Source organism: Gossypium raimondii, chromosome 6 (assembly GCF_025698545.1).
Source record: "Gossypium raimondii isolate GPD5lz chromosome 6, ASM2569854v1, whole genome shotgun sequence".
Taxonomy (NCBI): domain Eukaryota; kingdom Viridiplantae; phylum Streptophyta; class Magnoliopsida; order Malvales; family Malvaceae; genus Gossypium; species Gossypium raimondii.
This window is the reverse complement of record NC_068570.1, coordinates 1,277,464-1,345,461: the sequence shown is the minus strand read 5'-3', so window position 1 is coordinate 1,345,461 and position 67,998 is coordinate 1,277,464. Positions and strand designations below refer to the sequence as shown.

The 67,998-nt window shown below is 31.8% G+C and overlaps 10 protein-coding genes and 2 non-coding genes across 18 annotated transcripts in view; 8 read left to right on the top strand and 4 right to left on the bottom strand.

The window, feature by feature from the left end:
* The first annotated feature begins 7,438 nt into the window (after window positions 1-7,438).
* Window positions 7,439-13,728, top strand: LOC105773565 (polyadenylate-binding protein RBP47B). Of its 3 annotated transcripts, XM_052632675.1 has the most exons (7): window positions 7,441-7,995; window positions 8,837-9,317; window positions 10,603-10,661; window positions 10,745-10,875; window positions 10,964-11,060; window positions 11,500-11,661; window positions 12,614-13,728. In XM_052632675.1, exons 1-7 carry the CDS (start codon window positions 7,639-7,641, stop codon window positions 12,629-12,631), a joined length of 1,305 nt encoding a protein of 434 aa, XP_052488635.1. In that variant the 5' UTR covers window positions 7,441-7,638; the 3' UTR covers window positions 12,632-13,728. The 3 variants fall into 3 exon arrangements, with proteins under 3 accessions (XP_052488636.1, XP_052488635.1, XP_012451023.1); XM_012595569.2 differs by lacking the exon at window positions 12,614-13,728 and having other exon boundaries at window positions 7,442-7,995; window positions 11,500-12,011; XM_052632676.1 differs by lacking the exons at window positions 10,964-11,060; window positions 11,500-11,661; window positions 12,614-13,728 and having other exon boundaries at window positions 7,439-7,995; window positions 10,745-10,879.
* A 1,993-nt stretch (window positions 13,729-15,721) lies between these two features.
* On the top strand, window positions 15,722-15,794 carry TRNAF-GAA (transfer RNA phenylalanine (anticodon GAA)). Its single transcript has one exon. It is a non-coding gene; the product is annotated as a tRNA-Phe (tRNA).
* Window positions 15,795-17,676: 1,882 nt separating this feature from the next.
* Window positions 17,677-19,360, top strand: LOC128041948 (uncharacterized). The gene is made up of 2 exons (XM_052632966.1): window positions 17,677-17,842; window positions 18,881-19,360. Exons 1-2 carry the CDS (start codon window positions 17,694-17,696, stop codon window positions 19,152-19,154), a joined length of 423 nt encoding a protein of 140 aa, XP_052488926.1. The 5' UTR covers window positions 17,677-17,693; the 3' UTR covers window positions 19,155-19,360.
* Window positions 19,361-19,703: 343 nt separating this feature from the next.
* On the top strand, window positions 19,704-19,776 carry TRNAF-GAA (transfer RNA phenylalanine (anticodon GAA)). The gene has a single exon. It is a non-coding gene; the product is annotated as a tRNA-Phe (tRNA).
* Window positions 19,777-29,268: 9,492 nt separating this feature from the next.
* On the top strand, window positions 29,269-33,956 carry LOC105773079 (hypothetical protein). 5 transcript variants are annotated; one of them, XM_052632155.1, is made up of 13 exons: window positions 29,388-29,582; window positions 29,698-29,764; window positions 29,892-29,993; window positions 30,093-30,209; window positions 30,289-30,526; window positions 30,615-30,742; window positions 30,818-31,152; window positions 31,241-31,340; window positions 31,441-31,500; window positions 31,881-31,964; window positions 32,073-32,189; window positions 32,755-32,873; window positions 33,610-33,956. In XM_052632155.1, the coding sequence occupies exons 2-13, from the start codon at window positions 29,723-29,725 to the stop codon at window positions 33,638-33,640; spliced, it is 1,473 nt and encodes a 490-aa protein (XP_052488115.1). In that variant the 5' UTR covers window positions 29,388-29,582; window positions 29,698-29,722; the 3' UTR covers window positions 33,641-33,956. The 5 variants fall into 5 exon arrangements, with proteins under 5 accessions (XP_012450167.1, XP_012450165.1, XP_052488115.1 ...); XM_012594713.2 differs by lacking the exons at window positions 29,388-29,582; window positions 33,610-33,956 and adding an exon at window positions 29,269-29,377 and having other exon boundaries at window positions 32,755-33,226; XM_012594711.2 differs by lacking the exons at window positions 29,388-29,582; window positions 33,610-33,956 and adding an exon at window positions 29,278-29,381 and having other exon boundaries at window positions 32,755-33,226.
* A 673-nt stretch (window positions 33,957-34,629) lies between these two features.
* On the bottom strand, window positions 34,630-40,931 carry LOC105773077 (hypothetical protein). Its single transcript, XM_012594710.2, has 18 exons — window positions 40,593-40,931; window positions 40,326-40,504; window positions 39,954-40,058; window positions 39,794-39,862; window positions 39,511-39,658; window positions 38,961-39,043; window positions 38,594-38,649; window positions 37,696-37,832; window positions 37,483-37,573; window positions 37,338-37,403; window positions 37,047-37,263; window positions 36,427-36,528; window positions 36,244-36,329; window positions 36,027-36,149; window positions 35,810-35,879; window positions 35,632-35,723; window positions 35,033-35,137; window positions 34,630-34,944 (listed from the first exon to the last, which is right to left on the bottom strand). Exons 1-18 carry the CDS (start codon window positions 40,904-40,906, stop codon window positions 34,831-34,833), a joined length of 2,157 nt encoding a protein of 718 aa, XP_012450164.1. The 5' UTR covers window positions 40,907-40,931; the 3' UTR covers window positions 34,630-34,830.
* Window positions 40,932-47,796: 6,865 nt separating this feature from the next.
* Window positions 47,797-48,777, top strand: LOC105773207 (transcription factor MYB44). The gene has a single exon (XM_012594918.2). The coding sequence runs from the start codon at window positions 47,983-47,985 to the stop codon at window positions 48,577-48,579; it is 597 nt and encodes a 198-aa protein (XP_012450372.1). The 5' UTR covers window positions 47,797-47,982; the 3' UTR covers window positions 48,580-48,777.
* Window positions 48,778-54,373: 5,596 nt separating this feature from the next.
* Window positions 54,374-55,285, bottom strand: LOC105773211 (uncharacterized). Its single transcript, XM_012594922.2, has 2 exons — window positions 55,039-55,285; window positions 54,374-54,878 (listed from the first exon to the last, which is right to left on the bottom strand). Exons 1-2 carry the CDS (start codon window positions 55,217-55,219, stop codon window positions 54,640-54,642), a joined length of 420 nt encoding a protein of 139 aa, XP_012450376.1. The 5' UTR covers window positions 55,220-55,285; the 3' UTR covers window positions 54,374-54,639.
* A 1,079-nt stretch (window positions 55,286-56,364) lies between these two features.
* LOC105773208 (uncharacterized) lies at window positions 56,365-60,027 on the top strand. Its single transcript, XM_012594919.2, has 3 exons — window positions 56,365-56,523; window positions 56,664-57,157; window positions 59,498-60,027. Exons 2-3 carry the CDS (start codon window positions 56,723-56,725, stop codon window positions 59,651-59,653), a joined length of 591 nt encoding a protein of 196 aa, XP_012450373.1. The 5' UTR covers window positions 56,365-56,523; window positions 56,664-56,722; the 3' UTR covers window positions 59,654-60,027.
* On the top strand, window positions 58,577-59,750 carry LOC105773210 (uncharacterized protein PAM68-like). Its single transcript, XM_012594921.2, has 2 exons — window positions 58,577-59,273; window positions 59,498-59,750. Exon 1 carries the CDS (start codon window positions 58,668-58,670, stop codon window positions 59,214-59,216), a length of 549 nt encoding a protein of 182 aa, XP_012450375.1. The 5' UTR covers window positions 58,577-58,667; the 3' UTR covers window positions 59,217-59,273; window positions 59,498-59,750.
* A 556-nt stretch (window positions 60,028-60,583) lies between the features above and the next one.
* On the bottom strand, window positions 60,584-60,949 carry LOC105773212 (uncharacterized). The gene has a single exon (XM_012594923.2). It carries the CDS (start codon window positions 60,947-60,949, stop codon window positions 60,584-60,586), a length of 366 nt encoding a protein of 121 aa, XP_012450377.2.
* A 5,303-nt stretch (window positions 60,950-66,252) lies between these two features.
* The window catches only part of LOC105773586 (nucleobase-ascorbate transporter 3), a 4,318-nt gene continuing 2,572 nt past the window's right edge, over window positions 66,253-67,998 (bottom strand). Inside the window, exons 9-15 of the mRNA XM_012595593.2 lie at window positions 67,828-67,924; window positions 67,617-67,703; window positions 67,451-67,509; window positions 67,245-67,336; window positions 67,090-67,167; window positions 66,832-66,992; window positions 66,253-66,757 (exon numbers count right to left, since the gene is read on the bottom strand). Coding sequence (XP_012451047.1) covers window positions 66,542-66,757; window positions 66,832-66,992; window positions 67,090-67,167; window positions 67,245-67,336; window positions 67,451-67,509; window positions 67,617-67,703; window positions 67,828-67,924 — 790 coding nt within the window. The 3' untranslated portion in view covers window positions 66,253-66,541. The remainder of the gene's footprint in view (window positions 66,758-66,831; window positions 66,993-67,089; window positions 67,168-67,244; window positions 67,337-67,450; window positions 67,510-67,616; window positions 67,704-67,827; window positions 67,925-67,998) is intronic.

Sequence of the window (67,998 nt, the reverse complement as noted above, 5' to 3'; positions counted from 1 at the left end):
AACCCCTTTTCCAAGTACACCATATCCATCAACTCCAATTCATAGATTCATAGATTCCTTTGACTTACCAAGATTATGAAAACATGTTCAATGGCTAGGATTTGACGGCTGGTTAAAGAGAAAAAAAGCTCAATTCTCCATCCCATGTTCATCACTAAGTAGTCACAACTAGACCCAATAATTCAGCGAATCTGATTGATTTTGGATTTGGATTAATTTGACTTCGAGTTGAGTTTCAGATTCGAACTGTTTTAATTTAAATTGTTTTGAGTTTGAGTTAGGTTAGAGATGAAAATGAATAATGCAGATTTAAATATTTGTGGATATTTGATTTGTTTTTTGGCAAATTTTAAATATTATAAATTTGAATAATATACAGATTTGAATATTTTAATTTCTATTTGTAATAAATTCAAAGTAGATATGAATATTAACCTTTAGTTATCCATTACCCAAATCTGATTTAATTCTGTGAATTCAAATATTGCGGATAATGAATTTGGATTCAGATATCCATATAAATTATCATATTTACTTTTTAAATGATTGTTTAAAAATATTTTATTAAATGCTGATATTTAGCGAGTTTGAATATTTGATGAAAATTTAATCAATTCTGATTTGGGTAGTGAAGGTTGGATTTAATGCAAATAATAAATGGATTTGGATGTTTAAGCAGATTGTGTATTCGAATTTTACAATAATGACATATATTCGTAGGGTTGTAAATGAATAGAACATTTGATGAACAACTTGATTTTTGTTCGTTTATGTTTATTTTATCAAGCTAAATAAATGAATATGAACAAGTTTTAAAGACTCGTTTATTAAATGAACTGAATGTGAACAAAGTTTATTAAGTTAATTTATGTTCATGAAAAACTCGTTTATTATTTATTTATTATATATTAATACAATTATTATTGTTTATGATATAATTATTAATACTTGTATTTGATTATTTTACATCTAGAAAATAATATATATGCTCATTTACTATAACCATTCATGAATATTGTTTATAAACATGTTTAATTATATGTTTATTATGTACATGTTCATTTAATGTTCACGAACATATTCGTTTAACTTAAATAAACAGACATCAACATACATAATTTGAAACAAGCGAACAAAAACATATATCAAACATACATAATTTGAAATTCTTAACGATCACGAATCAAACATGACAAGCTTAAAAAATAAATGAACGCGCATGAACCAAAGGTTTCGTTAGTTCAAACTGGGTTCATTTACAAGTCCTATATATCAAATTCACTATCATCTCTATTTTGAGTTAAGTCATTCAGCTTTGCTTGTCAAATTTTTTGAGTCAAGTCATCTCGGGTTTAAGTCATTTTAAGGTTACTTATTTGAGTAACTTCAAATTTGAGTTATTAAAGTTTTGAATCAATTTTGAATTTAAAATGAATAGGTTCAAGTTATCAAAATTTTATTATCAATGGGCTCAAGTCAAATTTTGTAAAAGCATCATGAAAGCCTTTATACTAAGAGTCAAATTGCATTTTGTCCCCTCTATTCAAAAAATGAGTAAACTAGTCCCTATACTTTAGATCATATAGCAAACTACTTATTTTTGTTAAAAAAAATTATCCATTTTTATTGTTAAAAAATGGTGCGACTGATAAAACAACCAGATAGTTATTCATGTCACGTATACCTTATACTGGCGTACAGGGGCCAATTTTTAAAAATTGAAATGAAAATTTTTTTTAATAGAATGACCACTTTGCTCTTCAATTTAACGTACATGGACTAATTTATCAATTTTTTAAATAAAAGAGACAAAATACAATCTAACCCCTAATACAAAGACCTCTATGATACTTTTATCGATCAAATTCAAATTAATTGAATCGAATTTTCAAAATGCAATGAACTAATGGGAACCCATTTCTCCATTATCAAAACCTAGCTTATTGGGAAAATAACAACTTCCTCAACTCGAGGAACCAACCATGCTTTAGCCATGCTTTAGACACCGGCCAGTACCTCTCCCCCATTCCCTTATAGTGGAAAGCTCATAGCACACTATACAAACATCATTAGCTTCATTTGACTTCAATATCTTTCATTATGGGTCCATTTGGATTTCTATGGGAGCACAATGGTTCATGCACGTCTTTTACTTTTAATGGTAACAGCTTTGAAATTGCATTGTGGTCTCCTATCGCTACTCGCAAGTGCTTTGTAAAATAATTGCATTTTGGGGCACTTTTATACAATATAGTCGATAAAAGTATCATTGAGGTCCTTATACTAAAAGTTGGATTGTATTTTACTTCTTTAACTTAAAAAATGGACAAACTAATCCTGATATATTCGATCAAATAGTAAATTAGTTATTTTGTTAAAAATTCTATCCAATTCTACTATTAAAAACTGATCTCTATATGTCAAAATGATGCATGTTGCATCTCATGCGTAATTGTTTGGTTATTCTGTTAACCATGCCAATTTTTAACAGAAAGAACTTGTTTGCTCTTTGATTTAACATAAAAAGATTAATTTATCCAATTTTCAAGTAAGACCCCTAATACAAGGGACTTCGAAATGCTTTTACCCACTATAGTCCTTTGAATTTTAGATGTAAATTTGGTTTTTGATGCTCTAGCTTGGCTACATACTTTGCTTCTATACTCTATTGACTACAATGAAAATTCTAGTTTTTTCTTGTTCATTAATTTTACTTATGCTTTTCGTTCCTCTACTTAATTTGATAATTATAATTTTAAAATAAGTATTTTAAGTTTTATTTTATATAGATTTTATTTTATCTGCACTGATGGTATCTTTCCTAAGATAGGCATCAACCTTGTACTTTGATGAGATACTCATAAGAGAATTCCACTCAATCTTTCTCTCTCAAAATCCTCCAATTCATCTTAAATTGATCTGAAAAATTAACTAAAATTCAAAATGATCTAAATTTAAATAACTTTGAATAAATAATTTGAAATGATCTAAACATGAACCGATCATAACTTGAAATATTCAAAATCTTATTGACCTAAATAAAAAAAACTTCAACCCCAAGTCTAAAATTAAATTGAATCAAAATGACAAAAAAAAAAACCCAAATTAGTCTGATTAATCATATTAACTTAACTCAACCCAAAACTAACACAACCCAAATCCAGAATAATCCAAGCTTGAATAACCCAAACAATAACCCGAAATAGTATGAACCTAAGTCGATCAAAACTTGAAATGATCTGAATTCCTATTGACTTGAACCAAAAAAATTCAAACTCAAATCATAATCCAAAATTGACCCGAACTAAAATCACACCAAAAAAGATTCTCCAAGCAGCCGTACCAACCACGCAAAATCCTCCTTAGATTCTTATCATGCCAATTGACACATATTGCACAAATATAGGCTGCACTAGCTTGTCACGCAACTAAGGTTAATAACATTAAAATAGTAACAAACAACAAGGACGAAAATGAAAATTATATAGCAGTAGAAAAAAATTAAAATACCACATGGTATTTCAACCATCAAATGTTGAGCTTGGTATCCTCCCAAGTCAGACAAGGTATGTGATGATTCTTTTTGAAATTTTAAGAATGGCAGAGAATTCATTTTATTCGAGTTTGGAAAGATTTTTGAGGGGCACAAGGAACATTGGAAGACAACTTGGTTTTCCACTTTATGTTCTTTGGGAACAAAAGGCAAACAGGTTGGTGCCATTTTTGATACTTGTTTTTGATATGTTTCCCTTTGCTGTATTTATGCTAGGGAATCTTTTGATGAGCCAAGTTAATGTTCATTTATTCTCTTCTTGATTTGGGTTAATGAATCGAATGCATATGTGTAATTCTTAATAGAAATGAAACAAGAATGGTGAATATGGGATTTTTGGAGGATTGAAATTAAATTATTAAATTTTATGAGAGTTAAAATGTAATTTCTTTTCATTGCAAACTTATAATTTTACAATATTAAGAAAGATTAAATCGTAATTTTATCATTTTAAGTGGGTTAAAATATAATTTTATCATGTATTGACTGATAAATTTCTAAATTTTACAGGGGTTATAGCCTGGGGCAAGCACAAAAGGGGGTAGGGAGTGGCCTTGGTCTTCCCAAAAATAATAGATTTGTCATTTAGTCCCTTAAAATTTATGAAATTATATTTTAATATAATGATAAAATTACACTCTGACCCTTAAAAATAATTTTTTGGCTTTACCCCTAGTAATAGCATAATTTGGAGGCCTTAACCCTCAAATACAGGTGGTTCATAATTTGAGTTTTACCAACAATCTCATTTGATGGGTAATTAATATGTATCGCTTTTAGCTCTTTATGAGATCGATGTCATGCTCCAACCCTAGATTAGGGTAGCCTTTTCTTCCCTAAATTTTTATTGACGGAAAAAGAAAAGATAACCATGGCTTGGATTATTTTATTTCGGGCCCATGTCAGTTTAGTTAAGGCAAGTCAAGCTTGCTAGTCGGGTTTTTTATTGTGTTCATGTCGTTTAGATCAATTTCGAGTCAAGTCATATCCAAAAAGGGAAAAACCCTGGATAAAGTGGCTTTATTGCAATTTCACCCCCTAATATTGTTTTGTAATCCAATTTAATCTTTTTAGTATGAAATTTATAAATTTACCTCAACAATTTATATTCTTATCTTACTCCCCTAAAATCAAAATTTCCTTTGTATTATAAAATCAAGTTGGATTGAGCTCGGATTCGGAATAATCAAAGTCTATATCTAGCTACCACGTGATATATAATGCATGAACGGTGTACATTCCAAGAACTTTTGAAGGTAGATATTCAATGAAGCAAAATTGAACCCAACAAAAAGTCTACATGTTGCTTTTATACCAAAAAAAAAAAAAAGGAGTCTCATTCATCTTAGCAAATGCGTGAAGTTACCACCTCCACCATACATAGACGATGTTTTCAAATATAAAGAAACAATGCATGGCAAAAAAACAGCACACTTCAAGATTTTTTCAACACAACATTGGACTATACTGAAACATGTCCTGTCGTAATGGAATCCAATAGGGGACATCCATTATAATCAACCAAGCTAAACAATGGTAGCTTCTGATAGTTCTATAAATACCCATTTCCCAAAGCATTAAGGCCATATCTCAACTTCTTTTATTTATTTTTCTATATTCCATTGTTAGGTTTTTACAGTGATTGAATATTTTAGTTTCCATGGCTAAAAACGATATCCTTTTTGTTGGTGCCCTTCTCTTTGTGTTGTTGTTTGCTTATGGAGTTTCATTTAGTGAGGAAAGGGTTTTGAAAGCTGATCATTATGAAGCATTTGTTGCAGACAATGTTGGTACGGAGTATGATACCGATGATTTCCGGCCGACAACTCCCGGTCATAGCCCCGGCGCCGGTCATTCTACTGGACCAAACAGCAATGATCATAACTAGGTCTATCGCTTATCATATAAATTTATAGTTGATGCATAGATTGTCGGTATTAAATATAAACCTTTTATTATATATATGTCGAAGATGTATGATAATGTGACGTGTCATATGTACTCGTATTTAATAATTAGATTATTTGAATACGACGAATTTTTATGTTATAGTTGATAACTAGGCTTGTAATGTATTAAGTATACCAAAAAAATGCATCTAATTTATTAGTTAATAAAAGTAAATTTGGTTTTATTTATATTTTTATGTCAATTTAAATATTACTAAGTTCAGGGTTTAGACCGAGACCTTAAATTTTTAAGATTTCAATTTTAGTCTTTATTGGTACTTTATTTTTTTTGTACAATTATTATTTATACCCATGATGTTTTTGGAAAAAGTAAACACTCAACTAATAGACCACAATTTGAGGTTTATTAGTACTTCATTTTTAACTATGTGGTATCATATGATTCATTGATAATGTAGGGTGTAGATAAAGGGGCAAGTATTGGCTTTGGCCCTCCCAAAAAATGGTAAATGTGCCTTTTAGTCCTTTTAAAATTTATGAAATTATAAATTAATATAATGGTAAAATTTCACTTTTTAACTCTTTAAAAGTTAGGATTCATCTCTTACCTTTAAAGTAATTTTCTGAATTTGAACTTAAATAAGGTATAAAATATAAAATGTTTCACAATCTTTTCATCGATTTGAGACATAATAATAATTATTATATGTTGGATTTTTTTAAAAAAAATATTAAATGTTTTTTATATAATAAAAAATTATTAAATGTTTAGCATGTATATGGATCCATGAATATGTGAGTAATTTTATTTCGGATTCGACAAATAGGCCCAAAGGTGTTATCATTGGGCTGCTAGCCTTCGTTGTGTTTTGATTCATGTCCTAAAACAGAACATGTTCTAATAACATGCCGAGCCGAGAAAGAATTGTCAACTTGCACAAATCAAGGGGTTAATTTCACTTAAAATCCCTAAATTATGACTAAGATTTTAAATTGGTTCGAAAACTTCCAAATACTTTGATTAATTTTTTAAAGTATCGGTATTATATCAATTAAATTCTTTAGTCGAACTTTATAGTCAACTTGGGTGTTAAAATGATAGTTTGGATTTTAGGTTGGACATTAAAAAATATGAATCAAAATTTAAATATGTATATATATAGCATTGAATGGATCTCACGTCAAGGTTTTCAGAATTGGATCGGTAGTTGAATTGGTTAGACCTCTGATTCTTGGCTCGACCGGCTCAATAGATTTGTCAGGTTCAATTAAATAAATTATTTAAAATATTAAAAAAATAGAAACCCAATTTAACTGGATTGATCACCTAGTTTAACCAGTTTATGAGTTAAATGGATCCTACTCCTCATTCCAGATCAATAGTCTAACCAATTCTCAATCCAATTGGCTGATTTTTTATATGATGGATCAATTTTTGATTTGACCAATCAGTCCGATTTTGAAAATAATGTCTGACGTGCTAAAAAACAACCAATCTCATAAATAATTAGAAGGATTATTTATTTTTCTTTAAAATATTAGATTCAATTGCTCATGCGGTAGTCACAAATTTATTTATAATTAGATTAACATATATTTAATTTTAGGAATTTAACTTTAAATCCAAACCAAACAAATAGAGGGATTAAATTATTAAAAATAAGAATGAAGACTAAATTTCAAATTTTAAATAGTTCACGGACTGAGACACAATTATACCTAAATTAAATCCTCAAAATCCTAAAAAGGAGAAAAAGGTTAAAAGAATGCAGCTGGCGGCGGATTCAGGGTAGGAGATAGAGACCCACATAAACAGTATCATGTGCATGTCACCACTACAACATGTCAAAATCCAACGGTTAATATTAAACTATATCTTCACCATCTAACGATCGATTAATCTCCACGTTTCATGTTCCCAGTCACCCTTCGCTTAAGTCATAGTTTTAAGTGCTTTAGAAATTAGACCCTAGCCGTACCTTTTTTTCCCCTGAAAATACTCAGATTTAGCTTTAAAAAAAAAGAACAGAAATTTATTTCAAAAAAAAAAAGAAAAGAAAAAAGAAAAAGAAATTAGATTCAAATTCAATCTTTAATAAACATTCAAAGTCTTTTTTGAAAATTTAATTATCTATTTGTATTTTTTTAATTAATAGCAATAAGAAAGAGATAAGGATGCAGCAAAACGGTGGTTCGGATTCACAAACGGAACAGAATCAACGGCCTCAACAACAACCGCCGCCGCAACCGCATCCACAGTGGGTGGCTATGCAGTATCCTCCGACTGCTGCGGCGGCTATGGTAATGCAGCATCAAATGATGCAACCGCAACACTTTGTTGCGCCGCCACCTCCTCCGCCTCAACACTACGTGCCTTATCATCATCAGTATCATCACCACGGTCACGCGCTGTCGCAGCAGCAGCAGCAAGGATCTGGTGGTGGCGGCGAGAATAAGACCGTTTGGGTTGGTGATTTGCATCATTGGATGGATGAGAACTATCTTCATAGCTGTTTCGCTTCTACTGGCGAGGTTGAAACTTGATACGAATTCCTCTTAATTATATTGATTTGTTTTTAAAAAAATTAGATGCTTAGTTTTAATTGAATGATTGGCTGTGAATATGTTTATATTTCATTAATTATTGAAATTATATTTGTTGTGGTTTCTGCAATTATGGCACTGTCAATCGATTGATATGCTTGTGTGACTAGTGTGTATGTAAATGCACGTGAGAATGCTATAAGAGCACTTATTTTGTACTATTTATGGAGATTATTCAAATTAAATGCATCTTCATTGACTACTATTGATGAAAATAGTAATCTTACGAGTATTGTTATAGGGTATTTGTAGCAAAAAGATGGGGTTGTGTATCTATGTCAGTGTTATTGGTCTTGGTATGTAGCTCGCGTGGTTGTATATATAGAATCAAATACTATGAATGGGATGAGTATGAACCAGTAAACTGGGTGTAGTCAATTATTGATTTTGCTATTTGAGGCATTTAAAGATAATACAACAAAAAGCTGATTAATTAACTAGAGCCTGAAACAAGTTTGGAATTTGACTTTCTTGGTTGAAGATATTGTTTGGAATGTTAAAAAGCTGTTTACAACATATATTATGAATGTTGAGGTTAAATTACATGTTAAATTCAAAATATCTTGACTTTTTGGCCTATGTTGATCTATGCAATATGTTCAGTACATTTGGCTTAAATGTAAGGTTCGCTTATTGTGATAGAGCCTTTGCTTAAATTTAAACCAAGTATGATTGATTTTAGAAGGCAGAGGCACAGGAAATATAGAAATCTGATTTAAGGGTTCTAGTTGCTTGTCTAATAATTGATATTTGGAATTTATTTGAGCAGATTGTGTCCATTAAGGTCATTCGCAATAAGCAAACTGGTTTATCAGAAGGATATGGATTTGTGGAATTTTTTTCACATGCAATGGCAGAGAAAGTTCTTCAAAATTATAGTGGCATGTTGATGCCTAATACAGAACAGCCATTCCGCCTGAATTGGGCTACTTTTAGCACAGGAGAGAAGCGCTCAGAAAATGGTCCTGATCTTTCTATTTTTGTAGGAGATTTAGCTGCAGATGTTACTGATAGCCTATTGCATGAAACTTTTGCTAGTAAATATCCTTCTGTTAAAGCTGCAAAAGTTGTAATTGATGCTAATACTGGTCGATCAAAGGGTTATGGTTTTGTGAGGTTTGGGGATGATACTGAAAGGTCCCAAGCCATGACTGAAATGAATGGTGCATATTGTTCAAGCAGGCCTATGCGTATTGGTGCTGCAACTCCCAGGAAGTCATCAGGGTATCAACAGCAATATTCTTCACAGGGTATTTGATTATTTAACGTGCTTTTTCTTTATTTGTTCTGTTTAAGCTTTAAAGGATTGGTACATCTTAAAATTTTAGTTAAGGAGCTACCTTTATTGCTACAAGTGCTTATCTTTTTACATTCTGTTTCTTGCTGCTTGCATTTCTTTGTTTTTTTTCCTTTGGGGATGCTTTGTAGTAGATGTAAAAAGTTTATCTCGAGTCTTGCCTCACCTTACCCTTTCATATTTGGTGCTGCTTCCCTTACTTTGACTTAAAATTTCAAACCTAGCAGATCAGTGATTCCTTCTGAGGCACTTTATGATTTATCTAAGCTGCCTTTCTTTTGGTTATTAGATTTTGTTGACATCAAATCTTAGCTTTTTGGGGCAATAAAATGCTACTTTTCTGTTTGTTTTAGTGTAACAAAGTTCTTACATATCCCGCTTTTCCCTTTCTGTTGGGCAACTTGGTTAAGTATGGGTTTGGATGGGCGGTGCGTTTACCTGCTGTTAGTGTAAAAACAGCGGTGGTGGTGAGATTAGATATTATAGTGATACTATAGCGTGAGACAAAAAGTAAGTTAAACGCACCGCACTGCACCACACCGCCCATCCAAACTCACACTAGCCTCTTTTGATGGGGTTTATGCCTTCCTAACATTTCTATTTGTAAGTACCTTTTTTCATGCAATATAAAATAGCATCGTCAGTGACCACAGCTGAATTTCAAGGGTCACGATTCCTGTTTTCTTTTATGAGCAATAAAATAGCATAGGAATTGTTAAAAGTTGATCAGCTATTTCGTATGTTGCTTTCAGTAAGGACTAGTTTGTTGTTGGTTTTGAAGAAATATAAAGGTTATTATACCGACTTGATTTTTTTTTAAATCGAAACCATCATAGATTTGTATTCTATGAGAGAAGCTAATTGGGTTATCTCAAATTTTGATAATGTGTGATTGACAAATTCCATTATTGTTTCATGACCGTAACATACTTTTAGTTGAATTGTGTCTAATAATGAATCTTTAACTTCTTTCATTCCTTTTTCTTTTCATTTTCTTTAATAGAAAAGTTGACTTTTGTGGCAATTTCATGATTGGCATTATAAAATAATGTGAGTGCTTGGATAATTGCCGACTCCAGATGCTTATTTACCTGGTTTTATAATTGCATCCTTGCAAACCTTTTGGTGTTCATTCTGGCCCCATCTATTTTCGACCACTGAAGGCAAATTTAACCGTTACAGTATAAAAGCCTTTAGGATTTTGCTTGATACATTCGCTTTCTTTTTTTTCTTGGAAGGTGGCTATGCATCAAATGGTTCTTCAACCCAATCTGATGGAGATTCTTCAAATACAACAGTAAGTTTTTAAGCTTCTTTTGGCTTGAACTCTCAGGAGGACCAAAATCTGTACCTCCTTTGGCTAATCAAAATTTATTACAGATCTTTGTTGGAGGGCTTGACCCTAATGTGACCGAGGAAGACCTCAGGCAACCTTTCTCTCAGTATGGTGAATTAGTCTCTGTTAAAATACCTGTTGGAAAAGGATGTGGGTTTGTACGATTTGCCAACAGGTGAAGTTTTGGCTATATTTTTTTGCTTTTGCCTATAGAAGACTACTATATTAAAGGTGTGATCTAGTTACTGTTGAGTCTCTAACAGGAACAATGCTGAGGAGGCATTACAGAAGTTGAATGAAACGAATATCGGCAAGCAAACAGTGCGTCTCTCTTGGGGTCGCAATCCAGCAAATAAACAGGTCTTTATTCTCTATCCAGTTCCCCTTTCACCGTTAAGAAAGGGTTAAAGTACCTAGGAGGTCCGAGTATTATAGGGACCAGATCAAATTAGTCTCTTTATTATTAAATAGATTAATGTAGTCTCTATACTATTAAAAAGAATCAAATAATTGCAAATTGCATCAAAGCTAACATTTATTGTTTAGAAAATATCTTGAAATTTTTTTTTCAATTGAAAACAATTGCAAATAGAAGATTTCATTTACAGAACCATAAAAACTTAAAATACTCTCTATTAAACAATAAATTATATTTTTTGAAACAGTAAATGTTAATTTTATTCCAGTTTGGTCTTATTTGATTCTTTTTAATAGTACAAATTGAGGGACCTCTCAAGTACATTTACCTTAAGAAAGCTATGGTGAATTATTCCTAACCTATTATTTTGTGATATTGCAGTTTAGGGCTGATTACAGTAACCAGTGGGGTGGAGCTTACTATGGAGGGCAGGTCTACGATGGTTACGGCTATGCTTTGCCACCACCAAATAGCTTAGGCATGTACGCGGCTGCAGCCACCGCATACGGGGCATATCCGATCTACGGCAGTCATCAGCAGCAGGTAAGCTAAAATAATAACAGCAGGAGAGATGTTATAGCTCTAAGACACTTGAACTAGAAAAAAAAAAAGAGGGGTAAAGGGGGACTGGCTTGTTAGTTGTTACTCCATAACTCTCTCTGGGTTGTGTAGAATTCTTACATAAATCCCTCCAAATATGGAGTGGAACTGAATTTTGACCCCTTTTTTTAAGTAGTTTTGTTTTTTTAGGGATTGGATTCATTATTTAATTTTATGTGTTCAGTTAAAAAGAGAAACTTGGTGATTGGGATATATGAATTGGCTGACGTGTGTGGTAGTGTGCTTGATGAATAATTTAAGTTATATTCATAAATAAGAATTTGTTCCTTTCATTTGCTTCTTGTTATTCATATTTTCACTCTAGTTGGAACTTGGAACACCATTTTTGGTAACTTGGATTGCATTTAAGCTATATTATGGTTATCTGAACTGGATTGGTTTGACCAGGAACTGGTTAGAATACCAGTCCGGAAAAAGGCTTTAGACTGGTAGAGCTCCGAATCGGTATGAACCAGTTGAATATTTTTAATATTTTTACGAATTTTTATGATTTATTTAATCAGATCTTCCAAATCGGTTAGATCAATTAAAGAATATATATTTTTATGTAAATTAGCATGTTAAAGAATGTGTTTTTACATTAGTATCAGCGTTTTCCTTTATTTCATTTTTATGTAGTATATTATATTTAATTTTGGGTGACATTACTTTGAATGTTTATTTCTTCTTCTTCTTCTTCTTCTTCTTGGTTTTTAATTTTTTTAAAAATTATTTAATAAAATTAGAATATTGATTCAGTGATGCTAATTAAATTTTTTAACTAGTAAATCAAAAATCAAATTGAATTAAACACATTTAAATTATAATGGAACCGATTTTAAAAAATCAAATTGAACTCAATTTTTTTTCTCTCCATTTCTTTTTTTCTCTCCAGATCAGACTGAAGATCTGAAGGTCGCGTGTTCGATCCACGCTCACCCCATTATAATTTTTGTTTTGCCAAACAAGTATTTAGATGATTAATTGGATAAGGTGCCAAACAAACAGCGCCCCTCTCTTCCTCCGCTGCCATGTTTCTTCTTCTCTGCAACTCCACACTTCATAGCTGACTCTCTTTCTCTGCTTCCGTGATCAGAGCTTCTTTGCCTTCGTTTTTTGTCGTCTTCTCAAGCCTATCAACCCATTGAGGGTCTGGTTTGAACTCGCACCTCTTACTATTTTTTTTTTAAATCCTTCCGATTTTGTCAACCTCTCTAAATTTATAGGTGATAGAAAAATCTAATCAGCTACGATCGATTATTAAAATCTAACAATATTATAATGTTAAATGAAAATTTGGCATTCAAGGTATCTACGGTGTGATCTGTATCAATCTAAATTGGAATCGAGTTAGTCTGTACAATAGTTTTTGTCAAGGTAGAAGGAAATTGAATTTAGCATACCATTGGAGAAGCTGCAAATAAGATTTATACCAGCAAAAATGGTTTTAACACATATATAGTGGATAGCTCAGTTGGCAGAGCATCAGATAAAAGATTTGAAGGTCGCGATCAATTTTTTTTCTCGTTAATATTGCTTTAAATATGCTATTTACGAGTCGAATTGATTTTGGATCTGCTTTGAGCTCTCAATATTCTCCTTGCTTGATATTCATATTTTCACACTAGTTGGCACACCATTTTGGTAACTTGGATTGCTTTTAAGCTTGTTGATGCAAAGATCAGACAAGCGGAAGTTATAGTAGGTCGATTTCCTTCGTTTAAGATGGCGCAGAGAGCCGATTGTCTTAGCGGTGAATAATGAAAGGAGCAAACTCTCTCGTGGAGAGTTACGGAGAAAGATGAAGCTTGCCAATTTCGTATGGACAAGGAGCTATAAGACCTCTTGTATACGAGTGAGGCGTTAATTGAGATACATTGTTTGCTCAATTTAAAATTAAAATATAAATACACTAATATTTTTAGTAAATGGGTGAAGAGTTGGCGAGAAGGACCAATTATTAAATTACACATGTTTAGTACGGTTGAAAGTGTATGGATATGCTAATTGAGCAATATTTAGTTTGGGTGTTTGCTTTGTAACTTTGTAATTTTATGTCATATTAGTTTTCTTATCTTGAATTTCAGAACTTTAATTTGGATTTGATTTTTTTCAAGATGAAAATATTGATGTGACCTAAAACTATTGGAAAATAGATACAAAGGACGTGACGTCACTGTTTCATACAATCCTTTCCCTTAGGTTAAGTATCTTAATAGGCTAGAAGCGGTTCTTCTATTAAATTTAGTGAACAGTTTCCTCTTAGGGTGTTTTCTGTATTTTTTTTGTTGAATTTAGTTAAGTGCATTAAGAGGCTAGAAACTGTTCTAATAAATTTAGTGAACTGTTTCTTCTCGGACTGTTTGCTTTATAACTTTGTTAAATTTAGCTAAATGTCTTAAGGTTAGAAGCAATTCTTGTATTAAACTTAGCTGTTCTTCTATTGCATTTTAGTTATATATTTGTTTTGGTTATGGTTATTTGAATTGGATCTGTTGGGATTTAAAATTGGTTAGGGTACGGGTTTGAAAAAAGGTTTTAGACTAGTAGATTTGTGAATTAGTATAGATTGATAGAAAATCGGTGGTTGAACCAATTTTAATATTTTTCAAATAATTTTACAAAACTTTTAATGAATTATTTTATTGAATTGTTCAGACCAACTAAATTAATGAACCGTGATCGATCAATTTATATTTAATCATGTTTAAAAATATATATTATCAGTTAAATTAACATGTTAACATTTCGTGTTACATAGGTTGGAATATGTTTTTACATTGGTAGTTGAGATTTAATTTTTATATTTTTGAATTTTAATATAATCATCCAACATCTAAGATTAAAAAAAAAAGTATAAAACGGATATTTAATTGATTAAATGCATAAGGCGCCAAACACATTTCAATGGCGCCGTTTTCTCCAATTCCTCCCGCCATGTTCTTCTTCCTTCTCTTCTAACCTGCAACTTCATACTTCAAAAAAGCTGATCTCTCTCCTTCCATGATCGGAGCTTCATTGCATTCATTTTCGTTATCTTCGCAAGTGATCCAGCATTGTTAACACTACAAATCTTGAAGTAGCCGCAAAAATGCTCATTCACGTTCTCTGGATTAAACTCTTAGGTACTCTCTTTGATTTCTTTTCTTTTTGTTTTTCATCTCTTTTAAATCATTCCAATTTTATCGATCTCTCTGTTGTGTGTTTGATCAAAGTTTACTGTATTTTCCATTTTTATTTTCTTTTACAATTTTACTGATGAGTTGAATCGATTTTCGATCGGTTTTGTATTTTTAATATATTTTCTCGATAACATTGCTTTAACTACGTCATTTTTAAATCGAATTGATTTTAGATCTTTGAATTTCCTTATGAGTTGAATTAATTTTAATTTTCAATCCTTTTCTTGATAATATTGCTTTAATTATGCTATTTACCAATCAAATTGATTTTGGATCTGCTTTAAATTTCTCTTGCTTTTACTATTTCACTTATAAGTTGAATTTATTTTGAATCGATTTAGATTTTTCAATTTTTTTTTCTCAATAATTTGATAAGGCGCCAAACACATTTCAATGGCGCCACTTTCTCCTGTTCCTCCATCATGTTCTTTTTCTCTGCAACTTCAGAAAAGCCGATCTCTTTCTCTCCTTCTATTACCGGAGCTTCTTTGCTTTCATTTTCGTTGTCTTCGCAAGTGATCTAGCATTGTTAACACTACAAATCTTGAAGTCGCCATCGTCTCCAAAGAACGAATCAAATCGCTCTAAGGTACTCTCTTTGATTTCTTCTAAAGCCTTCAATTTTTATCCATCTTTCTATTTTTTTTAGAAAAAGATAATGCATTAAGATTGCTTTAATGTTCTATCATATTGTTTTGTGTTATCAATGTCTCTACGTTGTGATTTTGGATCACTCTAATTACAATAGTTCTAGGGAGGTTGAATTTAGGAGAAAACCTTCAAATAAGATTTAAAGTAGTAAAATTGAACGGTAAGCATCTGCGGGGATAGCTCAGTTGGGAGAGCGTCAGACTGAAGATCTGAAGGTCACGTGTTCGATCCACGTTCACCGCAATTTTTATTTTTTGAATCGGGTTAATTGAGATCAGGGCAGGTCTAACGCTTGAGTATTCCTTTTTGGATTGAGTCAATTGGGGTCAGGGTAGGTTTAAGGCTTGAGTTTTTTATTTTTGGGGTTGGTTCATAGAATTAATTAAGGTTTTGACATTTTGAGTTTGAATCATTTAAGTTCAAGGCTTGGATTCTTTTTTATAATTTATTACGAATTTGTATCATTCTTTATTTTTAGTCAAGTGTTCGATCCAGTTCATTGCATTTTTTATTTTTTGGATTGTGTTAATTGAGATCAGGGCAGCTCTAAGACTTGAGTATTCTTTTCTGGATTGAGTCAATTGGGGTCACAATAGGTTTAAGGCTTGAATTTTTTTTTCGGTCGGTTCATAGGATTAATTAAAGTTTTTAAAATTTAAAGTTTTGACATTTTGTGTTTGAATCATTTAGGTTCAAGGGGTTTTTTTTATAATTTATTATGAGTTTGTATTATTCTTTATTTTTAGTCACTTTAGGATTTTTTTTTGTCCAACACATTAGGATTGAATCAATTCTGAGTTAAATTGGTTTTGTATTGAGTCAATTGGGATTTTAAAGCTCTTATGTTCTGAGTTTGAATTATCCGAGTTTAAGGTTAAATTTCTCTTTTTTGGAGTTAATATGTAGTTTACTTTTTGAATATTGTTAGTACTTAAATTTATATTTTGTCATCTAAATTGGTACTTTCAGACTAACATTGTTAGTTTGTGTTGACGTGACACGAATAATTAATTTAATGGTGATATGTGTCGATGTCTCAATATACTATGTAATGAGCATAAATTAAAATATATATATATTTAAAAGTAAATTAATTAATTAAAAGCATAAATTTTTTAGCTTTATTTTAATGTGAAAAAATTATATATATATTTAAAGGTTTTTTTGAAAATTTTGAAATTTATATATGTGGTATGTTAGTATAAACTAACGGTGTTAGTGTAGAATAGACTTGGTCATGAGTTAATTCACTCACTTTAGATTGAAGGCCCATCTGAAAAATTAGAGAGTTTAGATAAAAATACGAGACTCAAAAAATGAGCTTGAGTAAGTTTTGAGGCCAATTTTTTATATGGGCTGAGCCTTGGACAAGATTTTTTTTTGCTTGAGCACGACCTGGATATATTATATTATTAAAAAAAATTATCCAAAACTTAAAATAAAACTCACCCAACTAAATAACTCAACCCAAAATATAAAATTTTAAAAATTATATTTAATGTAATAAAATAATTATTATATTTATTTGTGTTTTTTAATATAATAAAATATTTATTATATTTATGGTAGTGTTTTTAATATAAATACTTTTCAATGTATTTTTCATATGTTAGAAAAAAATATTTTTAGTGCATTTAGTGTACTATATATATTTTAAATTTATTTTTAAATAAAATTGATCTAAAAAAATCAAATATGGACGGATTGAGTTGACACTGAGTTTACTTTTCTTAAATTGGATCAAGCCTATGCAAAAATATAAACTCATTTTTCGAGTCGAGACAAGCTTAGAAAATTGATCTACATACCTTGCATGGACGGACCCATGAGCAAATATATCAACCTATATAACCGAATACAAATTCAAATACTATTTAAATATTTTTAGAGAAGTTCGAACAGAAAACTAAATATTATCAATTTTTTTAGTTCATTACGAGTTAAATAACTTTTTTTGTCATTTTAAATTTGGATATTTGAAGTTGCTTTTTCGAATTTTTTAGTTTCTATCTAATTGTTCAATCTAGTTTAGGTTGAAGTAAATTTGGATTAAGTTGATAAATTCAGATTATGAAAATTTTGAGGTAAAATCAAATTATATTAGATTCAAATGGCGCTACTTTCTCCTCTTCCTCCGCCGCCATGTTTCTTCTTCCTCTTCATCTCTCCACACTTCATAGCCGATTCTCTTTCTCTGCTTCCATGATCGGAGCTTTCTTTGCCTTCGTCTCCGTTGCCTTAGCAAGTTTATCGACGTCATTGACTCTCTGGTTTGAACTTTCATCTCTTAGGTACTCTCTTCTTTGATTTTTTTTTTTTGTTTTTAAATTTCTTTTTAAATCCTTTCAATTTTTATCAACCTCCCTAAATTTCTAGGTGATAGGAAAAATTTAATCAGCTACGATCGACTGTAAAATCTAATAATATGATAATGTTGTTAAATGAAAATTAGTCTGTAGATAAATTGTAGTCAGGGCAGATGAAAATTTGAATTTAGCATCTCATTGGAGAAATTGCAAATAGGATTTAAATTTTCAAAAGCTGTAGCATTCATTTGTGTTGCTTCATTGAGTCAATTTGGGTTATAAATTTTTCCAGCTTTATTTTTTTTTTTGGATATCTTTATTGTTTTTATTGGTTTTCAGACTAAGGTAGATTTAAGGCTTTAGCTCTTTTTTTGGTTCATCGAGTCAATTGGGGTAATGGTATTTTTAAATTTTGTAGTTTTGAGGTTGAATCATTTAAATTCTAAAGCTGGTGTATTTTTGGATTTATTTGTAACTATTTTAAATTATTTTTTATTTCAGTCACTTTCTGTTTGGATCATTTTAAGTTAAATTGGTTTTGGATCGAGTTTTTAAAAATTTAAAATTTTAGTTTTTTGAGTTTGGATTATTCAAATTTGAGGTTTGGTTTTCTTTTTTATTTGAGTTTATATCATTTTAAGTTATTTATTCAAATTATTTTAGATTTAAATTGTTTAGAATTCAAGTGAATTTGAGTTTAGATAAATCTGAATTCAAGTTAAATAAATTCAAATTATAAATTTTTATAATAAAATCAGATTAAAATAAATTGATTTTAAATTAATCGAATTGAATTATGGATGTAGATTAAAATTTACTGTTATATTAACTATTTTAAATAATCCCACAATAAAAATAAAATATCAAGTTATATTAAATTAAAATACATAAATTTAAATTTAAATTTTAGCATCATAATGCATCAAAATATGAATTTCAGCAGTTGTTTAAAGAGAAAAACTGAACGGCTTCAGGTAGATTTTCTGTTAAAGCGGGAAAATATTTAATTGGTTAATTGGGCAGAAGGCGCCAATCGCATTTCAATGGCGCTACTTTCTCCTCTTCCTCCGCCGTGTTCTTCTTCTCCTCGACGGTAACTCCACACTTCACGGCCGATCTCTTTCTCTCCTTCCATGATAGGATCTCCTTCGCCCTCGTCTTATTCGATCTGTACATTTCAATGGCGCTACTTTCTCCTCTTCCTCCGCCGTGTTCTTCTTATCGGCGGCAACGCCACACTTCACGGCTGATCTCTTTCTCTCCTTCCATGATCGGATCTCCTTCGCCTTCGTCTTAGTCAATCTTCGCAAGTGATTCAACATGTCATTGACTTCAAATCCTAAACCAGTCGTCGTCACCGAATGAACGAAGGAAAAGATGCAAAAATGCTCATTGACAGTTCTGGTTTGAACTCCCATCGCTTTCCTTTTCTATTCTTTGATGGTAAAATCGTGTTATAAAATTGTGAAGGTATAAGTTAATACAATGATAAAATTTCATATATCTCAATTTCGAAAAATTTATAATTTAATTTCTGCCTCTTAATATGAAAAATTTTGACTTCGATCCTGAATATTAAGATTAATTATCGTATTGATGTGTTGTTTTATATAATTGATTTGTGATAATAATATTTATGATCTTGTTAAGTGAAAATCTGGCATCAATATTTTACAGTGTGATCTGTATCACTCATAAATTGAAGTCGAGTCCAGCTTTAGTCTGTAGAACACTTAGACCTGTATTAAGTGTTATAGCTAGGGCTTCGAATGGTAGACATTAGGGTATACATTGGAGGGAGTGAAGATAAAATATATTTGTTTAAGCACAGTTCTAGAAAGCATTGGCGGGGATAGCTCAGTTGGGAGAGCGTCAGACTGAAGATCTGAAGGTCGCGTGTTCGATCCACGCTCACCGCATTTTTATCTAATTTTGAAGATTATATTCTTTTAGCTAAGTTCAGGTTGGAGCTTTTTTAGGTTCAGATTATATTCTTTTAGTTAAGTTCAGGTTGGAGCCTTTTTAGGTTCAGATTACCTAGGTTTGAAGATTTTTCTAATTAAGTTCGGGTCAATTCAAGCTAATTATTTTGGGTTTGGTTGTTTGTTATCGGGCAAATATACATTTTTGTATTTGAACTTAATTTTAAACAAGTTTATTTTGTTCAAATTAGTACTTGAATTTTGACTTTTTGATCTAAATTAGCACATACATTAAATGATTTATTTGAACCATGAAGCCAAATTCATATACCTAATTAAACCAAAAAAAGTTTAACTACCAAATTAAACTTTGAGGTCAAGTCCTTAGTACTTAATTGAACCTTGAAGCCAAGTCCAAATATCGAAAAAGTATATTTACCGTTTGTTTTCTTAATTCAAAAACAACAATCTTCCCTCATTGATGATTTCAATGCAAAGATTAGATCTAACTTTGCTCTCATTAGAGTACAAAATGGGTGGTAAATAAAACAAGGAAAAAAGAAGAAGAAAGCAACCTGTTTCTTTTGGAAATCCTTTAATGTCTAGGATTAGATGTTATGAATCTAAAATGCTCATGTGAAGTGGAGTGAGTGGCAAACTAGTTATGGGTGTTGGTTCTTCTTAGGCAAAACCAAGAAAATAACAAGATACAAGCTAAAGCTAGCTTTGTAGTTGTTTTACTTGTGCCATGAAACTAAACTAGAAAATAAGATTGTTAAAATAAAGTTTAGGTATATTGATAAAATATAATAAAATGTGATTAACTAAAACATGTTTTAATAAATTAAATAGACATGCCAATCGAGTCTATTGTTGTCAATACAAGAGAACGTGGGTTCGAGTGCGTTGAAGCGAATTATCTTCCTATTTATGAGTTGGAGATGAGTTATGAGTAGTTCTAAATATTGTTTCAAAAAAAATAAGTTTGATAAAAAATAAATAACACGATAACAAACATTATACTAAAAATATTAAATTTTTTTGTACTTTAATTTGTTTACATTTTTACTTTTTGTTGACTTTTTAGTTTAATTTTAGTTTTTTTTCAAATACTTTAGTTTTGATATTTTTACACCTATTATAAAAATATTTATAAATCCATTAATTTTTATATATTGGTCTTCTGCAACGTATTGGACCTATCTCTAATATATTCGACTTATTATTAACAATAATTTTGACTAATTGGTTAATGTTAATTACTTAGTTTCAAAATGAATTAATCAATAACTAAAATTTTTAAAAACCTTCAATTGATCCCTAACTGAATTAGATTCGTTGACTAATCGATTAACTAAACTAATTCGGTTTGGTTGGTTAATTCTGTTAAAATTAAAAAATGCACGCCCCTAAATATACTCTAAAACACAATGCTAAAATACACCATTGTGGGTCATTAAGGGTTTTGGTTATTTCATATTTAGATAATTTCGAATTACTTGTTAGTTCATTTTGAATTTCGATTCATATTGTTTTAAATTTGAGTTAATTCACGTACGAGCCAATTTGAGTTCAATCTTTTGCCTATGACATTTTATGATCAAATTGATGGAATCAAGTTTGGATAAAACTGAAGACTTACGAATGTCTTTTGCAATGATGATATTTCTAGGGACAAAGTTGGGGTTGTGTAAAAGCAATCATACTTAAACTTTACTTTCAGCCCCAACCCAATGTGGCTTTTGGTTCATGCCACTTAATAAAAGATATATACCTTTTTTCACTTAGTTGTTTTTGCCCTTTTTTTTTATGAGGATATGGATTATTGTATCAACCCCCCATTGCCAATTTGCTTATCCAATTTTTCTATTTTGGCTTGACTCTCCTACTTGAAAACCTAAAAGACTCCAAAAACCCATGGGAATGGACTGATTTGTAGCTTCCATAGACAGTAGGACCACTTACCTTTGATGCCTATGCCTTTTTGATCTTTGATGTCTTCAATACTCAAGACATTGTTGATTATGATCTATTCCCTTTCACATTCACACTAATTCCTATATGCTTAATGTTTTGCTTGAAGTATTGGTTAACTTGAATCATCACTAATTTCTCATTTTAGTGTTTACATTCTATTATATCTCTTCCTTAATGTTGAAATTAATGATTGTTAAGCTCAAATGGTAATATATTCTAACAAGCACAAATATGAGATATGCTTAGTGGATGAGGTGCTCTCACTTGATACGGCTAGAGATGATAACAAGGCAATGTAGAGTTGTTTTTTTGCCCATCTTGACCTCTACAGATTTATCCTCAACATAACTAGACCCGACTAAAAATTAAATGTTAATTTACCCACCTCGAAAAATCAAAGATATACTTAGCTCTAACTTGATATACCATAGTTTTTAACTTTTTATTTTTTTATTAATAATAATATTTTTTAATGATACTATTAATTCTTTTATAGGTATAGTTATGTTAGAGAAATACTAATATAAATTTTATTATATATATTTTAAACTAATATTATATGTAAAGGGTGTTTTGGTAAATATCTTGGGGCGAGGTGGATTTTCTCTAAACCTGACCTGACCCTACTAATTGAAGAATTAGACCTAACCCAAAACCAATTTCCAAAAACAAAAAAAAAAATTTGACCCTATTAGATCGAGTTGGGTCAGAACCTGCGAAGTCTAGTTTTTTTTACCATCCCTAGATACAGCTTTTAGAGGCACAAATAATACTTCAAAAACTTCTCTATGAAAGAATTCTCAAGGTTAAAATGGAATATATATACCTTGAGAATACAATACCGTCTATATTATTGAATCCGTTGGTTCTCAAAACTTCACAAACTTCTTTTAAAAGAGTCGAAAATCCCTCAGGAAAACTAATTGATAAATCTCTGAATTTTCTAACATTCAATTTTACCACCTTGCTTCAAATTATTATGATAATATATATATATATATATATATATATATATAAGATGGCAGCTTTGGTGAAAGAAGTACAATGATTTTGAGGAGCATGACAAATGATGTTATTTCATTTCACAAGGAAAAGGTGCCCACATGTCCACATTGACTAAGCTTTAGAGCCCTATATAAGTTGTATATAGGCATATGTGTTGGTAGGGTATTATGGTCTTGGACCATCATTTCCTTTATTTCTTGACCTTGTTTGAAGCCCTTCTAATACAGGACCAGACCAATGGCAAAAATATTGATGGGGATGTACTGAATAGTCACGTTGTTGATTACACCTATCAATGATTCCCCTTGTCTCTCAATCTATTTACTTATATTTCTCTTTTGGGGGCTCAACCATGGACCTACCTTTTTAGACTTCCATTTCACGCGTTTTCCATAAATTGTTTGAGCTTTATATTACATCTATACATTCTTATCTTATCCCAAAAGTTTGATTTCACTAATACCGACTCAAATTTGATTCAATCTGATTTGGGTATAAAAATATTAATTACTTGAATCCATCTCATTCAAACTCGAAATTTATATGAACTTGAAATAATCAAAACACGAAAAAAAAATTTCATATTCGAATGAAATGAACCCAAAACCAACTTAATCCACCAATTGACATGTCTACTTTTTGGACTTCCATTTCACGCTTTTTTCATAACTTGTTTGAACTTTTTATTAGATCTATAAATTCTTACCTTATATGAACTTAAAATGATTAAAAACAAAAAAAATGAATCTCAAATTCGAATGAAATGAACCCGAAATGACCTAAGTTTAAAATTGACTCAAAAACCTCGAATTAATCTTATCCTAATTGATCGGACCCAAAACCAACTTGATCCACCAATTGACGTGTCTACTTTTTACCATAATGTTTCAATTAACTAAATATGTAAAGTTTTAATCTAATTGTGGTTTTAGGCCTTCTACTATGTTAAAATTTGAAATTTAATCTTTTTACTTTAATTTGACATAATTGAACTTCTCCACTTTTATTAATAGATGTAAAATTGTTGACATTGCTAATGGTTGTCATTAAAATGATAATGTAATCCTTTTATTGAAAACTCTCTTACAGTAAAGATAGTTTGGACAACTATTTTTACAAAAATAAAATAAAATCCACGTCATCACTTTAAAACAGAGTTAACAGCGTTATCAATTTAGACCTATTAATAACATTATGAAAGTTGACTTTGTATCCTAAAAACATTATAAAAGTAATATATATATATATATATATATATAATTAAAGTATAAGGATTAAATCTCAAAATTAGACCTAAAATTTTAATGGATGACCATCCGACTTTGTTAATCGAATCATTACAAACACTGATATATATATATATATATATATGGAAAGGAGAGGATGGTAAATTGGTAGGTCCCAATATGTTTGTTTATAATGAAAAAAGAAGTAATGTTTGGTAGCAACTTCATCCAATGATGCTAAAGAAGAAGCTGTTTCATCTTTTTCATGTTTCCACTATGGCCCCCATTGATCCAATTCCTTTGTCATTTACAACTTTGCTCCTAACAACAATTAACAATGGCATAATTAATTAATAATTAATGAAAAGATTTTTTTTAAAATTGTTTAATTAATAAGAGGATAAATCTATAAGTTGGTGGAGATTAATAATAATAATAATAATCAATAATTGTGATTTCTTTGAGATTGTTGAATTGATAATCTAATTTATTATCTTTGTTTTTATTGTTGTATTATGGAGATGTGATGTAAACCCCATTAGTTTAATCAAATATTGATAACATAATCAAGAATTTCAATTTTGATTAGATTTCATGAGATTGATATCTCATCATCTAAGAGATTGGTAAACTAGCTAATCAAGTTGGGCCAGACTAATATTCGATTTTAGAACATTTTAATGTGTTTAAATCGGGTTTAGTTTAATCTAATAACATCACAATCATCTATCTCTTCATTCTTGAAAAATTTTTCTTTAAATTATAAGGTTTTTTTTTAGCATTCATTGTTTTTTTAGAAACATCCTCACCGTTCACTTGATCGTCATCTTGGAGACCAAGGGCATAGATAAAGGACAAGTGTTGGCATTTTGCCCCTAAAGATGGCAAAATGATTTTCTGGCTTTGTCCCTGTTGAAGACACACCTTTTTCGTCACCCTTCCCCCTTTGCAAGGATCAGGTGGTTACCCTTGAGCGCTAGAATGAGGCATTGGCAATGGCTCTATCCCTCCAAAATTTATGTTTCAGTCCCTTAAAAAGTTATAAAATACATGATAAAATTCCATTTTAACCTTTTAAAATAATAAAATTTAATTAAATCCTTTTAGAAAATGAAAAATTATAAGCTAATATAACGGTAAATTTACATTTTAATTCTCACACAAATTTATAACTCAATTCTAATCTCAATCTAATGTTATTGAATAATTTTAATTAGACATATTTTTAAAAGCATGTAAGTATGAATGAGCCGTTTATTCAACCAGTTTAATCTAACATCTTTTAACACATGTATGGTTGGTAACTTATTAAGCACGTTACCACATTTTTACATTAATTATTAACTCAATATATATGGTTCAAAATGTACTACAATCTAATCATTATATGGTTCAACAAAATAGTTAATTTTACTGATTGACTTTTAGCTCGATTGATATAGATATTTTGTTAATATAAAATTATATGGGCTCGAGTGTGTTGAAATACATTATCCTCCTATTTATGAGTTGAGGAGGGCTATGGGTAATTCTAGATATTGTGTCAAAATGAGCAGAAATGATTATAACCTATAATAAGATTGTTCAAAAGAAACAAAATAATTATCTTCAAAGAAAAAATAGTTAATAAAAAAGTTTCTGCCAAACTATAGTTAATATTGGGTTATTTTCTAATGTCACATATATATATTATGTATAAAAAGTATTGATTAAATTTAGTGTTAGTAACAATTTATTTAAAAATTAAGAGAAATAACAAAGTTCCATAAAATAGGAAATTAACATTAATATTTTTTTGTAAAAATACATTTAAAATAATCATTTTAAAAATAATTTATTTTTATTGTTAAATTTAGAATATTAGAATATTTTATTAAAACTGAAATTACATTTATACTCATTTTAAATTACATTTCTTTAAATTAATTACATGAAATCAAAAATATTTAATAAATTAAAATCAATAAATATGCAAAATTAAATGCCACGTATGTTACATTAAGAACTAATTTAACCGTTACTGATTTTTAATTTTTATTAGACATTAAAATGTAATGAGAAAATTATATATATTTTTTGAATAATTTTATAACAAATTCTAATCATATCTGTTTTGTTTTTTGGGTACAATGTCTAGTCTCTCCCCAACCTATAAATAGGAGGATAGTGCGCTTCAGTGTACTTGAAACGACGTCTCTTACATTGACAACAATACCCATACTAATTAAGCTAAGACTCAGCCAACAAAACTATAATTTTATTTTAATTTCACTAATCATTTTCATAATCTATCATTCCATTTTATTATAACTTATTCCAAAATATTTTATAATTATTATTATTATATATATAAGTTGTCTGCTTTAATTGTCCAAACCCAATTGGCTTGTTCGTAGTAGGTCTATTATCAACCTCAGTAGTCAATTAACAATGATAAAATCATCTTCTCAAAGAATAAAAATAAAATTAATAATTTTATTATAATTATTATAATAAAAACCATTGGGAATCCATTATTTAAAAAATGTGAAGAATTGACTGAATTCCCAACAGCTAATAATGATAACAAATTAAATTAAATTAAATTAAAATGTATTAATTAATTATTTTAGTTTAATAGTCGCCATCACATGCTTATGGGTGGTGCGTCCATTTCATTTATGCATATCACAAAATAAAATTTTTTAAAAAAATCAAAGATATCTTGTAATAAAATTATGTCGAGTGAGTCCTAACTCAATTGACATTGATATTATTGTTATGCAAAAGGACGTGGGTTCGAGCGCGTTGAAACGTATTGTATTAATCATCCCAATGTTAATCATGAAACAAGAAAAATCTATAAAATAAAATATAAAAAAAAAGGTTTAGTTATGCATTTAATCCCTTTATTATCTTGAAAATTGAGATTTAATCCTTCTATTTTAATTTTTTTTTGGTTGAAATCAGGGTATCCACTTCTGGTAGCAATAACTAATTCCCTCGCCATAAGTGCTCTCCGAAAAAGTAAACAGCTGGCTACAAAATGTGTTTCATTTCATGAGCGGGATCAAATCAAACCTTTGACCATATGATTAAGGGATGGGGTGAGCAACTACTATGTCACACAATGACATAATTTGGTCACACTTTACCTTTTATAATTTTATTAATAGGTCCAAATTAATAACATTGTTAATTGTTTTTGTTAAAGTGATAATATGATTTTTTTTTTAATATTAAACATTCTATGACGTATAAATCTATTGTTTATTGAACACGGTTTGATTGGATTTCCACGTGACCCTAATTTTGTGACCAAATAAAAGTGTTATTAGTTTAATCTATTAATAACATTATTAAAAGCAAACAAATCAAATTATGCCAGGTTGAAATAGACGAATTAAACCATAAATTTTAGCAAAGTAGAGTGACTAAAACCATAATTAGACCGAATAAATCTAATTAGAGTCAATGCATAAGTTTTCTTAAAAGGAAATATATAGCTCAAATGGTATAGGTTTTATTCAAAAATAAAAATATATAGGTCAACTGTATTTCCTGAAGTATTGTGTTTTTTTTTTGGAAATTCTAAAATTTACCCAAAATACAATGTGTTACAATTCTAATAATTTATTGCATCAATATTATTAATGTTTTACATTAATAAAAACATATTATAAGTATTTTTTAAAAATGTTTAGTTGGCAAACATGTGATTTGTGCAGCTTTTTCCTACAAAATTCAATCCATAAATTACTTTCCAATTATTAAAAAAAACCAACATTCAATAACCCATCATTATATTCATTACCATATGTATATATATATATAATAACCCAACATGTGATTTTTTTACATTTAATGTCAAAGCTAACAGTTGATCTAATAGTAATTTGATGACTAAATTGAAAAAAGTTGAAGTTTAGATACCCAATTTAGAATTTAACCCATAATTTAAGAATCCCGTGTGAAATTTAGTCCTTGAATTTTGGTAACCTTTTTCCAACTTAGTCCCTCAGCTTTTTTGTTTATATTAACCTTGAAACTTGACATTTTTTTTCAAATTTTGATCCGATGACGTGGCTCTCTTATATTTTACCACATCATCACCTAAAATTAATAATTTTTATAAAAAAAATTAATTAATCACGTGGCATAATCTCAAAGTGTCATATAATTACATTGACCAAAATTGTGAAAGTTTCTAAATTTAGGAACCAAATTAAAAAAATATTGTTGAGTAATTTGTTCGTTGTGTCCCATTAGAGGGGACAATTGAATCCTTATATACATAGCTACTGTTCTTAGAATTGACGCTCTTAACAGACTCTATGCATGCTGGATACGTGTTCTGCTCTAGGCCGCATGCTGGACACTCCTTGGGCTCCTGCGAGCTCCCCTTGCGAACTCCTCTTGTCCTGTGCGAGCTAGGTCTGCAAGCTTCCTTGCAAACACCCTTTGCGAGCTTCATTCCGTAAGGCTTGCATGTATACGACCGGTAGGCCCTATCTGGGTCGCAGGTAGGCAACCCGAACTAGGGGTGTGCACAATTCGGGTAAAACCGAAAAAATTCGGTTAACCGACCGAATTCGGTTAATCGGTCGGTTAACCGAATTTTTTCGGTCGGGGGTCGGTTAATTTTTTTATGATTTTTCGGTTAACGGTTAATTCGGTTCGAAACCGGTCGGTTAACCGAAAATTTTCGGTTAACCGAAAAAATTAATAAATAAAATTATCTAACCTAGCTCAAACTCAATTACCCAACCCAATAAAACTAAAACTAAAGTTTACCCAATTACCCAATCCAATAAAACTAAAACTAAAAGACAACTCAATTTACTAAAGTCTAAAACCCAATTTACTTTAATAATTTATAAATTTTTTAAATTTTAAAAATAAAAAAATTCAGGTAATTCGGGTATTTTTCGGTAATTCGGTTAATTCTGTTAATTCGGTTAATTCGGGTAATTCGGGTAATTCGGGTAATTTTTAATCAAAAATAAAAAATACATAATTTTCGGTTAATTCGGTTAACCGACCTTATTAACCGAAAAAATTTCGGTTCGGTTAATTTTTTTAAAAAAAAAATTGGTTCGGTTAACGGTTAAAATTTTTGGAAGGTCGGTTAATTCGGTTATAGTAATTTCGGGTCGGTTAACCGAATGAACACCCCTAACCCGAACCTTACCTAGTTTTCGGGTTGCTGAACATAAATGCCTAACAAATATCAAATTCAGAGATCAAATGTTGCCTTATCCCAAAACTAAATAAAAGTTGACAAAGGGGGACCTTATAGGTAAAAAAGCCATAACCGAAGAATATATTATCATTATTTAGTATTTAACAGTTAAAGAAGTGAAAAAGAAAAAAATAAAATAAAAGACTCACGTTGATTCATGATGACACAGGCAAGTGAGTGTTTCTTCTTCATGGAGTTTATGTTCGGCTCTATCTTGTTTCCAAGATACCCCCCCCCCTCTTTTTAACTCTCTTTGCTTCAACTTTAAAATTCATACATAGGAACATTCTTTCCTTTGTTTCTTTTTAGAATTTGTTGTTTTTCATTTTGATTCTTCCATTGATGAAAGCTGTTTCATTTAGAACTTTTACTTGGTATTGAAACCCTTTTAAGTGGTCTGAATCTGTTGCTGAATTATTGAATGTGCTAAATTGTTGTCGTTTATATGAAGTTTTTCTGAATTTGGGTGCTTTCTTTTTATTGTTGCAGATAAGGTGTTTGAGTGTTGAAAAATATGAATACCAAAGCCAAGAAAGTTCCATTGAAGCATGAAAAAGTAAATTTTCAAGCATTTTAATCCAATGGTTAAACTGGGATTTTTGTGGAATTCCAAATTTTCCAGGAAAATGTGAATTTTCTAGGCTTAAACAAAGCTGACTGTTTGCTTTTTTGTCTCTTTGAAGGAGAAAGCAGATATGCAGGGGACCAAGTCAATGGTTACTACAAAGGCAATGAAAAACAAACGAGCTTCGATCAATGAGAGAAAAATGGCCCTTCAACAAGATGTATATACATTTTCTTATCTCATTTTCTCAGGAAAATTTACAACTAGGACTTGATTGTATTGAAAATTTGAAAGCTATTTCAATCTTTTTTTTTATCAGGTTGATAAATTGAAGAAGAAGCTTAGACAAGAAGAGAATATTCATAGAGCTTTAGAGAGAGCTTTTAATAGACCTTTGGGAGCTTTACCTCGTCTTCCTCCATATCTTCCTCCTTCAGTTAGTAAATTCACCATTGTTGCTTCCTTTAAAAACTTCACATATTGGTGACTGACATTGTTGATTCTGATTTTTGTAGACATTGGAGCTTTTGGCTGAAGTGGCAGTACTCGAAGAAGAGATCGTTCGGCTCGAAGAACAGGTGGTACACCTCCGACAAGACTTATATCAAGAAGCTGTTTATATATCATCGTCGAAAAGGAACATGGAAAGTTCAGTTGATTTGAATGAACCTTGCTTGGATAATCCTAAATATCAGCAACCGAAAACTTTAACTCGATGCACATCGATGGCAAGTTATTCACGATCCTTTTCGGGTTAGTTTTTTCGGGTTTTTTAACTTCTGATGAGTCACGCCAATGCCATTAGCAATAGCATATTTGATCATCCATTGTTATTTTCCAGATGATAAAAGAGGAAAAGAGAATCAGTCTTGGACTAATTCCACAAAGAGCAATAAGGGACCTCTTTTGAAGAGACCTTTGATCGATTCGAAGTCATCGGAGAAGCGTTTAGATCCTCAAAAGTTGCAGGTACGAAACCGGTTTCTTTTGATTCAAGTTATTGTAATTGCAGCTAGGTGTGGATGACTTATTTTACGCTTCCAGATAGAATGTAGAGTGAGAGACCAAAGCAACGCAGAAACACGAAATATAAGCATCCCCGATGAGAGAACGTCGGGAGACGATGGACCGAATAAAGTTTCGGAGGACCTTATAAGATGTTTATCCAGCATTTTCTTAAGAATGAACTCAATAAAGAAAACTTTTCCTTCATTATCAATGCTGGGGTCTCAAGAAACCGGATTTCGTGATCCTTACGGTATTTGTTCGGATTATGGAAGGAGAGATATTGGACCATATAAGCATTTAGTTTCGATCAGTGATGACTCGATCAATCTAAATCGAACATCGAATTCTTTATTTCTGTTGCATAGATTGAAGTAAGTCATATGTTGTTACATTTAGTTTCTTTGTTCATTTGATGTTTTTATAAACAATGTTGATGGTTTTTTGTGTTGTATTTCACAGACTCCTCCTTGCAAGATTGGCCTCATTGGACTTGCAGAACCTTAACCATCAAGAAAAGCTTGCATTTTGGATAAATATTTATAATTCTTGCATGATGAATGTATGTGAACCTTGATCATCATGATGGTACTTTTTATCTTTTAATGCATCTAGTTTATGCTATCATGTGGAATTCACTTATTTCTTGATGTTGATTTCAGGCATTCTTAGAACAAGGAGTACCAGAAAGTCCAGAAATGGTTGTGGAACTGATGAGAAAGGTAAGGATGTCCCAAAACCACATTATTTTGGGGTAAAATTACCATAAAGGCCCCTATACTAGAAATTGAATTGCATTTTGTCCATTCTACTCAAATAATAGGTAAATTAGTCCCTCTACATTAGATAACAGAAAAAAGTGATTCTTCTGTTAAAAGTTTCATCCATATTTACTACTAAAAACTATTCCCTTCACTATCTGGTTATTCTATCAGTGACGTCAATTTTTAACAGTACAAATTGATAAAAATTTTAACAAAAAAGACCAAATTACTTTTTAATTTAACGTACAGAAACTAATTATCTATTTTTTCAAAAAAAAAGCAAAATAGAATACTACTTCTCCTAAACAACAATTCAATTGCATGTTTTTATGTAACAGGCAACCATAAATGTTGGGGGACACCTGTTGAATGCAATAACTATAGAACATTTCATTCTCAGATTGCCTTACCACTCAAAATTTGTAAGTGGTACCTCATTCCAATTTGTTTTACAAACTTCAATAATTTTATCTTATTTCAGCTTGATAATTAAGTCTTCCATTATATTTTGTACTTGAATTATGATATAGGCTTTTCCAAAGGGTACCAAAAATGATGAAATGACAGCCAGGAGCATGTTCGGATTGGAATTATCTGAACCACTGGTGACATTTGCACTTGCATGTGGAAGCTGGTCCTCTCCTGCTGTAAGTTCGCCACTTTTGTATTGCAAAACACTTTCAGTGGTCCTTGATACTTTGATAGTTGATTCTATGTATCAATATCACCTAGTTTTAATGCCATTGCCATTGTTTCCTTCTTTCTTTATTTTGACTCCAAAGCACTTTACTGATGATAAAAGTATTATGGAAGCCTTTATATTAAGAGTTGATTACATTTTGTTCCCTCCACTTAAAAAATGGGCAAATTAGTCTCAATACATTAGATTAAAGAGCAAACGGATCCTTCCGTTAAAAATTTTCATTTATATGGTTAAAAACTAATCTTTATACGTTAGAATGAGATACGTGTGGGACACCACGTGTAATTGTGTGGTTATTCTATTAACCATGTCATTTTTTAACAGTAAAATGGATAAAATTTTTAATAGAAAGGATTAGTTTATTCTTTGATCTAACGTCAATGATTTATTTGCCATTCCTAAGTAGAGGGTGCAAAATGCATTTCGTCTCCTAATAAATGCCCCCATGATACTTTTACCATCTTTTAGTTGTGACATAATACCAATTTTTTCAATTCCATTGCATGAAGGTTCGAGTTTATACCTCTTCTCAAGTTGAAAACGAGTTGGAAGTGGCCAAGAGAGAGTACTTGCAGGCTGCAGTTGGGATTTCATCAACAAAGTTTGCAATCCCAAAGCTATTAGATTGGTACTTACTTGACTTTGCTAAGGACTTAGATTCATTGCTTGATTGGATTTGCCTTCAATTACCCAATGAACTAGGAAAAGAAGCAATTAAATATCTAGAAAGAGCTCAAGGAGAGTCTCTTGTAAAGTTTGTTCAAATTATACCTTATGAGTTCAACTTTAGGTACCTTTTATGCACATAAAATATATCATTTTGGCATTCACTTGGAACTTGTTGAAGGGTATCACCTCTTGTACAGTCTTAGATCAAATACCAAGTATAGAGTAATTGGAAAGTAGTTGTGAAAAGAATTTTCATCAGGGTTTTCTACATGTAATTAATAAATACTTCTATCTATGGATAATTATCTGGCACACGTGCGCGCATATATATATGTATATATATATTCAAGTTTTAAGTTGTATTCATTGAAAATGAGTTAAACTATCGAAGAAAAGTAGGTGTAAGCATTATCAGCATCATTAATTGTCTAGAATGTTTAGGGCTATCGAGCATTTATGTCTCTTTTGAAAGAAGAAACTGAACTGGAATTCTAGCATACATTAATGGTGAATGTATCCTAAGAGGTCCCTGTATTATAAGAACTTGATTAAAAAAAATCAAGTAAGATCAAATTGACATTTACAATAAAAAGAATCAATTTAGTCTTTTTATACAGTAAATGTTACTGAAATTTGAACTTATTTGATTTTTTCAATAATATAGAGACTAATCTAATCTAGTCCATAAAATGCAGGGACCTTCCAGATACTCTAACCCATTATTAAGCCTTTGCATTCAAGGAAAGCTACTGATACCCGATGCAGGTTACCCTTGTTGATATCCAAAAGCTATCCCTTATGGTCCATAAGAAGCAGGCAACCTAAAAACCCTTTTCTAGGCTAGACCATTATGATCTGTTTGGACAACCATTGAAGGTCAATACCAATTGAAGCTGATAATGACTTCCTTTATTTGGCAAAAGAGCAAATACCATATAGAAACTAATAGTAAAAGGGCTCAACAATCCACGTTTGATACATTAATTCATATTTGTAGCTTACATAAGGAGTAAAAGTAACATGGAAGCCTTTATACTAAAAATCAGATTGTATTTTGTCCTTTCTACTAAAAAAATGAGCAAATTAATCTCTAACATTAAATCAAAAAGCAAATCAATCCATTATGCTAAAATTTTTATTCATTTGTAATTTTAAAAACTGACACAACTAGAAGAATAACAAGATAATGACACGTAAAATACCACGTATACCTCTTGATGTATAGGGACAAGTTTTTAACAATAAAAATAAATAAAAATTTTAATAAAAAGACCAATTTACTCTTAATACAAGGGCTTCCATGATACTTTTACCCTTAGGCATTTTGGTGGGAATATGACAAAGCTAGCTTAGAGCTTTAATTATCATGGTTCAATAAAGTAGTGCTGTCCCAACTATTATGAGGCTGATGGGATCAAAGTTTTGTCTTGGGCTCAAAACAATTAAATGTCAAAATAAGGTGGCCCTGATTTATAAAGCCTATGTGGGGCAAAGAACATTCAAGCTTTTGCAAAGTGGGCATATAACTAAAGCTATTAAAGCAATGCAGCCTTTAGTTTTCTCATGGTGGTTCTGGTACATTTAATACTTTATCCATTCACCCATGTTACCTTCTGCTATGCTGTGACGAAAACGAAAATGTACTTAAAAGCCATTGCCATGAGGACCACTGTGGTGGCCCTAAATAATAAATGATCGTTTTGAGAACTTAGAGATATGAAAATGACCCTTCTTATTCATAGAAAAACGTTACGGTTATCAGGCTACTTTTTCGGGTTTACAGTGATGAAAAGTGTTTTAAGTGTTCTAAGTGCAGACTCTAGTAATCGAGCTACCTGAAAACTATAAAACAGTAATACGTTACAAGTAATTCGTATGTAAGTGAACTCCATGAACTAAAAGACTTATCTTGGTGCTCAGTCGAAGTTGTCTACTTTGATCGGTGTAATGGGATCGGCAACATTGAAGCGTCCAATCAACCGTGCAAAAAACACCATTTGTTGTTCTATCGTGAATTTAATGTTCTCAGCCTATTTAAGTACGGTATCACAAGGATCAATCATATTTCGGTATGATGAAAATTCAAAGTATATATTTAAGAGTGGGATGTATATATACCTTGCGGAAACCATGCTGTTCGCCTTCATACTCGACAAGAGCAACAGGCAAACCCTTTTCCTTCAATGCCTTGTAGATTTTACGAGCTTGATCCGGGGGTACAACCTGTGACACGTAAAGGTTATTCAAAATACTGAAGTCTGCTTGAATTGCAATAACAATTTTCGAAGACAAATTTCAAGTGACGAAGGGGTAAAAATACCATGGAGGCTCCCGACTAAGAGTCAGATGGCATTTTGCCCCCTCTACTCAAAAAATGGAAAAATAGTCCTTGTATATTAGATCAATGAGTAAACTGGTCCTTTCTACTAAAAATTTCATCCATTTGTACAATTAAAAACTGGCGTATGACAGAATAACCAGACAATGACCAGTTTTTAATAGTAGAAATGGATGAAATTTTATCGAAAGGGTCAGTTTTCTCTTTGATCTTACATAGAGAGACTAATTTGACTATTTTTTGAATAGAGGGCAAAATGCAATCCGATTTCTGGTATAGAGGCCTCCATGGTACTTCTACAAACTCAAGTCTTAACTAATAACCCCTTGATCTTCACTATTATGTACCAAAAAAGAGTTTTAGAAGAAAATTTATGTACCTTGTCTTCGAGTCCCTGAAAGAGAATGATGGGACAAGAAAATTTATCTACAAAATTGATGGGTGATCGATCGAAGAAAGCCTTATCATCTCCTGCAAATGGCAAGGGATATGATAAACAACTAAAAGGATAAGAATTTAAAATCAAACTAGTGATTGGTTCACTTTTTTCTACTTACCAACGAGTTTATCAAGATAATGGGATTCGAATTTATGTGTCTCGGCCTTCAACAAGTTTAAGTCAGCTACCTGTTCAAAAAAGAATTATACCATATAAAACTGTCGGTTTTCAGTTTCGTGCTTCTAAGATTCAAGATATATGCATACAGCGCCAAAATACAAAAGAGGAGGATATTTCGGTGGACTCGTAATTGAAAAAAATGAGAAATAAATTACCCCATAGAGGGAAGCTCCAGCCTTGAATGTATCTCTAAAAGCAAGAGCTGCTAAGGTTGTGTACCCACCGGCAGAGCCTCCTGTTATACAAAGTCGTTCCTTATCTGCCTTCCCATTCTCCAACTAGAGAAAAGAAACATGCATTATCATGACAGAGCAGTATTGTCTACGATACATCTCCATTCATTATAATTTTGGGAATAATTGAACAAATTACCAAAAATTTAGCACAGCTACAACAGTCATCAACATCAACAATTCCCCAACGGTCCAAAAGTCGTTCACGAAATTCTCTTCCGTAACCTACAAAATTGTGTCGTGTAGTCCAAACAAATCACCATACTTAATCAGATATAAACCAAAAATAAACGTGTCTGCATGTTAGGCAAGGAGAACAAACCTGTGCTTCCACCATAGTTAACATCCACAAATGCCCAACCTCGGCTAGTCCAGTACTGGATGCTTAGATTCAAAATTCCACGAGTTTCAGCAGTAGGTCCTCCTGCCATATATTTCATAACATATACATCACAATGAAATCAAATATGGAAAGAATTTAAGTAAAAGTATCATAGAGGCCCCTGTACTAGGAGTCAGATTGCATTTTGCCTATTCTACTCAAAAAATGGGCAAATTAGTCCCTGCACATTAGATCAAATTGCAAATTAGTCCTTTCTCTTAAAATTTTCATCTATTTATACTATTAAAAACTATTGTGCCTGGCGGAAAAACCAGACAGTGACACATGAAGTGCCACATGTATATTATACTAACATACAAAGATCAATTTTTAACATTAAAAATGGATGGAATTTTTAAAAGGATGACCAATTTGCTCTTTGATCTAACGTACAATGACTAATTTGCCCATTTTTTTGTAGAGTGAGTAAAATGCAATCTGACTCCTTTTACAAGGTCTTTTGTGGCACTTTTACCAAGGAATTTGCTAATGCACGGGGGACAACACTCATTAAGTGAAGGGGCATTTTAACCAGCTTTCAAGATAAGCAAATATCATACCGTGACTTTTCAACAGCAATGGTGGCTTTTCTTCCTGGCTAGCTTGATAAAGCGGATTAGTTGGCGGATAATAGTAAGCATAGGCATTTTGACCAGGAACCACTGTCGGAAATTCAATTAACTCCGGTTGACTGAAGTAAGACTCGTACTTTAAACAATCTGACGAAGACGACCAACAAATCTTGAAATCAACTACTTTACGACCATCTAGAGTCACCTTCAACGACAACAAAAGAATGTTAAGACCGTAATCGTAAGATCCCTACATGTAGAAGAAGAGGGCAACCTTACCTTAGCCACTGATGAAGGATGAACCGCAGAGGCTCCCTCGACATACAGATAATCATTCCATGAAGCCTGTAAATGAAAAAGCATATCTTTAAAAGAATGTCATTATAATTTCCTACCTACAAATAAATTTGGGTTTTGAAAGTACAATATTGTCTATATCCGTGAAAGGAATATCGAGCAGTGAAAATGAACCCTGAACATCATCCAAAATTCCAAGATACGACTTCCCATTCTGCCTGCGTTCAGACATTCAAGGTATCAATCAACAAAAAACTAGAAACATGTTCTTTTTTCTCTTTCCAACAAAGATCTTATTTGTATATCAAAGTATGTCGGATAGTAATTTTCTTGGAATTACCTATAAGTGCAAGCAATTAAGGTTTTTCCAGCCTCGTTCTTGACGAACTCGTAAGAATTCATCCCAAAAATCCATAATGGTCTTGCAAACTCAGCATTCAAAGGATAAAGTGGAAGCACCTCGTTCTTAGATTCAACCTGTTCCAATAGATGATAAAAGGCGATTAATTTTGATAGACACTCTTAAGGTCAGATAAATGCACAAACAAGGACTATAATGCAGAAAACCTCTACAAACCACCTTGGAGGGAGAAAAGAGAATGGGAAAAAATGGCATAATATCAAATCTAGCCCTTAATGCTTATATCTTTTCGTCAATTTGGCATTTTTTCTTTTTTCTTTTTTTGTGTATGTTAAATTAGGCCCTCAACCTTTTAAAAATAGTAAAATTTGACCATCAACCTTTTGAAAAAGAGTCGAATTGATTTTTTTTAATGGCAATACTGACTAAAATGTTAAATTTTTACACATAGCAGTCTGTGTGGCAATCTACGTGTACTTCATGTTAATATTTTTGAATTTTTAAGAACTTTTTATAATTCTTTTTCAATTTGATTTATTTTTTATGTTTATAATTTTAAAATTATTTGTTGACAGTGACATATAAGACAAATAGTGCCATGTCAGCACGAATTGCAAGTATATTGCCACACGAGTTGTCATGCCAACTTCATTAAAAATTTGATGTTTTAGTCAATATTTCTGTTAAAGAAAAGCAATTTGACACTTTCTTAAAAGGTTAATAATCAAATTTAGCTCAGAAAAAAAGGAATAAGGGTCAAATTAGTAGAAAATGAAAATTTTTAAAGCTAAATTTATCATTATGCCAAAAAATTAATGAAACTGATCTTATAATACTAATTAGAACTATTACAAGCAATCAACAAAAAGGAACTTACCCATTTATAGAGATTCCAAAATCCATTTTTTCTATCTGTAATGAAAAATAGTTCTCCTGCACAAATTCAAAAATATTTTAATATTTCACTGATAAATTATTAAACAACTGATACATGAACAGTCACTTACCTATAAGATAAGAAAATATCAAAAAGAGAGAAGAACATCGAATTAATTGGCTTAAACCAGGCAGAAATGACCGAATTTGGGGGGGCGGGGGGGAGGACGGACTTTCCCCAATAACACAGATGTTAAAGAACATACCATTTCATTCATGAAAACTCCAAAATATTTATGTAAGTATCATGAAAGCCTATATTTCATATTTAGAATTGTTCACAAAATAAGAAAATTATTACAGAATACCTGTAGGGGACCACTTCGGCTCAGTAGGAGACTCCACGATTTTAGGATCATAACCAGCTACACAAACACGTTTGTGTATGTCTCTGCATGACATAACAATCCATAGTTATCAATATATTTATACTACCAAAGATGAACAGATTCAACAATCAATAACATGATAAAAGTACCATGGAGGCCCTTGTAGTAGAAGTCAGATTGCATTTTGCTCCCTTTAATAAAAAAAGGGACAGAGCAAATTGATCCTATTAAAAATTTCATCCATTTTTACTGTTAAAAATTTGATTTTTGTACCTAGCATGACGTATACATGGCGTCACTATCAGTTTTTAACGGTACAAATAAATGAAATTTTTAACAAATGTACAAGGATTAATTTTCCCCCCTTTTTTAGTAGAGGGAGGCAAAATACAATCTGACTCCTACTACAGAGGCCTATAGTACTTTTACCTCTATAACAACTAAGCTTTCAATTTAAACAAGGAATGTTATACGAAACAAAATGAATTCCAAAGACAAGCTATGTGACCACTGAAAGAATTCAACTCACCCATTCTCGGAAATATAGCCAACCCAGAGCTCCGATTTATCCCATGGCATGTTAGGATGACTCCATTCAATCCATGCCATCCTTTCACCTTTCGAGTCCACTCGAGGGAAAGCATAGAAATCATTGCCACTCACTAATACATTTGGTTCTGAAAGTTAACAAAAGGAAATAAAATTCATTTCTTGTAAACATACGAAACAACAAACAATAACAGATAAAGTTAACATCATATGCAACATAATTTACAAAGAAGATAAGTTGCATTTCTAGAGAAATTAAGTACCTTGGATAGTCCCATCAAGCGGCACCGCTACAATTGTTGTGGTTGAATTTGTACTACTTACACGGCGATCTGTGATAGATAAGATTCAATTAATAAAAAGGGACAATTCAAAAACCCATTAACTCTAGAGAAAAGGAACATACAAAACAAAGTGACTAACCTTCCATTACGGTGATATAACGATTAAACCTTGAATCAAAAACCCCATCGGCATAACTTATAACTGGTCCTCCATAATCTGGAGTGATTGGAACTGGACAAGAACCTGCTCTGCCATCCATTGGAATCAGTTAATTAAAGCCAATAAAAGAGCTTAACTTTTAGGATAAACTAACTGATAGTCACCCAGTTCGAGGGTGTTACTATTTTGGTCACCGATTTTGATTGGTATAATAACAAATTTAGACCCTAACATTTTCAATTTGGTCCTAATTCTAAAAAGTCAACAAATTCAACACTCTAAACTTACAAATTCTATCAATTTAATCCTAATCCTAACTTTTTAAGGTGAAAACACAGTAAAAGTATGAACCTTTGGAACTGGTTGATTGCTTATACAATCTCTGATCTTTATAATTTGAGAAAATCACGGTATCCCCAGAAATCCTAAACGCTCCTCCTCCATACTCTTGAGCCAACGTCCGTACAGCAAACTCCGGTGGAGTAATATCAATCGGTTCGTCTCCAGCTTCCTTAACAAGAACCACCCGCCTTTTCCAAAAAAAAAAAAAAAAAGGCAAAACTCATAATCGATATCAAAATAGATATTATATAAGCGATTAAAAAACATTGAAATTACCCAGATTCAGAAGGTCGTGACTCAAGCCAAAAGAGGTGACCCTGAGGGTCAACGGCGGTGCCACCGAGCCGTTTAGATGAACCCGAAACGACGTCGGCTGTGATGGGTGATTTCCATGAACCGTACGGTGCTATTACTTTGCTGTTTTGAGAAGAAGACATTGTTTTGAAACTGCGGGGTGGATTATTTTTTTGAGTAGCGGTGGTGAAGATGATTCTTTTAGTGAAATAGCGAGAAATTATGAGAACGGTGGTGAATGGTGGTGGTGAATTAATGGTGGAAGTGGCTAAGCGAGTGAGGCTCGAAATAGCCATCGAAGAATTTGATAGTGGATCAGGTGTAAACAGGTGTATTTTAGGTAGGATTGAGTTCTTGTCATCGTGGAATCATCCAGACCGTTGGAATTTCGGAAATCAATGGCTTTTGATGTGTATATCTATAATATTTTAAATATATCAACAAAATTATGAAATACAAATATTAATATTAAAATAAATAAATTTATAAACAAGATTTTACAAATTTAATATTTAATTATATTTAAATATTGTATTTATATTCGTTATAATTAACATAAAATAATATTTTTTTATTTAAATTATCGAATATAATTAAAACACATTAATTTATCAGTTCAAATATTATAATAAAAATTTTCAAATCAGCATTTTTAACATATTCAACCTATAATATAATTTTACTTTAGATAATTAATGCAATGTAATATTATTCAAAATAATAACTAATTAATATTAATAATTTAATATTAATTAATTATCTAGATACTTAAAATTTTATTCAATAATAACTTTATTTTACATTAATAAAATTAGCACAATCTTTTTTAAAATAAAATTAGTACAGCTTCATCAAAAATTTTAATTAGTAATTGTAATTATAATTATAGTTAAATTTTTCGTATATTTTATGCTTAGATTCTATTCAAGTAATAACTCTATTTTAAAATCAAAATAATATTTTTATTTAATAATTTTAAATTAAATTATAATTATTTTAAATATATAATTCTCACAACTCCAACTATTAATAAATTATAATTAGTTTTTAACTTTTTATTTTTAAATGTGAATTTAGTAATATGATGAAAAATAAAAATATTCTCATTAGTTCAAAAATTATTTTTAGATACGTGCTTATATATATTAATGATATGTATGATGTATATAATATGAGTAATTTAAATAAAATCGTCCAAACCCGTTTTCAAGATTAAGTCTCAACGACTCTTGAAATAGGCACCATTGATTCGAGATTAAATCTCGATGACTCTTAAAGAAAATTCAAACAACCCTTGAATCGAAGCTCAAACTAAAGAGAATAATCAAATGAATTTTCTTTGTAAAAAAATCCATAAATTGTAACCTCTTTTTAAATTTACCAATGAATTTGATTCCAAATTTTTAATACTTTTCACTCAAAATACGTGCATACATATAATATTATAGATTATTATAGATTTAATTTTTATGTATTATAAATTATATAATACTTTTACTTAATAAATTCTAAAGATTCATTTTTTAAAACGAATTATTTCTTATAAAATATTTATTTTGACACTGTAAAATGATTAAATAAAACCCTTTTAATTAAGTTTAAATCATCATAATTTACCTCGATTTTCTCTACCTGCCCAGCTGGAAATATCATGGGCCCACTAAAACTCCAAAAACAAATCCTAAATGTCTGTGGGTCTGACACGTGTACGGTAGAGATGCAATCATAATATCAATCCCCGGTTAACATTGCTAGACTCCAATTTATTATTATCCTTTTTTTCGCTACCGCGTGCATCATACTCCCTAATTAAGCCATCCCCTTGGCCCTTTAAATTTAGCGGTACACCAATTTTATTAAAAAAATATTAAAAATACTGATTTAATTGGTTTATATTAATTTTTTGGATTGATACCTTGATAGACTCTCATTTCATTTGATTTGACCGGTCGATCCGGTCCAATTCAAACATTCTTAATAGACCTTTTTTAGTGCAATTGGATAAATACGGATAATCAGTTAACTAATAAGTGTTGAGTACAACATTAAAACATATTAAATTTTTAGAAAGAGAGCTCAAGTTGAAATCCCGTAAAAAATATTATTGACAACAGTAGCCACAAATCCTAAAAGGATTAGTCTTCATAAATTATAAAATAAACATAAAAAATCCAATTAATAGTTACACATTTTTGTTTGCTCAATTGTTCATTTTGTAAATTTTTAAAATTATGTCATTAATTATTGTAAGAATTATTCATTACAATTATTGAATTAAATAATTAATTCAGTAAATTAACTCACCTCACTTAATTTACATAAAGGAGACTCGAACTTGAATGTTGAAGTTTTGAAGTACTTAATAGTAAAACATTGTGATTATTCTCTTTTGTTATGCATATATAGCATATAATATATAGTTTTGGAAAGGTCTAATTATTCTTTTAGCCCTATTCTATTATGAAACTTGATATTTAATCTCTTTACTAAAATTTGACATATATAATTTAGTTCTATATTTTTATAATATTATTAATAGGTCCAATTAATAATATCATTGGTTATTTTGTTAAAGTGATGATGTCAAATATTTATCAAAACAACTTTTAGCCTTAAATAGACTTATAAATATATATTAGTTGAACATGATTGATTAAATTTTCACGTGACTCTAAGTAGATGTCAATTTAATGTAGGTGATTAAGCCCTAAATTTCAGTGTAGTGGAGGGACTAAAATCATAAATAAATATTCTAAATTTGATGGCAATGACGAAGGGAGTAAGACACGCGCTCCGTAGTGGAGAGTGAAACGAGAGAGTTGTTGGATAAAAAAAAAAGACCAAAAAGTCAAAGGGATTCAACTCGAATCATGTGAGATTCTTACAGGCTGGAAGTGGGGCCCGTCCTATGTGGAGACCTGTCCCTTTTTAGTATTTAACAGTGTTCCCTTCCTTTTTTATTTTTTTAAAAAATTTAATAATTGATTTTTTTTATTATTATATAATTAATTAATTAATTAAACTCAAAATAAATATTTTTAGGATTAACAAATTGAAATTGCTGTTTATTGTTATATAATTAATTAATTAAACTCAAAAGAAATATTTTTAGGTCAAACTACACTAGACCTGTCCATGGGCCGGGCCGGGCAGGATTTGGGTCGGGCCCAGAAAAAATTTTGGCCCGACTCTTAGGCCCTGGCCCGGCCTAGCCCGAAATATGGGCCTAAAATTTTGTCCAGGCTCGACCCGGCCCGGCCCGATTTTTAATAAACACAGAAAAATATTTTAAAAATAAAAAATAAAAAATATATTTTTAAAGTATTTTAAAAATAAAAATAAAAATAAAAATATATATTTATTATATTCGAGCCGGGCCGGGTCGGGCTCGGGCCAAAAAAGTTAAGCCCGAGCCCGGCCCTTTTTTAAACGAGCCTCATTTTTTTGCCCAAGCCCATATTTCGGGTCTATATTTTTACCCGAACCCTCCCATATTTCGGCGGGCCGCCCGGCCCATGGACAGGTCTAAACTACACCCACGATCACTAAATTTCACTAAATTATTAGTAAGTTTTCATTTTGGTTATTTAACTTCAAAAAGTTATAAAATGATTATTGAACTATTCAAAAGTTTTCATGTAAGTCAGTAGGTTGTTAAAATTATTGTTGTATGACATTATATATAGCACTGCATATACTAATCGAAAGCTCTCATTCCTCTTTTATTTTATAGTTTAGTGTTTCTTTTTTTTTTTCATAGAACAACTTTGAACGTTATGAATCTGCAAGCAAAATCCAAATAACTCTTTCTTTTTTATCTTCGCCACCGACTGTCAAATCTATTTGGATCTAAGATATGTTCTTCTACTCATTGATGGTCTTGATCTATCATATCGATCGTGGGCTCATCGCCTGGAGCTCACTAGGCAGAATTAAAAAAAAAAAAAAACTCCCCTTAATAGGCTAGTGCCTTAAATAAGATATTTCGAATAGTTCAGTGACTTAAATGAAAATTTTCAAGTAGTTCAATGACTATTTTGTTACTCTTTGAAATTGAGTGACAAAAATGTAAACTCACTAATAACTTAGTAACATCTGTTGTAGTTTACTCTAAACTTAAACGATTTATTTTTGAAATGTAAATTCATTAATTCATTCAATGAATAGAACCATACAATTCAGAGAAGAAAATGACAAATACTCGTCGTAGATGGTGAAAGACAAGCTCTATCAACACAACAAAAGTTTTAGCCTCAGCATCAATAGAACCTTATGACATGTTGACAGTTGCCTTTGTCACAACTCAAGTACAACATATTGAAGTGATTGCAAGTACTTAATGCAATAAGGAAATCAGCCCTGGATGTCCAAAGCGGCGAGCAAAAATTGACAAAAGAATCGAGCATTCATCAAACTAGAGAGAACGACAACAAAATCATCTCTAAAATCACTTGTAAAACTAAGATTACATGCGTAAGCAATACTAAAAAACGCGTTACAAGAGTAGATAAAAACTTCTAAAACTGAAGACTTATTAAACAATAGAAAAACAAACAAAAAAATATAAAACTTAAGACAACACGGGTTCAAACCAACATGTGAAATCATTTATTATTTTAAAATACTCTTAAAATATAAACATATTAAGAAGTTGACGAAGAGTCACGCACTTTTCAAGAAAGACTGTCATTTATCCATCACAACTTGTGAAGACAACAAATGTACTAACAAAATAAAGCTGCAAATTGAAAAGAGAGGAATCATGTGTAGTGAAAGAAAAGAAGGAAAAAAAATATTGATGGGAGAGGGAAAAGGCAGGCGATAGCCAACCCGAAAGCTGACACCGCCGCTAAGTAAAACAAAATATAAGAAATAAATGGCTTGGAGAAAAAAAAGAGAAAATAAACAAAATATTTTTAAAAACATTATACGGTAATAAAATCAGATATTTATGGCCAGTTGAATGAGAGCCGTTGATTTGAGTGACAATGGATTTAGACTTACAGCTGTAAATCTGCTGCGAGCAAAACTAAAGTAGTTGAAGAAGTAGGAGGGTGGGAGGCCCCACTTTCCGTTTAAAACGTTTTGTTATAATGTTGTGTTAAACAGCTCTGCCTTTCCTGTCGTCTACGAGATTTTTATTATTATTTTTTCATCCTTTGGTTTCCCTTTAATTCCAATAACACCCTTACTTTAAGTAAATTGAAAATTTTTAATTTTTTCACCCATTTCCCTTAATATTTGCTCCATACATTTTAAATTTTAAATTAACCGGTGGTAAGAAATTTAATACCTCTTAAGTTATGTCTCGAATTTAGAGTTTTGTGGTAAAAATATCATAGAGATCCCTATAGTAGGAGTTGGATTACATTTTGCCTCATTTATTCAAAAAATGAGCAAATTAGTTATCATAAGTCATCACTTAATAAGAGAGACGCACAGAATTTTTAATAAAGGGACCATCTCACTCTTTGATCTAATGTACAATGACTAATTTGCTCGTTTTTTAAGTAGAGGGGACAAAATACAATCTAACTCGTAATATAAGGGTCTTTATGATACTTTTACCGAATTTTATAGATAAAAAAATCATTGTAAGAGCTTGTCTCTCAAAATGGGGTTCGATTATCCCAACTTTAGGCTCAGTCGAAGCCGTTGAGGCTACCAAACATCGATAATCTCATACAAGGAAAAAAACCAAATTAACATTAACAATCCTTTGGCTAACTTCTTATCAATTTTTTTTCACAACAATGTCAAACATCTATAAAATTTTAAAACCATAATTTTTTCTTTCACCATGCTTTTAAATCACATTTTTTTTTTTCAATCTAAACTTTTCTTAGACCAGCATTTTTCACAACAATGTCTTTCATTTGGAGTTAGTGGACTCCTCAACAAGTTTGGTATTATTTTTGGAGGTGTTGTCTCCCAATTTTACCGAAAGCCTAAGTGCTTGAAAGGCAATCAAAGAGACGGCAAGTTCACATATCGAGAGTGTTATGTCGGGTACCTAAGAAAATGAATCATACGCAATATGTATAGACGTTGATCTTGAACCCATGCCTTATAGGATATAAAACACTTACAGGTAAAAATGTTATTACTTGAGCTATCTAACACAAAGTAATCTCCAGGGAAACAATAAAGGAACAATTGAGGTATAATCCTCATCAGAGTTCAATAAAACTATCGAATATCCAAATATATTAAAAGTATAGGGTAAATTACATTTAAGATCACTAAACTAATAGTAAGTCTACGTTTTGATCACTTAACTTCAAAAAGTTATAAAATAGTCATTGAGCTATTTAAAAGTTTTTATTTGAGTTAGGGGTGACATTAGAGGGGGTTAGTAGGGGCCCTGGCCACTCTAAAATGGGAAATTTTGATATTTGGCTTTCTATAATTTATAAAAATTTTAAGTTAGTATAGGTAAATTTGTACATTGGCCCCCTTAAATTGACAAAATTTTGATTTAGTCCTCTAAAAAATATAAACATATAGGCTATTAAAATGGAAAATTTGCATTTTAACTCTCATAAAAATATAAAATTTAATTCTGACCCCTCCAAAAAATAATTTCTAACTTTGCCCCTGAATTAAGTCATTAGGTTGTTAAAATCATTACTGTATGGCCTTATTTGTTCGCACTACCTACACCAACTGAAAGCTCTTCTTCCTCTCCTCTTTTACAATTCAATTTTTTTTAATGAAACAACTTTGAATGTCATCAATCTGTAAACCAAAATTTAAATAAATTTCTTCTTTGATCTTCGACACTAGCAGCCAGATTAACTTGGATCTAATATATGTTCTTCTACTCGTTGATGGGTACGAATCCACCATATCAATTGTTGAATTGTCACATGGAGTTTGCTAGCCAAACTTTTAAATGAACTTAACAATCTAATGGCTTAAATAAAAAAAAAACTTTTAAATAATTCAGTGGCTTAAATGAAAACTTTCGAATAGTTCAATCATCAAAACCTAAACTCATGATATATAAGGTTATTTTATGTCAAAATTCTCAACATTCCAAATGAGAGAAATTAAATTTTGGACCTAAATTGGTAAAATTAACAAATAAGGACAAAACAGAATGACAAGACAGATCTTTTACAAAACAAAATGAAAATGTCAACAAATAAAACCTAGGGCCAAAGGGTACTCATCATCTGCTAGACGTACCTTCCTTAGATCCCCCCGCCCCCCCCTTACAGAAAAAGAGCCATAACCCTATTTCCTGGAAGTACCCACTCGCTACTTGCCTTACTACATTCATGCACCCTTTCCTTTCAAAATCTCCATCTTTAACTTAAAAAACCCACTTCAAATTCCCCATAATCTTCATTACCAATTTTCATTAGCAATGAATGGGTGTTCATCATCAACATCATCATCCGATACATCCTCATCGGAGTCATCAAGGATCAAAGGTCCATGGAGTGCTGAAGAAGATCGGGTTTTAACTCGTCTTGTTGAACGATACGGTGCTCGGAACTGGTCATTGATAAGCCGATACATAAAGGGTCGCTCAGGGAAATCGTGTAGGTTACGGTGGTGTAATCAGCTCAGTCCTGATGTTGAACACCGTCCATTTACAAAAGCGGAGGATGAGACTATATTGGCTGCTCACGGTGTTTATGGTAATCGGTGGGCTACTATTGCTATGTTATTGCCGGGGAGGACGGATAATGCTGTGAAGAATCATTGGAACTCGACGTTGAAGAGGAGAGCAAGGGAGCAAAAAAAGGAACAGAAGGGATCTGTGGTGGTGGATGAGGAGGAGGTGTTGACGGCGTTGACTCTTTCGCCGCCGGGGAGTGGTGGGGGGTTGACGGTGGAGGGGAGGAGAGAAGAGGGAGTAACGGCAGAGTTTTGGGATGCGATGAAGGGTGTGATTGCCAGCGAAGTTAGAGAGTATATGAGCTCTACATTATCAAGTAACACATCGAAGCTTCATTGATGAAAAGAAAGGTGAATTTGCTTGATAGGTCCTTATGTTATAGGAATTCGATCAAATTAGTCCTTATACTATTAAATGAATTAATTTAGTCTTTGTACTTTTAAAATAATCAAATAATGTTAACTTGAAATATAGTTAACCTTTATTGTTTAACAAAGTTGATAATTATAAAGTTTTTTTCTGATTTTGTAAATTAAATCTTTTGTTTAGAATTGAATTTTAATTGAAAATAATAATTTTTAAGATATTTTTTATAACTTTGTTACAATTTGAACTTGTTTGATTCTTTTTAATAGTATAGGGACTAAATTAATTCATTTAATAATAAAAGACTAATTTAATCCAATCTCTATAATACAGGGGCCTTTCAATTACTTTGATAAAAAAGTTATTTATGTATTCTGTTGGGGTTTTAAATTTGTATTTGATGTTAATATGGTGGATTTTGTGTGTGTGTGTGTTTTTTACTTTAAAATTTTAAGATTTTTATGAAATAAATATGCTTTAGTTTAAAGGTATTTTTTATATAGTGTTTAGAATGGTCGATAATAGGAGAATAATACGTTTCAGCATACTCGAACCCACATCCTCCTATATTGATAATAATATTGATACTAATTGAGTTTAAGTAATTTTTATTTAGTTAATAATTGCTTTGAAATTTTGAAAAAGATTTGGGGGCAAAACAATGAGAATTTCTCCTTATTCGAGGTGACGACATATAAGTACGAAAGTAGGGTTCACGTGCATACAAGGTTGATTCATAATTTGGTCCTTACAATTATACTTTTAATTTTCATATTAATTTGTAAAAGATCAATTTTGATACTTTAAATATGACTTTTGACTAAAAAGGACTTTAAGGACCAATTTAAAATTTTGAGTATATTCCAAGTTCAATTTACAAACAAAATCATATATATAATTTACTTATGTTTTACTTCTTTGAAATAATATTAAAAAACTTTATAATTTAAAATTGACGATTGAGTCTAAGCTTAATTGACATTGGTATTATTGCTAGTGTAAGAGGACGTGGGTTCGAGTGCGTTGAAGCGCATTATCTCCTATTTAACGAAATTAATGTTCAAAAAAATAAGTACAAAATAAACATATTAAAAAGTATTGAACATCTTACAACCTTTTATATTTTGAAGTTTGAAATTTAATTTATGTAATTAAAAAGTTGAATAAATTTATAATTCAAAAAATTTAATTTAGTATTTTTTTTAGAATTTTTTTATCTTGAATTCATAATAATTTGTTTTTTTTTTTAAATTGCATGATTGTATGAATGTTGTTGAGGGACTCCTCAACGGTTTAGTATTGTTTTCAATAGAAGATTGCCTCTCGACTTTTTGGAGCGCTTGAGGTTACTTGAAAACCACCTTTCAAGGAATAAGGCACAGGTTTAAACTTTACTAAGTGCAAATGCCCACATTTCTTTGGAAGGGGACAAGGTGATCAAGCACCACGCACGGTTCAGTTTGACGAGATGCTCTCTCTCTCTCTATTGAATCCATCATCTTTTTAAGTAGCCTTAAGTACTCAGGTTCTCCATAAAGTCAGGAGACAAATCCTCACTAAAAACAATACCAATCCGGTAAGAGGTTTATCTGCTCTTGATAGGCGACAATCTGAGGACTTTTCCAAAAAGAGTCCGCCTTTTTCTCAACAAATGTAAAATTTCAATAGAAAACATGGATGATATTAACTATAAATCGGAAAGATAGAACGATTTATTTTTCCATCATCAAGTTGGGGGCCTAGGGTTGATACTTCGAGGGCTATGGTAAATCAAGTTGTTTTATTTTATTGTAAGAATTTTGTAGTGATCTTTGTTTCAAAAGACAAAACAAACTACTAGTGAAATTATTTTTCGAATTACAGCTTAATTTCAAATAAAAAAATTCAATTAATCAATCAAAGCAGTGACCCACATTAGAGCATTAACTTTTGGCATGCATGTTTAAAATGTTGTAATTTCGAGGAATTGAGATGATATTATAGATTTATTGGATGAAGAGATTTTTTTAAGAAAACTGGAATAAAACAACTGTGATAAATGTTTGTTTCGCTTCGTCTATTAGATTTTCAAGATTAATATTATACTCCTTAGAATACTCTTTGTATTTGTTTTATATTTGTAGTATGTATACCTGTTATATTGCTATAAAAATCATTTGCGGATTAGACATGTTCATGGGTCGATTAATTCACTTGTTCAACTTGATTTCAGCCTGAATAATAAAAAAATATTTTTTTAATTTAAATATAAAATATATAAAATGCCAATTAAAAATGTATACTTAATATTTTATTAATTTTTGACTAGTAAAACGAGTTTTGTGGAGCTTGAAAATTTTTTGGAACTGAGCCTCGGCATGGCCCATTAGAGGCCTTATCGAATAGCCTTTGCTTCATTGAAGGGACCAAGTAATCTTCACATGTGTGAGCACTTAGCTATCGGAGCTTAATAAAAAGGGGACTCAATGAATCTCGAGGAAATTTTTAGGAAGAATAACACTTGTCCCTTTATAACTTTTTAGCATCAACTCCCTAAAATAAGACTTTGGTATGACTAGTCACCTTGGATACCCCATGATTAGATTACTCATTGTTGATACAGTGTATGACAAAGAGGGAGTGCATAGGAGGTAGTGGTGATTGTTACGAAGGTCGATTCATCCAATCGGGGCGGAGAGTCGGAGGTTATAGAGAATGAAGGTGAAGAGAGTGCTAAGGTTGGGAGTTGAAGGTATGCAATAGAATATAGCCTTGGTCCTCTTCAAGAGTTGATCCTTTCTTCATTGTTACTAGAGGTATTTATATACGAAGGTCACGTGCAAGATGATGTTAATGTGTTGGACTAGTCATTTGGACATTATTACGGAGCGTGTGAGGGGGATGTCTTTAATGGGACGAGGATGTCTATGACAAGACAAATCTTATCATTCATTCAGACTTGATGGGATAAATTAGTTAAGCCCAAGTGATGTTTCGTGACCAACAACTTCATGTTTCCAATGAAAAGATTAGACCATCTTTTGTTTAGGTGGTCATCTCGGTAGGGTGAGAAGCAACCTCTCGGTTTGCTGGTGATAGGCTTATTGCTCAAGCATATTTTTTGCCTACTGTGTCCTAACGCTAGTGGGAGTATAACAATATTTCCCCATTTGAGTCAAGAGAAGGGTTATAAAGTGGCCTTTCTCGAGATGTTCTGATACGATAACTCTCTCTTTTTAGGTTGGTTCAAATGGTGGCTTTACTTTATGATAAAATGTTATATCTAAACGTTTGAGATTCTACCCTAAATGCACTCTGAGGATTGCATTTCTAAGGAGTTGTGATAATGATGAACAACAACATTTTGAGACAAGTGGTGAGTTGCCATTGGATGTTGATTATCCTTCGAAACGGTACATTCTCTGAGACAAGCCTATATATTCTAGGCTTTCTTCTTCAAAGTTGTTTTGCCTCCTTTTATGTTTAAAATTTTTGCAACTATTGTTGGCTATTTACTAGTCTTTGTTGGTTTTCTGGAATGATTTTCGCATTTTTTTAGTTTTTTCGTTTCATTTCAATTTGATTTAATTCACTTTGCGGTTCTTGTTCTTTCTTGTTATCAAATTTATTTTCAACATTTTGTTAACAATATGCTTAACAGATGGCTAGGGGAGACGAAAAATCTAGCAAAACTTAGGGAAGAGGTGGTGGTTGTATTGGCCGTGCTTCGTCAAAGAAGAGGCTAAAAGTAAAAAAACGGTTACAACGAAGCTTGATTGAGCTGCTACAATGAGGTTTGAAAGAGGTAGTGATGAGCCTGCTGTCAATCTCAATTATCAGTGTTCAACGACCTATCGAGAGATGAAGAACTTATTTTTATGTAGCAATTTACTTGCGAAGCATCATAAGTACAAATTTAGTATCCTAGAAGGGTCGCATCATGTTAGTGAAGTGTTCTGCCTAGACTCTACTAGCAGGAGGCTAGGATTCTACCTTTCGTTGTTCCTACTTGAAGTGGGTTTTACTGGCGGAAGGGTCCCCTCTGGGATTTCATTCGAGATGCTCTGTACAACTTCCACGTGGCACTAGGTTAATTGATGGGTTTCTCTTGGTGGCTACTTGTTGGTGTTTTTATCATGTCTCGTAAGAAAGGAATATATCCTTCTGACCGATTGTTTCGATATATGTTTTTCTTACGAGAGTTGAATGAGGACCAATTTGTTAGGCTATTCGAGTTCAGACGATCCTTTCTTCATCATTCCTGGAGGTATTTATAGGAAAAGGTCATGTGCAATATGATGTTAACGTGTTGGACTAGCCATTTGGCCATCATTATGCAGCGCGTAGAGGGGATGCTTTTGATGGGACAAAAATGTTTGTGACAAGACAGATTTTGTCATTCATTCTGACTTGATGGGATAAAGCAGTTGAGCCAATGTAATGTTTGGTGACCAACAACTTCATGTTCCCAATGAAGATTAGACCATCCATTACTCGAGTGGTCATCTTAAAAGGGTGAGCTTACAGGTGACCTCCCAGCTCACTGGTGGCAAGCTTACTACTCAGGCATCTTTTTTGCTTGCCACATTTCCTAACGCGAGTGGGGCTATAACACTCATCATTGTACTCTTTTAAACCTAGACGTTAATCTTTACTCGATGGGGCCTACAACAAACTCCAAACTTTTCACAAAACTCTCACCTCTCCATCAAAGAAAACAGAAGACCTAGCATGACTAAAACACTCTATTTAGAGTTTACCAAGTACCTACAAAATATCCTTAAGGGCTCATAGCACCTGTATAGTGTGTGGACTGTCGTAAATAATCAAACCACAGATATTGTACCAACTATTGACTTCGTCCATGGAAAAGAGTGAAGAACCATATCTCTACCCTTTAAGAATCATGTCTCCCAAAGCTCGAAACACATCTAGGTGAAATACTAGACAACTTTATTCCCCCATTAGAAGAACACAAGGTGTTGGGATGGCCAAAGTTATCTTGATTGTGACAAACCATACGACTCATGTTTTCCTTAATTATCTCATCAAAGATATGGGCATGATCCTTCAAAAGTTTTAGCTACCACTGAAAAGTAATCATAGGAATCACAAAAACCCCTCAGTGAAGGTTCCCCTTACACCTATTGTTTGACAATATTGGGGAATTGCAAGCTTAGAACGAACGCCTCCTAACACAATTATAACATTTTAATTAGAAATTTTAAACTTTTATGAGACATTATAACATTTTAACTATATAAAATATTTGATTTTTTTTTAATTTGATAAGATTTGATAATATGTATTTTATTTAATCTTGTATAATGTAAGAAATTATTTAATATTTTATGACGGGTTAGTAGGAGTTGAATTTTTCTTTTTCTCGACGTCAAATTCAAGTATTAAGCTTTTAAATACAATCGAGGTTTGGGGGAGCAAAAAATCATCTCATGCAACCCTGTTGCCATTGCTAGTTGTTCGGATTTAGGTTCAGACCAAAGCAAAATTTACTTGAAGTTGTGTCTATAATTTGTCAATTTTGGCCTGAACTCAAGAATTCAATTTGATCAATTAGAATCCAAATTTAAGTACCTAACCCAACTCAAAATTTATCACAAACAATTAACAACCCAAGTTCATTCAACTCATATTAAAATTAATCCAAATTCGAAATCATCCAAATGCCCAAAACAAGAACTCAAATTCAACAAAGAAGAAAACTAATAGAAATCTACTAAAAATGTATGGTTAAGATGGAAATATATATATATATATACTCATATGATTGCATTCAAAGAGGAAAAAGAAACTCAATTCCTTTTGTTTAACAAAAAACATACACCAATACTTCACCACTTATAAAGTACATTAATATAAAGCAAAAACAAAATGCATACTAAACATACAACAATTTTATTCCCAATGATAAAACCCTCAATTTATTATATATATTCAATCATGGTTGATATATCATCCTCTCCCCAATGATTGAAACATTCTAATAAAAGACACAATAATATCTATCCATATATATCACATGATATTCTTTTTTTAAAAACGTGGCCAAGGGACAATAACCATCTTCATCAACCCTTCTTTACAATCATTAGCTTCACCGGAAGCAAAATAGAAAACCCTCCATTGATTCAGCACAAATTCGAACCCATCACCTTTCACTTGTGTTGGATTAGCCAATAGCTTTGCTTTGCTGAAATCGCAGGTCGAGTAACTCCACAAGTTTGGCAGCAAGTAAACACTGTGTGGTGGGGTGCTGTTTTCGTATTTGAACACTGTGCGGCAGCAAGTAGACAAATGGTTAAATAAATAATGGTGTTTAGGGTGTATTTAACGTTGCTTTTGGAGTTTAAAAATAATTTAGAAAGCACTTAGCAAAAGCATTTTTTAAGTGCACCAACAATGCTAAATTAGCTCTAGTTTTGTATGAAGTACCTAAGGTGTCATGGAAGTAAAAAGGTGCAGTGTTGGCCGCCCATTCGGTGTAATTGTAGCCATAACGCCAGTTTTCAGAGCCTCCGACGATCACCGTCGCAGCTCGAGTGACAGTCAAAAGAGAAGCACCTAAAGCAACCAAGAGGATGATTTGTTGAGCATTGAAACCAATTGAAGCCATCTCTCAAGTTGTTTTGCTTGAAGGGAAATAAAAAATTTGCTAGGTAATTGAAATGATGACAATGGGAGAAGGAGTTAAAACCTTATATATATATATATATATATATATATATATATATATATATATATATAAGACATGCATGACAATGGGATCCTCATCTAGAATAATCAAATATATATATATTCTTTTCTCATTAGCTAAATTACCATAATATCACCTACATGAAACGGTCCAATAGAACATTGTGTAAAATTGTCATTGAAATGAGTTGAAGAACAGCATATTAGTCATAAAAATTGGGTGGAAATCCAATAGTTTGAAACAAAAATTGGGATATGATTAGGGGTTCCTTTAGGTCATCAAAATACAATTGTGGGTTAGTTAGATGAAATTTTTTTCAATGTTGAAGACTTAATTGTCAAATGATGGCATTTTCTCCTAACTTTCATTTATTTGGAGTTGGATGTTAACTAAATGCCTTTTAACTTTTATTTATTTATTTCTAAAGTCAAAAACCAAACTAATAAGACTTTAATCTATTTCAATTACAAGATTGATTAATGATCTTTGGTCTAATTTTTATTTTAGTCCTTTTACTACGTTCAAATTTGAGATTTAAGTCTGTTTAGAACTTTATTAGACATACTAATACAATTAACTATTGTCTTTAAAGTGATGAGTTGAAGTCATTTAAGAGTAAATGCTCTATTATGGAGGATTCGAATAAGGTTATGAAGTTATTTAAGTTATAACTTATCAAAATGTTTATTAGGTCATCGAAATTTATGGGCTTTTAGAATGGTTTCAGTATTGGGTCATTCTGGTGGATTAAACTAAACCCATTTTTCTCTACCATGTGTGCACAGGTCGAGGCATGAAACCTTATCCCCTTGGTTAAATGAAATAATAACACTTTTAGTCCCTTACCATTATTCATAATTCAATTTAAATTCTTTAAATCCCTCCAAAAAAATCATAATTTTATTTTATCCTCTCACTACTAAATTCCATGGAATCAATTAAAGTAAATTTCATCAAATTAAAGATTTGTTCGGTCTGGTAATGGAAGTTCTAGCTTGGGCTTAAAGGGTTGAACAACAAGAGCAAATCCTTAAGGCCTAAAAGAAAGGGCTTATCTCACACCAAAGAAATATACCCATGGAAGTCAATAAGACAACTCAGCCCAACAACATGAAGAAATCATTGTTGGCTTATGTTGTCCCCATAGCCTACGCCATTGTTGTCTTCCTCCTTGCGAATCTTTGGTGACAGAGTTCAGTTTTGGAACTGAAGTGTTCAGAGGGGTAACTGTCCTAAAACTCCCTTGTTTTTTTCTTCTTCATATTGGGTTAACAATTTTGGGTTTATTTCCTTATTTCTTATAATTGTGAAAATCAACTACAAATATGATCTTAAATGTAATGTATATTTGTTTTGAATCTAGGGTTCTTACTATATTGTGGAAAAAAAGGAGGATTTTGGAGGTTATAATTAGACAAGAAGATGAATTCTGGTTCTAAACAAGGTTTGTTTTGTCTAAAATGGCCTTGGGATGTTAATAAACAGTCTAAAAGTTCCAATCTTTGTACCTTTGAAGGTCCTTGGTTATTCAAATCTATACAAAATCTTGGTTCCTTTGTTCTAAATTCATTCAATTCAGTTTCGGGTTTAAGGTTTAGTAATTTAAACCCTACCCAAATAGCTTTTGGGGTTAGTCAAAATAAACCATTGAGTCCTGATGAACAAGGGGAAGCTGAACATAGGGCTTTTGCATCGGCATTGGCTAGTAGGAAATCGGCTACGGTGATCGAGTTTTACTCGCCAAAATGTAGTTTATGTAACTCCTTGCTTAAGTTTGTCATGGAAGTGGAGAATAGGAACTCGGATTGGTTGAACATTGTCTTGGCTGATGCCGAGAACGAGAAATGGTTGCCTGAGGTAACTTTTTTATCTCCCGGTTCTTTATTATATGTTCAAGATTGAAATACGAAATGCTATTGTTTTTGCCTATGATGTATATGCTTGACGTTTTTTGATGGAGATGGACTCAGATTACGGATATTGCTATAGGTTGTAATCGGTTGGTATTTAGGGGCAGTATTAGATCGTATTTCCTATCCATAGGTCAATCTCTTTTGTTCCTGTTCTGCTTCAATATCAGAATTTCTCGTGATAGTATTGTAGCACTCCTTTTCTTTCCTAGTTTTGGTGAATGAGGTTCGTTTCCCCCCGTTTTATATGGCTTTATTTGGACCTAAAAAGACCTCTTAAGTTCGATATTCAGCCCTTTGGCCGTTGCAGTGTTTGAGGTTCTCGGGATATTCTCAGTTTTCTATTTGAAGGAAGAGTGTTTAACAACACGATTTGAGTAGCAAAGTTCGAAGAGACCTCTTTGCATAACTTTCTTGTTATTGCACTTTTTCTTTCTTAAAATCATGTACTTAGTGAACCAAATATATACAGTTTTTATAACCCCTAGCTGCTGTTTCTTGTATGAAACAAAAAAAAAGTATAGTAGTAGAATTTTTTTCTTTATTAGATAGATAATGGAAACAACAACATTGCAGAGAGTGTTTATATTTTGGATTTCCAAATTTTAACCCAATTGCATTGAGCTTCTTCCAATCCCAGCAAAGAACCCTTCTTCTTCGGGTCCCAACTCGCAGACAAAGTCCCATAAGTAATCCTAAGCATTGATTCCCCAAAAGTAATAAACGTAGTCAAGAATGGCAGCCACAATGGCACATCCCACAAGTTTCGCTCTTTCGCTAGACCAAATAGGTGCAGTAAAGCCAGACCCGTGGCCATTGGAACTCCCACAGAGGCCAAAATCCTTGCTATCATCCTCTCAAACACTAGCTGGGGAGCTTCCTCGTCCTCATTGTTGTTGTTGTTTGAGCTTTTTTTGGCAGCGTTTTCTTTCATGGTAGACTGTGGTGTGCCGGAAAACCCTTCGGCGTTGGCCTGAAGTTTCCATGTTGATGAGGGTTGGTTTTATTTCTGGGTTTTGATGATTGTAGGAAGTATTGTTGGGGATATTGAATCGCATGAAGAAAGCTTTGGAAGGTATTGTAAGTTATATTAGTGACGTGCAGAATGAAGATAATATTTTTCTTTCAAAATTATATAGTAATCTTATATCAATGTAAAATTAATATGATTTTATATATTTGAATAATTTTTTTATGGCACAATATTTTATTAGATTATAATATTTTTATTCAAATATAATTAAATTGTATTAATACAAAATTTTAAATTTAAATCCAAAATATAAATATTTATATTTTAAAATATAAATATTATCTTCATTCTTCAACAAATCTAAAATGAAAATATCTCATACTAAAATTATTGGAGAAAGCACTGCCATTCAAAGTTTTGGATAAGATAATCAAGTTATAAGAACATTGAACATTGCTTGGTGGAAAGGAACCTGACAGAAACAATGAAGAGTACACTCTCACTAGAAACCCAGCACTTTTATCTTCCAAAGCTTTCTTCATGGGATTCAATATCGCCAACAATCCTCCCTACAATCATCAAAACCCAGAAACAAAACCAACCCTTGTCAACATGGAAACTTCAAGCCAATGCCAAAGGATTTTCCAGCACACCACAGGCTACCGTGAAAGAAAACACTGCCAAAAAAAGCTCAAATAACAACAACAAGAAGAACGAGGACGAGGAAATTCCCCAGGTAGTGTTTGAGAGGATGATAGCAAGGATTTTGGTATCTGTGGGAGTTCCAATGGCCACGGGTCTGGCTTTACTGCACCTATTTGGTGTAGCGAAAGAGCAAAACTTATGGGATGCGCCGTTGTGGCTGCCATTCTTGACTACATTAATTACTTTTGGGGCATCAACGCTTGGGATTGCTTATGGGACTTTGTCTGCGAGTTGGGACCCAAAGAAGAAGGGTTCTTTGCTGGGACTGGAAGAAGCTCAACGCAATTGGGTTGAAATGTGGAAAGAAGAAAATAATGGGCAGTGGTGATTGGTGCTTTGCTCATCACACATTAGATCAACATCAAGCCGATTGCCTCTAGTAGTAGTAGGTGTCATATTTACGGCTTTTAATGTACAACCCAATCTCTTTTCTTTTTGGTGCCTAAAAGGAAACACTCTCTGCAATGTTGTTGTTTTCATTATCTATCTAATAAAGAAAAAATTCTGCTACTATACTTTATGTTTCATACAATAAACAGCAGCTAGGGGTTGTAAAAACTGTATATATAAGTTCGGGTTGATTACTTACAGATATTTGTTTTCATATAGCTTCTCCATTACGACATCAAGTATGTTCCTTGCTTTGTGCTGTTGGACAAAAACGGATTGGCACTGGCAAAGACCGGTATCCCAAGTAGTCGACTCCATGTAATCGCAGGCCTCTCTCATCTTCTCAAGATAAAGCGTCCTACATCCGATGGGTAGCTCTTGCCCGCATCAATGAAAGTATTTTTAGTCTCGTATTTACAGTGCCTTAGTCCTTTACATGAAGAGTTAGAAACCAACATGTTAACTACTGTTATCCATGATGCAATTCTGACTACTGTCTTTATGTTCATAATCAATGTATGTTACAAAATTTTCCTACGTTGTCAGCCCGACATTTGAGAAGATAAGTAGGAATGAGGACATGCTGTTATTTGTGTACTGTATGATCTGTTTCGGTATTTGCTTAACCGAATATTCCGATGAACAAGATTCCCCTTTAACCGCGACTCATGCCATGTTCGGCACTAGGGACCTGCAGGGCTTCACTCTCGTTTTGATAGAGAAATACAGTGAACTTTTTACCTGGTGTATGTGAGTTCTTGGTTTTCATGATATTTGATGTTGGGGTAAAAGTATTACGGAGGTCCTTTTACTAAGAATTAGATTACATTTTATCCTTTTTACTAAAAGAAAAGACAAATTAGTCCTTATACGTTGATCAAAAAATAAACTGATTCTTCTGTTAAAAATTAGCCAATATTCGTTAGCATGAGGTACACATAATTATCTAGTTATTTTTTTAACTATACCAGTTTTTTACAATAAAAATAAATGAAATTTTTAGTGGAAATGGCTAGTTTGCTCTTGGATTAAACCTTATTAGAGGTTGGATTTGGGTTGATTTTGCTGGGTTTAATATATGGTTAGGGGAGGGTCTTGAACAAAATAAAATAAAGATTTGGCAAACATTTTCAAATGAAAAATAAAGTTCCATAACCTACAAACCATAATCATCTCCAATTGAGCTTGAAGCTCATAATAAAACTAGCAATGCCAACAATAAAAATGTTACAAAGTTGACAAAAATCTAGCAAAAAAAGGACATAAATTACAAGACAATAACAACCCATGTTTTAAGAATCAATGTCAAGTGGTGGGGTTCTGTGGAGATTGATCTTCTTGCTGTGGTGGCTGTCGTTGAATTGGTGGTGTTAAAACGGAGGTAGCTGGCGGTGGTGGTGGTGGCGGAGGAGGGTAAACCCTACCGTCGATGCAAGAAGAACACTTTGTTTCGATCCAAGTTTCAATGTCGAAATGACCCAAACCCATGATTTTCCGGCCGGTACATAGACGGCCGATCATGCCGGCGATAATGCCTAAGATTATGATAACTAAAAGTACACCTATAAGAGGAGGAAGGGAAGGATGGGTGGTGGTTTGAGAGTTGTGATATGGCTGCTGGTCAGGTACGGTCACCGTCGGCGGCGGCGGTGGTTGCTGGGTTACCGTCATTGACATTTTAGTGGTGATCCAGAACCGGAAAATGATTGATGGTGGTGCTTGTAATGCAGAAATGGAGAAGAAAGAGAGCAATGGAACAATGTGAAGAAAAACAAAGCGAAGAAAGGGAGATTCTTTATATAATTGTGAAGAACATACAAAAACAGTTGTAACTTTATCACTTAAAAAGAAGCTTAAATATCATGACTTTCTTAAGTCCTTTTTCATGGAATTTACATTTCTTTTCCGGAGTTTATTTCTTATTCGATAATCACATTAGATCTCGATTAAATCGAGATTCAAGTTAGATCAGACCCGTAAATAAGTTTTAGAATTATTTTCTCCTTTTGAATCCAAAACACAATGCTTTCAATGAGTGGTTGAGCTGATCAGATCACTGTTTCGTTAATTTTACTAATTTGAACGGTTTAATTAAATAAATTATTAAAATTTAAAAAATTAAAAATCATTTTTAAATTATTAGCTTAATAGATTTTTTTTAGCTAGATTCAATTGATTCATACTAATACCTCGATTGTTCAGGTCCATTTAAAATAAATATGTTAAGACATTACTTAAGGGGCATCGAGCTCCTTCCCACTTAACCTAATATAGGGATTGAATTGTCGGTGAAAATACTTGAGAGACTCCATTATATAGGGATTGAATTAAATTACCACATTTACTATTAAATAGTTTAATTTAGTCTCTTTTACCATTAAAGAAAATTAATTAAAGTCATTTTGGCGAAGTCAATATTTATTGTTTTAAAAAATGTTATTTACTATTTAATAGAGTTTACATCTTTAAAGCTATTATCGTGATGAAGTTAGAAAAATTTTTAGGGGATCGAAATTAAATTATAAATTTTACGATAGTAAAATGTAATTTTACCATATTAATAACATCTATCTTTATAATTTTTAAAGGATTAAATCAAAATTTTATCATTATTGAGGAGACAAAGTGTAGTTTTACACTTACTAATTTAAAATTTTAAAATTTTAAAAATTTAAAGGGCATAAAAAAATTTTCATTTTAGAGGGGTCAGGGCCCCTGCTACCCCCTAGTTTCCCCCAGCTATTATGATTCTGAAAATGAAATATTTTGTTTGGAGTTAAACTGTAAAAAAAAAAAAATTTAATATCATTTCTTAAACAATAATCGTTAAATTTAAATTTTATTTGATCCAATCTTTATAATAAAAGGACATACCAAATGCTTTTACACTAAAGTATTTCAAAATATAGTGATTAATTTGATTTAGCCCCTATAATAAAAAAAATCTACAAGTACTTTCACTATGAATTATGCCAAATTATAGTGATTAAACCTCAAATTTAAGTATAAAAGGACTAAAATCAGAAATTGACCCATTTGAAAAGATTGATGGCCAAGATTCAAATGAAAGATTTGAGTTAATGAAACATCATAGATCAGCTCTCTACTGAGTACTACTGCCTACTGGTGACCAATGGAAAAGATGGGTAGTTTCAGTAAAAGGACAAAGGAAAGGGCAAAATGTAATCAGAAAAAGGTAGTGGGGAATCTATGGGACTATGTCTAGGGTAAGGTTTAAGAAAAAAGAAGAAATTAAAAAAAAAAAAAAAGTGGAAAAGCCTTTTTCCTTGAGAAGCCATTTTCAATTTTTAAATCATTTCAAAGTTTTGGATTATTTTAAATTTAGATTATTTTGGGTTTGGATTATTTTAATTTTGTGTTTATCAAAAAATTTAAAATTGAGTTTTTTAGGGTTTAAATTATTTCAAACTTTTATCATTAGGGTTTGGCACTCAAGTTTAGGATTGTTTTATGGAATGGGAATGTTGGGACTTAATTTTGGTGGGATCTAATTTAAATTTTCAAACATTTTAAAAGTTTAATGAATTTTTAAAAAAATTTAAGGTCTAATTAAAATTTTTACGAGACTAATGAGAATTTGCAAAAAAATTAAGAGAACTTAATTAAAATTTTTTTTAAAAATATCAAGGGGCAAGGCCCCCATGGCCATCATTACCATTTACCCTTGGTTTTGAGTTACTTGTTCAAGCATTTTTCAAGTTCAATACATGAAAAAACTTTGCTCGGCGATCTAAAATACATGAAATTCACCACTGTCTGTGCTATATACGGATTAAATTACTCAATTTATAATAGATTTTATATTTTTACCACGTTTTCAAATGTGAAGCTACCATGTATCACCATTGTTATTGGTTGTCAGTGCCACCTCAATGTATTTTAACAGTGTTAATCAGATACTTAAAAAAAATACCAAATTAGCTTACGGTTTCTAAGTTTAGATACCAGTTAAGTTCAAAAAAAATTTAGGGACCTAACAGAAAATTTAACCAAGATATACAACCTTTGCAACACATCAAGGGACAATTAAGAAGAGGCTAAATTAGCATTGGTGCAGGCTATTTTCCAACATCTGAAAAAGGGGTTTATAGTGCATGCTAATACCTGGTCAGAAACCTGTAATAAATAAAGCCAAAGATATAACTGATTAGATGCTTTGTTTCAACCAATGAAAACATGGATTTAATCAGTATTTCTTTTATATTTCTCTATGTATCTACCTAAGTAAGTTCAGTAATTAATATTCTACATTTTATAGGCCTATTAAAGGGTAGATGCTAGCCACGAGTTTTAAAACTATTCCGTACCCAATGAAAGAATCGAATCTTCGACCATTGATTAAGGTAGGAGAGAATCTTATCATCTCATCTAACACTCATGGTTAGATTTAATGAGTAGTTTTTTTCCCTTCAAAGGTCCTGAAATTTGACTTAGCCAAACACCAATTTTTTGTAAAAGAGAAAAAGAAAACTTGGGTCTAATTGTAATTTTAGTCTTTTTTTTCTATGATGAGAATTGGGATTTGATCCTTTAATTTGACATATGTTAGTTTATCTATTTGTATATCAAAATTGATACATGACAACGTGGAATTTTTGTTACTATTAGTCGATTACATGGCCGACAACACATTGGAATTTTATATGTATGCGAAACGTCAAAGCGCACCCACTAATAACATTGTAAAAATAGAGGGTCCGAACCAAATCCGACCCTCAAACTATACCACTTTTCCTAACGTTAATTTTGTCTTATTTTATCCCAAAACACAATGGTAATCAGTAATTACCTAATGTCGACAAGCACTTTTTTGGATAAAATGAGACAAAACTGATAGTTTAGGTATTGCTTTTAACCCCATAAAAACTTGGTAAAATGACCTCTTTAGTCCCTTTCAATTTTGAAATTGAGCAAATTGGTTCCCTCAAAATTGAAGCAATTTAATCCCTGTCAATTTCGAAAGTGAGCAACTATAAGGAAAATTAATCACTGTGTTAATGCCATTCATCAATTGTACTTAATTCTAATTGACATAGTGACAAATTAGCCTTCGATGTTTACATATTTTGTTATTTTGGCTTTAATTCTAAAAAATCAACAAATCCAGCGTTAAAATTTACACATTTACACAAATGTTGTTGGATAAATTTGTTAAATTAGGTCAATTTGACAGAATACGTAAACTCTGAGGGCTAAATTTTTTATTATACCAATCAAAATCATGTACGGTTGGTTGCTCACTTTTGAAATTGACGAGATCAATTTGCTTTGATTTTTTTGAGATGGACCAATTTGCTCAATTTCGAACGAGAGGGATTGGAAATGCCTTTTTACCAAAAAAAACTTTAGTTTGGGAAAAGCAGTACAGTTGGGGGGGCAATTTTGTAGTTAACCCTCCAAATTATGTCAAACAAAAATAGGGGAGGATCAAGTCACAAAATTCATCATATTAAAAGGACTAAAACCAAATTAAACCAAAAACTTCAAAACCCATTTTTCTAAAAAGGCTATTGCAGATCATAAGTGGGGGACCTGAGTTTCACAGTTATGGTAGTTTAACCTAAAAAAAAACCCCAGTAATAATGGAGTCAAAGCATATATATATATATATATATATATATATATATACAATAATAAGTGCTGAATATTTATAACTTGTTTTTACCTCATTCATAAACATTTACACCAATGACCAAACCCTACTTCATAGTAATCCCCACCTCTCGTTCTCTTTAAAAACCAATCAATTTTCAAAACCTATTTGCAGAAAAATTCTTACCAATTTTCTGTTTTTTTAGCAAAACATTGAATGGTGTCTGGTCATAGGTTTGTGAATTAAAAATCTTTTAAGAATTGCAGATACCTTTTTGTAAATAAACGACAAAACTGCCCAATTTGCATCTTCAATATCATCTGTATATATATATATGCTGTAAGCGAAAATCACATGCACATGCATGTCAATGTATTTGGAATTTTTGTTGGTTGTTATGCATCTTAAATTCATCTTCAAGGGCAAAGTTGGTGATTTTAGTATTAGGGGGTCGAGATGAAATTGTAAATTTTTTGGAGGTTTAAAAAAAAGTTGGTGTTGAAAGGACTTTAATTAAATTATTGGTTTTTGAGAGGGACTAGAAATGAAAATTTCCATTTAATCAATAGGCTTTAAGTTTTATTATTAATTTTTTGGAAGAGGTAAAGATGCAACTGTTGTATTGAACTAAGGGGCCAAATGTTTCAATTGTTTGGAAATGATTGTTGGCATAATGATAAATTTAACCGTTAATGTTTACATATTTTGTCAATTTAGTACTTTTTAAGTTAAATTTGACTATTGACTTTTAAAAATCAAATCACTTTTTAATGAAAATGTTAAAAACATTATTTGTTTAGTGATATTGGCATGACAACCAACAAGATAATCTACATGTATTTCGTGTTAACATGGCGTAATAAATAATTTTAAAATAATAGAAATATTTTAAAAAAATATGAAGTATACCTAGATTATCAAGTGGGCTACCATATTTAAAAATTTTAACATTTCAGTTAATATTTTCATTGAAAACCAATAATCGACTATTTTAAAAAGTCAATAATCGTATTTGACTCTTTTAAAAGATTGAGGACTAAATCAACTAATATAAATAAATGCAGGTCTTAATTTATCATTATACCAAAACTCTTTTAAAGAGAGTAATGACAAGATCAGGTAAAAATATGTCACCAGTCTCTATATTAGGTAAAAACATAAATTGTTAAAGAAGTCCCCATATTATGCACATTTTTTATAATTCAACAACATTAAACTTTTTTCTTTTAAATGTGTAGAAAATGTCCTACCCATATAAAAATTGTTAAAATGTATATATCACATCATCAAATGTTAAAAAAGAAGATAACTTTAATGTGACAAGAAAGTAAAACTATCAAATTATAAATTACAAAGAGACTGAATCACCAAAATTATATTGTACAGGGGCCTTTTATAAAATTTGACCAATATTATTTGCTTAAAGAGTTCAGTAGGATAAATATAGCTTTAACCAGTTCCCTGTTTCCTTTTCTCAGCCAATTTTCATCTACATTCAGTACTCTACATACCTTGAAAAACCGACACGACATTCACCGGTGCCGACCACCGGTTTACAAGAACCGATTTAACCTGAGCCTCATGCATATGGAACACAAAATATGCCCTGTATTTTGCAGCTAATATAAAAACAATTTAGTGATAATGCTTTAGAGAAACCGGGTCGGAATATATTCATTTATTCTTAACGGATAGCTGTAGAATTCCTCGGTTCGAGCATCGCCTTTGCTGTGTTGGAATGGTTTCCACCACGGGATTCCTCTATCGTCCACCTGTCTTGCTTCTAATGTGTTATCGAGCACGGTCCCAACGATGGTGGCCACGGTTGCAGGCGATGAAAAGAAGGTGTTCAATATACTGTTAAACTGCATGTGTTGGGAAAATTAGAATCGAGTGAATATTGGACCAGTGAAACAAAGAAAAAAGCGGGAAGACTTACCCATCCAGCATTTGTTCTTACGGGTCCATGACCGTCACCGGTTGTGTTCATTACAAAGTATTGAGGAATCGATAACCCGAGGAATAGAGACACACCCAAAACATAGATGTTTCTCATGGAATTACTATTTGCAAACTGTATGAATGTGATCCCACAAGCAGCTGCATCAAGAGGGAAAAAACGGGGCACGGAATTCCCAATTAAAGAAAAAATGAAATATCGAGATACAATAAGTATCATTATTATCGAGTTACTTACCGACAATACCCAATAAAATGCAATATATGGCTGCAAATATCGGCAACGGGATAGAGGCGAAGAATGCGCCGAATTTCCCTGGAAGAGTGTATGGCGACACGATAAATATAATACAAAATTTTCAATACAACTAAAGAGAGAGTACTAGAACTAACCGAATATGGAGAAGAATATCATAAAACCGGTGGAAATCTGTACCACCCTTCTGCTTCCTATATGTGTAAGTCCGAGAAGGCCAACATTTTCACTGCAATATCATTTAGATAAGACGCGGAAATAAATTTTTTTAGGTATATTGTTGTCTATTGGTAACGGCATTTTACAGTTAATAATTATATAAAGAACGGATTTTTTTCCTTACACGGATGCGGTAGTACCAACGAGTGAACCAAAAAGTCCTTCGAGTAACATACCGATGCCCTACATTTACGAGCAAGATGAGTAAGTAATCTTCACTGATGAAAAAATAATATCATGCGATTCACGATAAGTTAAGAAAAAAATGACACGATAATCTAGGAAAAGACCTGTAAGCCAATACTTCTGCTGAGTACATGTGCCGGAGGGGCTGTGGCACCCGAAAGCCGAGCTGCTGCAAAAAAGGTTGCAGTTGACTGCATTGAAAGTCGAAGAAAGTTCAATTACCGACCAGTTTCTATACTAAAGCATCAATTGGATCAAGCGAAACTGAAACATTAAACTTAGAAAATAAAATCACAAAATAGATAGTGACTATACCTCGGCAGACGAAACGAGTGCAGCACCGATCATCCCGAACACATGGCTAGCTCTGAATATAGGTGTGCCCCATTGAAATGGGTACGGGATTTTAATCCTAGAAACAATGACATTAAATAAGGTGTTATAAAGAGGGTTTTTGCAAAACCGATTAGAACGCGATTAAGCAAG

Excerpts from the sequence above, each read along its gene's own strand:
- LOC105773565 (XM_052632675.1), top strand. The coding sequence starts at position 7,639 with ATGCAGCAAAACGGTGGTTCGGATTCACAAACGGAACAGAATCAACGG. Across the intron at positions 7,996-8,836 it reads GTTTCGCTTCTACTGGCGAG|ATTGTGTCCATTAAGGTCAT; the intron begins GTTGAAACTTGA and ends TTATTTGAGCAG. Across the intron at positions 11,061-11,499 it reads GCAATCCAGCAAATAAACAG|TTTAGGGCTGATTACAGTAA; the intron begins GTCTTTATTCTC and ends GTGATATTGCAG.
- LOC128041948 (XM_052632966.1), top strand. The coding sequence starts at position 17,694 with ATGTTTCTTCTTCCTCTTCATCTCTCCACACTTCATAGCCGATTCTCT. Across the intron at positions 17,843-18,880 it reads TTTGAACTTTCATCTCTTAG|AAGGCGCCAATCGCATTTCA; the intron begins GTACTCTCTTCT and ends TTAATTGGGCAG.
- LOC105773079 (XM_012594713.2), top strand. The coding sequence starts at position 29,723 with ATGAATACCAAAGCCAAGAAAGTTCCATTGAAGCATGAAAAA. Across the intron at positions 29,765-29,891 it reads TTCCATTGAAGCATGAAAAA|GAGAAAGCAGATATGCAGGG; the intron begins GTAAATTTTCAA and ends GTCTCTTTGAAG. Across the intron at positions 31,965-32,072 it reads TGCCTTACCACTCAAAATTT|GCTTTTCCAAAGGGTACCAA; the intron begins GTAAGTGGTACC and ends ATTATGATATAG.
- LOC105773077 (XM_012594710.2), bottom strand. The coding sequence starts at position 40,906 with ATGGCTATTTCGAGCCTCACTCGCTTAGCCACTTCCACCATTAATTCA. Across the intron at positions 37,833-38,593 it reads TTTGGAATCTCTATAAATGG|GTTGAATCTAAGAACGAGGT; the intron begins GTAAGTTCCTTT and ends CTATTGGAACAG. Across the intron at positions 35,880-36,026 it reads CTGGAGCTTCCCTCTATGGG|GTAGCTGACTTAAACTTGTT; the intron begins GTAATTTATTTC and ends TTTTTTGAACAG.
- LOC105773207 (XM_012594918.2), top strand. The coding sequence starts at position 47,983 with ATGAATGGGTGTTCATCATCAACATCATCATCCGATACATCCTCATCG.
- LOC105773211 (XM_012594922.2), bottom strand. The coding sequence starts at position 55,219 with ATGGCTTCAATTGGTTTCAATGCTCAACAAATCATCCTCTTGGTTGCT. Across the intron at positions 54,879-55,038 it reads TTACTTCCATGACACCTTAG|TGTTCAAATACGAAAACAGC; the intron begins GTACTTCATACA and ends GCTGCCGCACAG.
- LOC105773208 (XM_012594919.2), top strand. The coding sequence starts at position 56,723 with ATGAATTCTGGTTCTAAACAAGGTTTGTTTTGTCTAAAATGGCCTTGG. Across the intron at positions 57,158-59,497 it reads ACGAGAAATGGTTGCCTGAG|CTTCTCCATTACGACATCAA; the intron begins GTAACTTTTTTA and ends GTTTTCATATAG.
- LOC105773210 (XM_012594921.2), top strand. The coding sequence starts at position 58,668 with ATGAAGAGTACACTCTCACTAGAAACCCAGCACTTTTATCTTCCAAAG.
- LOC105773212 (XM_012594923.2), bottom strand. The coding sequence starts at position 60,949 with ATGACGGTAACCCAGCAACCACCGCCGCCGCCGACGGTGACCGTACCT.